We start from the raw sequence: 72,089 nt of genomic DNA, 5'->3' as shown, positions 1-72,089 counted from the left end.
AAGTGACAACATAAAAATTATGTTTACAGTTTTTAGAATAAGAAATGTGTGTGTGCGCCCAGAAACAGTTTCTCAACAGAAATACTGCATAAACACTGCTATGGCTGCTTCTACTTGAATTCCTCCCTACTGTTACATGGGTATAACTTGCAGGATGTGATGATGATGGAGAATGTTTTATATAGCTGGTCTGTTGTGACACTTGAACAGTTGGGGTTAGAGTGCTGTGACCCTTGTTTAGGGTGCTGTTGGTCCAGTTGTTACCAAGTACCTCTGTCAGACAGAAATAAAGACCTCAGCTATAGAACGCTTGGTCATAGCCCGTAACACCCAGCTGCTAACTAAGAATAACATGATTACCAGACGGTATTCTCCCTTTTTAGTGCAATGGGAAAATCCCTGGCAACCTCAGTCCAGAATACATACATAGTGGACTGCCACAAGAAAGATACTTTTCAGTGAATTGTGATGTATAAACCCAATGCTACTGTCGCAGTATTGTACTAAACAAAACTCCCAAAATACCTTAGGGTACTATACCTGTAAATGTTAGGTAGATACACAGGTTTTATTCTGAAACTGGAAGTATGTGTGGGTTGTAGTTGTCTAAAAGATATTGGATAAACATTGCACTGCTCTCTGGGGAAACATGTTTCTTTCTCAACATGTGAGCAACATAGGCTACATTCTTCCTGATAACACAGGGGACTTTTCATTCTGTAAACCCCTCCATAAAAAGATTAACTGAGGGAATTTACAATTCATCACTGATGGCATTCATTTTTCCAAATGAACACACACCCCTGCTTTTGACAGAAATCAAAGGAATCCCTATTTTTAATAATTGAATTAAACTACTTAAGTAACCCTAGAGAAACTACGTTTGATCACTTTGGCCATAATAGTAGAAAAGTGGAATCTGCCATTTTAGAAGACACTGAGGGGTCAGTGGAGCATTGGGATACTGTTTGTTCTGCTTGACCTTGTCCCTGAGCACTCCAGGGGAGTACAACTACACAATGGACCAGATGTCAAATAGAGAGAACCCAGCTCACAACATCACGTTTATGGAACATCGATAAAATGTTTCTAACACATATTCACCATGTTAAATGCATGTTACAGTACAGTCTGAAGACAAGGAGGGAGACTGTTAAAGTACTTACTGTTTAAGAAGGTGGTTGGTGCTTGTTGGCCGTCAAACTTCAACTCTAGCAGGCTGCTGGTGTGGCCGTCATGTCGAAGCCATAGAGCCACGCCCAGGACCACACCTCCTGCGAGCTGGACAGAAGAGAGGGAATGGGAAAATTGAAAGAGTTAGACACATTGTCTCACATAGAAGAACCAACATTAATTTACCTTGCAAAATTCACGTGGAAGTCTTATTTTGTTAGGTGTAGCGAATAGAACTTCAGTGTTGTTTATGTTCTTAGCAGACTGAACATCGTCACTTCCACCACCCTCTTCTCTAAAGCAACAGTGTCTCTAGCTAATCTTGATGCCAAAGTAGGAGTCAATAGTGGAATCCCTGTGACTCCATGCTTTACCAAAACTGACAACTTTTATACAGCCCAGGTTTCTATTTCAGCAGTGTCTGGTTTCTCCCTGAATTTGGATGAACAGTGAAGTCTTTTCTACCATAGCCTCCATTTTGGCTCCAAGAATGGGGGACTTCTTGGCCCCCTGTCTAGTGCCTCTCCAGAAACTGGACAGAGCTGAACATTGGAGGACAGAAGAAGTGGGGAAAGTGAGGCCTTATTCAAATATTCATTTCTGCATGCATGTTTGATTCTATTCAGCAGTATAGCAGCTGGGGATCTGCATACATTTCAGCATACATTTTTGATTCTATTCAGCAGTATAGCAGCTGGGGTTCGCCAAGAGTGGATTGGTGTTGACAGATCTTTACGGTTGCTATTAGGATGGGGAGCGTTGGTGTTAGGTAATTAATCTACACAGCACTGCTTCTGCCGCAGTCCCAACAAACACAGGCAGCACAACTCTGACTAACGATTGTCCAGACAAGTGGAGGAAAAAGGAGGCTCTGCTCATATATGTAATATATCTAACCCATATCTTCCCAGCAGGAATATGTTAAGACTTAACCTAAGTTAGCTGTATAATAATCATGATCCCTCTGGTTGAGTTCATTCATGGAGACTATCAGAAATTCTGCCTGAAAATAGCCTCCCCTACCCAGCCTCTCTGCTCTTCTCTCCTCCACATCTCCCTCAGCAAGGTCCATTCCACTGCTGAGGCTCGCTGCTGCCTGGCAACAATATCAACACTGCAGCCTGCCAAAGGGTGAGGCTCCTGAACAGTTGCATTCTGGAGCAGCCAAGAGAGACATCTGAACAGTCGTCTCTCTTGGGATTTCTGTAATTTGGACATGCATATACTGTATCTAGTACTTGAGAGACACAGACCCCGATACACACATAAATCACATTAATATGATCCTGTACTGTATCATACAATGTTTAATATAAACTTGTTATTAACTTTTTTTCTTCTCACAAATGGAAAGAGTCCATACTTATTTCCAAATTCTATACTGAGGCCTAATGGTTCCATAAAATATAAAGCTAAATTCAAATTCCTTAGGTGTTGCTAGGGAAAGAAATATGAATAGTGGACAGAAATGAAGTCCAGTGACTGGGAAGGCATGCCAGTTCTCTGCAGCCTTATTGTCACCCTCCTCTTTCGGGTGTCTTCCCTCACCCCTGTCAGCTGTTGCTGTTCCCAGTATGGGCAAAGGGCTGCTCTGATGTCTACTGTAGACACAGTATGACTGCCCTCCCTCCCTCCACCTCCTCAATAAGTCAGGTTTCCCCTGCCTTTCCAACATGCTGGCCTGAGAGCAACCTGCAGAGACAGGTGGCTGCATGGGGAAAATAACAGAGGTAGCATGTGTCAGTGCACAGTCATTTGTTTGCTTCCACACCAGGGGGTCTCATTGAAGAAGGGAACTTCAGACTCCTTTTTCTATCTGGACACAAAAGCCCTATAGTCCACTGTGTTTGATTCTCTGTGTGGTTTTTGGGGCAAGATTCAACTGTAGGATGGTAAACAGTTTGGAAAGTATTTCATGGTTCTATCCCAAGTACAGTGCTTCTTTCAATTGCCTCATTCCATCCATGTACTGATCAAGCACAGATCTACGTAGAGTTGGCTTTATAGGCTACAAAAAAGATAGTCACAACAGTCACTATTCCACTAACATAATTATTAGGTAACAAAAAGTTTATACGATATTGTTACTATAGTAATTACAATGATATGACACAGGTGTGAGCATTCAAATCCAATCCATGATTATTTATATTATCAAAGTGGTATGAGGCCAACCAAGTGACATGCAAGTGAGTCTTGTGAAAATCTCAGGGAGACCAACCAACCATATCATTATATTAACCCAATCCAATGAACTTAATCATGTCATTTCCATGCTAGCTAAAATGTTAAATTCACAGAAGAAAATAACAATACTCCAAAACAGCTACTATCTTCAAGTACACATCATGAACTGCTTATCTCATTTCCCTCAACTCTTGCCTGGGAAAGAGCATTTTCAGCATGTTCACCAAGTTCGAGAGATAAATGTGCCACTTATCTGTGTGAGAAAGTACAGCACATGTTCTTCCTGTACTATGACTGGCAAACACAACATAGTATACCTCAGTGCCAGTACCCCACTGTGTTTCCCCTTTGCTGTATTATAACTGTATCCTGATACTACAGAACTACATGCCTTGCTGCTCTCTGTCTGGGACCAGATAACATACCACCATACCTCCCTAGCACCTCAGCTCTTTTTACTGCAGTCTAGTGAGAGGGCTATTTCTGCCACATGCCTTGTATGCAGGGGGTTGTAAAATGCTTGGCACACTGGTGCTGCTGATGGGAATGGCTCAAATGCAGATCCTGTAAACCACGGGTCAGCCACCGGCCCCTTCCCACTCAACTCTGATTTATGTTCTGAGAGGCCCATGAGTCTTGTCCTTCGAATGCGGGTGTACAAGAGGACACTGACTGACATTGTTTAAATCAGAATTGTATTTGATACATTTCAATGACTTGGTGTCCCGGCTCAAAAGGCAATCCACAGGAATGAACAAAGTGATTGAAAGGTTTTCATGTGAAAGGATGTGTTCAAACTAAAGGTAATTAGACAGATCTTTCTTTTTTTTGCCAGCTTGTTCTTGAAGTGATTTGCCACCTGTTCAACATATGCCAAATGGCATGGGTAGCAACCCTTAATCAAACGTTTTTGGGGGAAGGCTTTTAGTTTAATTCACAATGACAGCGTTTGGATGAATTATCCTTGAGAGAAAAGAGAATGGATGATATACATTTCCCATCTAATGGATATGGTCACTGAGCAAGCAAAAGACCCTGACACATCAATCCATGCAGCCACTTAAGCAATCATGAATCTTAAAATGAGTATATCTCAGTCTCCACAGATGACTGCTATGCCACACCCCAGTCCCTACTATAATTAATCCTTTCCAACCTTCTTCATGACTGAGCCAAGGCTCACAATGAATTTCACTCCCACATTACAACCAACATGAACAAGTCTTGGCACAGTCAATGATTTCTCAAGTTCAGTGCCCTCACCTAATCTCACCTAAAGTAGCCTAGGGGATGTGCTTACAACAATAGCCCAGAGGTCTACCAATACATGTCCTTCTGGTTGTTGTGGTTCTATACACGCTCTTAAGAATACTTCTGCCTAATCATCAATCAATAACATATCCCTAAAATAAAAATATACATCTCAAGACAGAAGAATATGGAATGAGCTGCAACAAACACTCAAACTGGACAGTTTTATTTTCATTCAAAGACTCAATCATGGACACTCTTACTGACAATTGTGGCTGCTTTGAGTGATGTATTGTTGTCTCTACCTTCTTGCCATTTGTGCTGTTGTCTGTGCCCAATAATGTTTGTACCCTGTGTTGTGCTGCTGCCATGTTGTTGTCATGTTGTGTTGCTACCACGCTGTGTTGTCATGTGTTGCTGCCATACTAGGTTGTTGTCTTAGTTCTCTCTTTATGTAGTGTTGTCTCTCTTGTCATGATGTGTGTTTTGTCCTATATCTTATTTATTTTTAATCCCAGCTCCTGTCGTTTTGCCTTTTGGTAGGCCTTCATTGTAAATAAGGATTTGTTCTTAGCTGGCTTGCCAGGGACATAAAAAGACCAAGGAACATTTCACTTCCACTAATGAAAGGATGGAATGACAATCTGTTGGGTTTTGAAAAGATTGCATAAATGTTTGTGGTCTTTTAGTCAAAGTTTCCCTCCATCCCAATGAGTCATCCATTATTAAAACATGTACCCAATGAATCACAGAGGCAAAGGCATTTCAGGGGATTTACACAACTTCACAATGATTAACGGGCCTATTTTATTAACATAAATTCCAGAATTGAATCATTGAATCATGTTCATTGGAGGCAAAAACACCACTGAAAATTATGGGTGTATGTATGAGATTACCGAGGGACAACTTCGAGGTATTCCAATCTAAACAATGACTGAAATGTGATTTGTAGTCGAAAACGGACCACAATCTATGTACTGGAATACACACTATGTTCTTAGTTCCTGCACAGTCATATTCCGGTCAATCATATCCTGCACTCGGTTATTATTTATATAATTCTTTACTTTAGTCAGCAACATCATTTCAAATCTTCGCATATCATGACGGTCTGTTCCCGATGCGGTCACTAAAATATGGCTGCTCTTGTACAGCTATTCGTAATAAATAAGAACGCACCTCATATCGCCATATGGCAGCATAGGCTACGAGTCTAGGTCTATTTAAAAACAAACCTCTATTTTTAATTTAATAAAAATAAGACAAATAAAACAATAAACAAAACAACTATAAATAAGACCACTACATCGGCATCTGCAGGCCTATTTGGGTGAGGTTTTCCCCAGATCGTATACCTATTTGGCAACAACAACAATGACCAAATAAATCTATTTTTAATAAAACTATTTTTAGCAGGAAGAGGGGGAGGTTACTGCCCCAATAGACAAGCAACCAATTGCTTGGTCAGTTAAAATTCTATATTACAAGAAAAAAGTCTCACCCAGAAGATGAAGTTGAAGAAGAAAAGCATGTATTTGATACATTTAGTGCAGCCTTCGACTCCCATGGTTGAAGTACTCAGATCCCTTTCGGTGGTGAGGCAACGGGCAAGAGACACAAGGCCAGGCGGTTGTAAAATGAAAATAATCCGATGGATACTGTCGAGGTCGACGCAAATGGGCAACACCCAAGTAACACCCCGCCCCTTAAAAACTAGGTGGAGGAGGAAGAGACTCACACTGCTTGCCAACAAGATCCCTTCGCGTGACCCCGCCTCAGTTTCTTTAATGAGCCTCTCTCCTTGCACAAATCGAACAATATGGTTGTACAACGGTGCCACCTACAGAGAAAGTAGGGCATGGCAGTTTAGGAGGCTATACCTATTGGGCCAGTGGGTGAGTGGGGCCGATATTACACAATCATTGTTAGGCCTATTACAAGACCCTGAGTGTGCATAGAGTCGACTTTTTTCTTCCATAAGTTTATCTGTGACTGGGGCTCCAGGTAGCATGGCATCAAACTGTTGGGGTCTGTGTTGTGCTCAACTTTGCATGTTAGTAGGCTAGCTAGTAAGGTGTAGCTATTCACTTTGGTCTATAGAGAGGCTACAGGCAGCTGTATCATATGGAGTGATATTGTTATTGACATCCTGACAGGACAGGTTAGCTCTGAGATGGAGGTGGAAGCTCAATTACTGAGACCTTTGTAGTGCATGCATTTTTCATGGCTCATTCAAAGACCCAAATAGAGTCTTTACATTTGAATAGCCATTTGAAGTTGGAAGTCTTCCAGAATAGGGTAATTCAACAATTGTGATTCGTTGGGAAGCTATACCTCACAGTCACACCACATCTCTAGATATCACCACCGAATAGATATAGGATATAGAGTGCAGATCTAGTATGGAAGTCTTTCAGCATACAATAGGCACAAGCTATTTGAATATACAGTATGTTATAAAGACACAATAACAACAACGATTATAAGTAATGTAGTAATACAAGCTTAGATTTGGGGATAGAGTAAGGCAGTCACACTAGCTCATAGTCATTTATAAATGACTATTTCGGTATATTGAAATGACAATTGAACAGCAGGGAATCTTCCAGATTGTGCTGTTTTGTGTCCACTGGGTGTCAGCGCCGTATTATATCTTCATTTGAATGGATTCATGTTTTCTACCATTTTTTACTGTACCTTTCATGAATCATGTATGAAGAGGATAGCTGGGCATACTATATGCAACACTCTTCAAGTTGTCTGTTTGTGGGTCATAGTTGCGTCCTTAATGGTCCTGGGGATATGGTAATGACTGCTCCATCAATCAGTAGTCATTTTAATGGCCGGTAACAATATCTCTTTAGCCTAATCTATTCAGGGATCAGGGATCATCAACTAGATTTTTTTTTTTTTTTAGTGGTTGTTCGGGGGGACGGAACATAATTTGCAGACTGCAAATTGACCACAAGAAGCTCAAACATATATAATATTTGACTAAAACATAATCATTTCAAACCTTGCTTACATTTGTTTGTATACAATCACGTGTCTCTCTGTTATGCGTCGGTTTACTTGGGAACAGATTTCCACACATTTAAATCACTTGGAGATGATTTCCTGGTGTTTTTACAGTCTTTTCTGTCCAACAATAAAAAATTAAAACATTTACAAAAATGTTAACTGTTGTAGGCTCAGAAATTTAGGGGCCAAATAAAACCACCGGTGGGCCAAGACAATAGATGAGTCCAGTCTAAGATCACATCACTGATCTGGAAAATCCTGATGTTGCTAAGGTAATGGATTCTGTCTGTAAGCTAATAAACTCATATGATCTTGAAAGCTGTTTTAACACACACGATTGAATGGGCACAACTGAAATTACCCGTAATTGTTTTTTCCACAACAGGGCAGTGTCTGTACTGCATAATACACATACTTCTCTCCACATAAGTACTTTTTCCACATAATATGCTATAGTATGCTATGTATACATACCATCAGTACAGGCTGGTGGTTGCGGTGTAATGGTATTGGGAATATTTTCCTGCACACATTAGGTCCCTTGATACCAATTTAGCAACGTTTCCATGCCCCAAAGTATTCAGGCTGTTCTGGAGGGAAACGGGGGTCCGACCCGGTACTAGAGGGGTGTACCTAAAATACTGGCAACTAAATGTATATGAGTGTACTATTTATAATTATGTATAATATGTATAAGTAGCTTATATATACAGTACTAGTCAAAAGTTTGGACACACCTACTCATTCAAGTTTTTTTATTTATTTTGACTATATTCTACATTGTAGAATAATAGTGCAGACATCAAAGCATGAGGAATGTGGAATGTTTTTCCAACAATCTTGAAGGAGTTCCCACATGTGCTGAGCACTTGTTGGCTGCTTTTCTTTCACTCTGCAGTCCAACTCATACCAAACTATCTCAATTAGGTTGAGGTCCGGTGATTGTGGAGGCCAGGTCATACGATGCAGCACTCCATAACACTCCTTCTTGGTCAAATAGCCCTTACACAGCCTGGAGTTGTGTTGGGAAATTGTCCTGTTGAAAAACAAATTATAGTCCCACTAAGCTCAAACCAGATGGGATGGCGTATCGCTGCAGAATGCTGTGGTAGCTATGCTAGTTAAGTGTGCCTTGAATTCTAAATAAATCACAGACAGTGTCACCAGAAAAGCACCCCCACACCATCACACCTCCTCCTCCATGCTTCACGGTGGGAACCACACATGCAGAGATCATCCATTCACCTACTCTGCGTCTCCCAAAGACACAGCAGTTGAATTTTTTTTATAAATAATACGATTTACCCCGGTCTAATGTCCATTGCTCGTGTTTCTTGACCCAAGCAAGTCTCGTTTTCTTATTGGTGTTCTTTAGTAGTGGTTTCTTTGCAGCAATTCGACCATGAAGGCCTGATTCACACAGTCTCCATTGAATAGCTGATGTTGAGATGTGTCTCTTACTTGAACTCTGTGAAGCATCTTTTTGGGCTGCAATTTCTGAGGCTGGTAACTCTAATGAACTTATCATCTGCAGCAGAGGTAACTCTGGGTCTTCCTTTCCTGTGGCGGCCCTCACGAGGGCCAGTTTCATCATAGCACTTGATGGGTTTTGCGACTGCACTTGAAGTAACTTTCAAAGTTCTTGGAATTTTCCCGATTGATTGACCTCCAAGTCTTAATATAATGATGGACTGTAATTTCTCTTTGCTTATTTGAGCTGTTCTTGTCATAATATGGACTTGGTCTTTTGCCAAATAGGGCTATCTTCTGTATACCACCCCTACCTTGTCACAACACAACTGACTGGCTCAAAATCATTAAGAAGTAAAGACATTTCCCAAATTAACTTTTAACAAGGCACACCTGTTCATTGAAATGCATTCCAGGTGACTACCTCATGAAGCTGGTTGAGAGAATGCCAAGAGTGTGCAAAGCTGTCATCAAGGCAAAGTGTGGCTACTTTAAATAATCTCAAATATAAAATCTATTTTGATTAGCACTTTTTTGGTTACTACATGATTGTCACGCCCTGACCATAGAGAGCCTTTGTTTTTCTATGGTATAGTAGGTCAGGGCGTGACTGGGGGTTTTTCTAGTTATTATTTTCTATGTGGGGTTCTAGTTTAGTTTTTCCATGTTGGTGTTTGGTATGATTCCCAATTAGAGGCAGCTGGCTATCGTTGTCTCTAATTGGACATCATATTTAAGTAGCATTTTTTCCACCTGTGTTTTATGGGATATTGTTTTGAGTTAGTGCACGTAGCACCTCTGTAGTCACGGTTCGTTGTTTATTTAGTTCATTCTTTGTTGTTTTGTGCGTTTCAATTAAATAATATGTGGAAACCATATCACGCTGCAGCTTGGTCCGATAATTATTCCAGCGAATGTGACAGAATATCCCATCAAACCAGGACCAAGCAGCGTGCCCAAATAGGAAAGCATTTCTGGACATGGGAAGAAGTTATGGGAAGATGCGAAACCCTTCCTTGGCGACAGATGGAAGGAGATTATGGAGGACAGCGACGACAACAGGGTTCGCGGCTACAGAAAGCCCAAGGACAACCCAGAGTTTTTTTGGGGGGTGGCACATGGAGCTGGCGGCTGAGCAGAGGGAATAACCAGAGACTGTCAGGGAGGCAATGGCGAACTTGGGAGAGAGTGAGATGAGAGAGATGTTGTGCAAGTGTGTTCTGCTCAACATCCGACCAGAGGATCCGGTTAGCAGTCTGGTGCAACCTGTGCCGGTTCCACGCTTATGGCTTCAAGTGCTCCTCTCCAGTCTGGTACGTCATGTGTCCCCTCCTCGCATTCTCCCTGAAGTGTGTCCCCAGTCCGGTACGTCCTGTGCCTGCTCCTCGCACTCTCCCTGAAGTGCGTGTCCCCAGTCCCTTACGTCCTGTGCCTGCTCCTCGCACTCTCCCTCAAGTGTGCCTTCCCAGGCCGGTACGTCCTGTGCCTGCTCCTCGCACTCTCCCTCAAGTGCGCCTTCCCAGTCAGGTACGTCCTGTGCCTGCTCCCCGCACTCGCCCTGAAGTGCGTGTCACCAGTCTGGCCCCACCTGTGCCGGCTCCATGCACTAGGCCTCCAGTGCGCCTTTCCAGTCCGGTGCGTCCTGTGCCTGCTTCTCGCACTCGCCCTAAGGTGCGTGTCACCAGTCCAGTGCCACCTGTGCTGGCCCCACGCATCAGGCCTCCAGTGCGCTTCCCCAGTCCAGAGCTTCAGGCAACGGTCCCCGGTCCAGAGCTTCAGGCGACGGTCTCCGGTCCAGAGCTTCAGGCGACGGTCCCCGGTCCAGAGCTTCAGGCGACGGTCCCCGGTCCAGAGCTTCAGGCGACGGTCCCCGGTCCAGAGCATCAGCCGACATTTCACGGGTCTGGAACATCCGGCGACGGTCAATGGTCCGGAACCTCCAGATACATGGCCGGAGCCTTCCCCTGCGCCGATGCCCAGTCTAAGCACGGCGTCCAGTCCAGCTCCAAGGCCAGAGTCTTCTTCTGCGTTGGTGCCCAGTCCAGGCATAGCGTCCAGTCTCACTCCATGGCGGGAGACTTCCCCTGGGCCGATGCCCAGTCCAGGCAACGCGTCCGGTCCAGCTCCATGGCCGGAGCCTTCTCCTGCGCCGGTGCTCAGTCCAGATACTGCGTCCAGTCCTGCTCCATGGCAGGAGCCTTTCTCTGCACTGATGTCCAGTCCAGATCTGGTGTCTAGTCCCGCTCCATGGCAGGAGCCTTCCTTGATACTGAGGTCCAGTCCAGGCACAGTGTTCAGCCCGGGTCCATGGCTGGATCCATGGGATGAGCGGGTCCTTAGGCCCGCACCAGAGCCGCCACCAAAGATGGTGCATCCGCGGGATGAGTGGGTTCTTCGTCCTGCACCAGAGCCGCCATCGACACTAATCACCCCCCCCCCCTACCCTCCCCATTTGTTTCAGGTTTGGGGGGGGGGGGGTACTGTCACGCCCTGACCATAGAGAGCCTTTGTTCTTCTATGGTATAGTAGGTCAGGGTGTGACTCTGGGGTTTTCTAGTTATTATTTTCTATGTGGGGTTCTAGTTTAGTTTTTCTATGTTGGTGTTTGGTATGATTCCCAATTAGAGGCAGCTGGCTATCATTGTCTCTAATTGGGGATCATATTTAAGTAGCATTTTTTCAACCTGTGCTTTATGGGATATTGTTTTGAGTTAGTGCACGTAGCACCTCTCTAGTCACGGTTCGTTGTTTGTTTCGTTCATTCTTTGTTTAATATGTGGAAACCATATTACGCTTCAGCTTGGTCCGATAATTATTTCAGCGAACGTGACAATGATTCTATATGTGTTATTTCATAGTTTTGATGTCTTCACTATTATTCTACAATGTAGAAAATAGTCAAAATGAAGAAAAACCCTTGAATGAGTAGGTGTGTCCAAACTTTTGACTGGTACTGTATATCTACACTACCTTTCAAAAGTTTGGGGTCACATAGAAATGTCCTTGTTTTTGAAAGAAAAGCACATTTTTTTGTCCATTAAAATAACATAAAATTGATCAGAAATACAGTGTAGACATTGTTAATGTTGTAAATGACTATTGTAGCTGGAAATTTTATGGATTATCTACATAGTCATAGAGGACCATTATCTTTAAAAAAAACAAGGACATTTCTAAGTGACCCCAAACTTTTGAACGGTAGTGTATATACAGTGGGGCAAAAAAGTATTTAGTCAGCCACCAATTGTGCAAGTTCTCCCACTTAAAAAGATGAGAGGCCTGTAATTTTCATCATAGGTACACTTCAACTATGACAGACAAAATGAAAAAAAAAATCCAGAAAATCACATTGTAGGATTTTTAATGAATTTATTTGCAAATTATGGTGGAAAATAAGTATTTGGTCACCTACAAACAAGCAAGATTTCTGGCTCTCACAGACCTGTAACTTCTTCTTTAAGAGGCTCCTCTGTCCTCCACTCGTTACCTGTATTAATGGCAACTATTTGAACTTGTTATCAGTATAAAAGACACCTGTCCACAACCTCAAACAGTCACACTCCAAACTCCATTATGGCCAAGACCAAAGAGCTGTCAAAGGACACCAGAAACAAAATTGTAGACCTGCACCAGGCTGGGAAGACTGAATCTGCAATAGGTAAGCAGCTTGGTTTGAAGAAATCAACTGTGGGAGCAATTATTAGGAAATGGAAGACATACAAGACCACTGATAATCTCCCTCGATCTGGGGCTCCACGCAAGATCTCACCGCGTGGGGTCAAAATGATCACAAGAAAGGTGAGCAAAAATCCCAGAACCACACTGGGGGACCTAGTGAATGACCTGCAGAGAGCTGGGACCAAAGTAACAAAGCCTACCATCAGTAACACACTACGCCGCCAGGGACTCAAATCCTGAGGTGCCAGACGTGTCCCCCTGCTTAAGCCAGTACATGTCCAGGCCCTTCTGAAGTTTGCTAGAGAGCATTTGGATGATCCAGAAGAAGATTGGGAGAATGTCATATGGTCAGATGAAACCAAAATATAACTTTTTGGTAAGAACTCAACTCGTCGTGTATGGAGGACAAAGAATGCTGAGTTGCATCCAAAGAACACCATACCTACTGTGAAGCATGGGGGTGAAAACATCATGCTTTGGGGCTGTTTTTCTGCAAAGGGACCAGGACGACTGATCCGTGTAAAGGAAAGAATGAATGGGGCCATGTATTGTGAGATTTTGAGTGAAAACCTCCTTCCATCAGCAAGGGCATTGAAGTTGAAACGTGGCTGGGTCTTTCAGCATGACAATGATCCCAAACACACCGCCCGGGCAACGAATGAGTGTCTTCGTAAGAAGCATTTCAAGGTCCTGGAGTGGCCTAGCCAGTCTCCAGGTCTAAACCCCATAGAAAATCTTTGGAGGGAGTTGAAAGTCTGTGTTGCCCAGCAACAGCCCCAAAACATCACTGCTCTATAGGAGATCTGCATGGAGGAATGGGCCAAAGTACCAGCAACAGTGTGTGAAAACCTTGTGAAGACTTACAGAAAACGTTTGACCTCTGTCATTGCCAACAAAGGGTATATAACAAAGTATTGAGAAACTTTTGTTGTTGACCAAATACTTATTTTCCACCATAATTTGCAAATAAATTCATTAAAAATCCTACAATGTGATTTTCTGGATTTTTTTTCTTCTAATTTTGTCTGTCATAGTTGAAGTGTACCTATGATGAAAATTACAGGCCTCTCTCATCTTTTTAAGTGGGAGAACTTGCACAATTGGTGGCTGACTAAATACTTTTTTGCCCCACTGTATATATATATATATATGGCGCACTAACTGTTACAAATAGTAACTTGACTCAACTTCATGCTCAAAATAAGTGTGTTGTCATGTAGGTGATTCACCTGTGTGGAAGCCAGTATGTGACCTGTCCATGGTGCTGACAGAGCCCAAACAGCTGTCCGCAACACACCCCTCGTCAATTTAGCTGCATTCACCTGTGCATCCTTTCGAACTAATGAATGTTATTTAATGTTTAATACAAAACCATGACAAGGAGTCTGTATAACCTTGCATATACTGCAGGCTCTCCTCTCATCCTCCTCTGAACACAATTTCAAAAATAACACATTAAGTTGCAGTGGCACTCATTCAATGACTTGTGTTTTAGGCATATAGGAATTCAAGAGCTTTATTGAATACAGAACATGTACAGTAATTGTCAAGAATCAATGTTGATCTCCCTGTAGCAGTCCTGCATCTGGGATCAAGGAGGAGAATATAAAGAAAGAAAAGGGACTAGGGAGTGCAAGAGTCTTGTCTCAAAGACAGTGGGAGGGGGATGATGAGAGAGAGAGAGAGAGAGGAGGAGGGAGGGAGGGAGTGTGAGGAGTGTGCACTCAGAGAGACTGGTGCTGTCCGTTCAGCACCACAACCCTCATCTTTCGTTGAATGCAACAAGGGGTGTACGTTTCTCTAATTAAAAGACGGCGTGGATTTGGAACTAGGTTTTCATTATATGGAGTCATAGCCTACACACATTTTTCATCAACGCTTTTCGGAGTGGTGTTCATCTTTGGTTTTGTGATGTAGCTTAACCATGAACATTTAGATTTTTCCTATCCTGTTTCTGGGGCAGGCACAGGCTGTTTCTTGCTTTAGCCTACCTTGCAACTATATCAAACATCCGTTGAGGCATTGCGTCCTTTTGTATTATTAAAAGTTGGGATTTATCTGAATGCTTGAGTGGAGCCTGTGCTTTTTTGCAGGCTGAATAAAAGAAGTCGGGAAGAAATCTGCCTTCTCTTTTCCTCTTTCATCTCGAGTTCATGTGTCGGCCAGATCTCACTGCGTTGCCTCGCACATATTTTGCAATATAATGTCTGAAACCTGCTCGAGACATGCCTAAGCGACGCAATGGGACAAGGCGACGAGAACGATCGTATTGTGATTAACGTGGGAGGTATCAGACACCAGACCTACCGTAGCACCCTTCGTACATTACCAGGCACCCGGTTAGCTTGGCTCGCCGAGCCCGATGCCCACAGTCACTTTGACTACGATCCCAAGGTTGAGGAATTTTTCTTTGACCGGCACCCGGGGGTGTTTGCCCACATCCTCAATTACTATAGGACCGGGAAGTTGCACTGTCCTGCAGATGTTTGCGGCCCGTTGTACGAGGAGGAGTTGGCATTTTGGGGTATCGATGAGACTGACGTGGAACCATGTTGTTGGATGACTTATCGGCAACATCGAGAGGCCGAGGAGGCATTGGATAGTTTTGGGGGTGGGCCCCCCGAGAATTCAGAGGAGGATGGGGATGAGGAAACACTGGGAATGATCAATAGGTTGGCTCTTGATGGACCAGATGCCAAATCCGGTGGGCATTGGCGACGTTGGCAGCGGTTGCTTTGGGCACTCTTCGAGGATCCCTATTCATCTAAATATGCAAGGGTAAGTAAGAGTTGGAATCAGTCATCTTGAGTCAATAAAAGTTTAGATAGGCCTACTAATGGCCTGAAAAAAACTATGCTTTACAATCTCTCTCTCGCTCTCCGTGCCCGCGTGCTCGTGCCTGTGTGTGTGTGTGGGCTCGTGAAAATTTATTGGGATTTTAAGCTTAAAGTTGAAATCTGAAGTTGGCACATACATTTTTAGACTTTTCAATTAATGACATATACACATTGATTATTGAATAATATAACTTACAAATTCCTGATTAGCTTAGTTCAACTGTCGTAGCCCATCAGAACCCAAAATATAAGCTTGTTTTACTTAATTGTTAAACAAGTCAATTGTAAACAAACACTGTATTGCCTCTAAAATGTTGATATCACGAATGGTCAAAACTTGCATCCATAGCCCTGTCTGTGAATTTGAAAGTGGTTACATTTCTCCAGCCCCATCTCTCAGCTGTTTACCAGAACAGTGGTGGGGTAAAGGTTTTGTTATTGTTTGAACAACAGATTTCCCCTTTAATGGGTCCATCGTCGCACACAAAAGTGATGATGCACTGCGCTCACTCTCTGAGATGTGCATTCTGGGCGTCTTGTCGCATTGATCAACTGCCTCCTTTCCTGCAGTTCAACTGTGCAACATGCAACCACCCTGCTTTCATGTGAGGTCTTATGAATTACCTCACGAGGACTAGATCAAATAAAACTTAGAATGAGAGTTTAATTGTTTATATGCCCTCACTGTATTTAATGAGGACCAGGATGTGTGGGGGAGTTAACAAGACATGCACTTCGCTCTTTCCTAGGCTGGAACAGAATGGTGATCAAGAAGATTAATATTTGTGATGGTCCATCGTTACATTGCCTGTTTGGAGCTGTCCATGTTCTGTAGGCTTGTAGCTGTATTTAGAACCTAATTGTTAGCTTTGCCTGACCTTTCTGTCTCTTCTCCTTGTAAATGAACTTAGCTTTGAACAGCAACACCTATCACACCTGGTATTCCCATTCCCATTCCCAATTCATTGTAGTTTAACTTGAAAACAATTCAAATGTAGTCTCTTACTGACCCAATAGGATCCTGACCCACTGACCTGAGACAGCTGGGATCAGAAATCCATCCTCCCCTAGCTCAGCACAGGATACATGTTAGAGTATAACATCTTCAGAATGTACTGTATCTATAATCAATCAACTGGTCAATCAACAATATGGATTATGCAGCACATGTGTTATGTTTTGGTTAGTTATTGTTCCCCTTGCTGTTCCTCAGAGACTGAGCAGTTTGCAAATTACGTAAGTGCAAGCAATAGCCTCTGCTTTGGCTCTGTCAATTTCCATAAATCCTTAGATCAATGTGTATAAGTGCATCTGCTTACTCGTTTAGACTGGAGCATACTGGCTTGACTCCATCTTTTGCACCTCTCATTTCTCCTGAGGGGCAGTGATTACAATAGTGCAGGGTTGAGTAACAGTATAGTCTACCCTCTTTCTTCCACGAGCTATAAGTCTATTGTCTACACTCTGGTTCTCTCATATAGCCTCCTTTCCATTTTGTCACTCTCTTTACCTGTTTCTCATTCTCAGTCTTTCATTGTGACAGTAAATCGCTGAGTTACTATGAATGACCATGTACTGGTGCCTTAGCAACTGGCGATCACTTGAACCATAGAGACCATGCAGTGTACACAGACACACCATAGGGCCTTCACAGAGCATTGTGAGAGCAAAACGTGAAGCTACAGTTGTAGGATCTTAATTTGATCACTTATGTTGCTGCGAATGCACCGCATGAAATGCAGTTGAGCTTTGTGATTTACATAAATTCACTGAAAACCCACACTAACACACGGTTACATTAACAGTATTGCACTTTTCATGTAGCCTAAATTTGGTCAGCTAATAGCCTAACGACCGATCAAGCAACATTATGGAGTAAACGTTTAAATCCTGTTGCAGCAAGATTATTTTGCTGTGACAATCCAGCTGTACTGATCAATTATGTGAGATGAACTAGCCAAGGAGTCGATTAGTTGTTATTAAATCCTTATTAGGCCCAGTTTTGGTCAGCAGGGGCAAACGTAACACTGATCTCAGAGGAAACACATGTTGACCGTCTGTCCTTATCTTTTGCTCCAGTAACGTGGTTTCCTCCTATGTAAATAATATATATAGAAGAAAGAAAGGAAATAATCACATTTTTATATCCCCTTTGTTGGTGCTGGGTGACATTATCAGGACCTCATTATCACCTTTCTTAATAAACACCCAACCTCACCTGGGTGACAAGGAGGACCTCATTATCACCTTTCTTAATAAAGTCCCAATCTCACCTGGGTGACAAGGAGGGCCTCATTATCACCTTTCTGAATAAACACCCAACCTCACCTCTGCCACCTCATACACCCTCCTGCCTTGCTGGCGGACATGCTGCGCTTCCACTCTATATCCCACTCGAAATGCAGAATTAATACCTAGGTATTACATGGTGATTAATGCAGTGGTGATGTAAGTAAATGCAGTTACATACAGTACCTGTGTATGTGAAGCAGGTGTAGCTTGTATAACTGATGTCTGTGTAGTGGTACTCATGTTGCTTTCAGACATAGCTCACATACTCCCAGTGAGCACTATATGAATTTTTTATTTAACTAGTCAAGTCAGTTAAGAACAAATTCTTATTTACAGTGACAACCTAGGAACAGTGGGTTAACTGCCTTGTTCAGAACAACAGATGTTTACCTTGTCAGCTTGGGGATTCAATCTAGCAACCTTTTGGTTACTGGCCCAACGCTCTAACCACTTGGCTACCTGCCGCCCCATTAAATTGACCTGCCTTTAGTTTGGAATGCAATCTAAGGGAACTTAGACTGACCATAATTCAGACACGTGGCTACAACTACTAGTCTTCCTACTTATGAAAGGGGTCATTGAGGCATCTTGTGCCCTTGGACTGTTGATGACTTGGCCCTTACTGCCTGGATTTGCAAGAGGGCAAGTCGTTAGATTAGTTTATTGATCAATCTAATTGCTGCTCATGTAAGGATGTAAATAAGTACTGAAGTAAAATGTGTTTAAATGGTGAGGATGATGAGAAATTACTTTGTGCAGCTGGGAGAGAAGGAAGTGCATGACTGAATGCAGTTTGGTGGGGTTTTGGGACAGGTAGGGTAGATGTGGGTTTGTTTAGGTTAGAAGTGGAAGAGGGAGCTGCTGGATGGGAATGGGTAGGAGGTTTCTTTTCACTCAGCCATGGCTGTGGGTTGTAATGTTTCACTTCACGTCACGTAAGAAACACAGCAGTGAGTTTATGTGGAGGGAGAGTTTGGAAATCAATATCATGCTTTTAAAGTGTTCTCTTTAACGTGAGGTGCCTACTGACCATACAGACACCCTGCCAGCTACTACGACCTTCAGCTATCTGGGAGGAAACTGCTCTTGAGTTTAGAAGGAGATCCACTCTACTTAAAATGAGTGAGAAAAGTACACCTACATGGAAAGTAGCTATACGTCTACGTAACCACACTAGAGAGACAGTGTGGCTGGGACGGCAGCTTCTAACCAACACAGAGTGAGTAACAGATCCATGCTGAACTGAACATAGCAAGACTGGTTGCTCCTTTGGGGGCTGGAGCGATTAGCAGAAGCCGAGTTGGGCACAGACCCTGGTAATTAATGGAGAGAGAGAGGGAGGCATCCTATTACACTAAAGACATGCTGCATGGCTAACCTTGCCACACTTCAACAGGAAGTCATCTAGGTTTTAAGGAGATCCACACGGAGACCGACTCGTCTGGAGGGCTGGGGCCTAGATAGATGGACATATTGTTTTATCAAACAACACCAGCTCTTAGTCTATCATGTGGCATGCTGTAGTACATTGAGGTTCACATGTGTAACTGTATGAACACACATCATGCACATGTAGGTGAGCATGTGCATGATACACATCGACACAGTCCAACTCCAGTAGGGAAATGCACAAACCAATCAAAAGCTGGTCACTGAGATATCTAACGCAGCTCTTGCTCCCAAAAGAAGTGGAGCAGGACACCCCTTAAAAAGCAGTGGGGTTTGTCCCTGCGCTCCTGTATAATTAATATCCCATGCAGAGAGGAATGAGGCACCCAGCTAAAAGCACTCAAACTGGGGCAAATATAGAATACAGGCCTCTCACGCCACCATTACACTGCCAAACAGAGAGGAAAGTTACACTCACTTGTTCTGCCTTCATCTACAAGATAACACTGGCTCCAACAACCTTTCCTCTGAACATACACCCAACAGTCATCTGACAAATCCTAAACACCAAAACGATTTGATCTTCATGACCTGCAAAACCACAAGATGTTCTGTCTTTCCAGTTTCGGCCTGAATGGTGAGGGAGTGTTTATTCAGTTTATTCATCACTTTTGTCCATTAGCTATACATGCTGGCATAGCCATTACCTCAGCCAGACCATACCATCTGACATGAGGGTGTCACTCAGATTTATCCCACTCAAAATATAACCCATGTAAGAATGTTTTTTTTTTAAATGTTGAGCCCTCCCTGTTGACATACTTGCTCTACCAGTTTTCACAGAAAACACTAATGTGTGGCTTTCAAATATCACTATGATTATTGAATGAAATACATGTCTTTCAATAGCTTAGTCTCTAAAACTACAGTGATTTAGCTAAGTTTTGATTGAGATTGTTTTTCATTTGAATGTTAAGTGTTAACTGAATATGTTTCTTGCTCTGTGCTTGGTGGACCAGACATGGACAGAGACATTAGGGACAGCATGCAGGGTGATTATTATGGACGTGAATGTGACTAGAGGCTTTTCAACGGATCGTCATGTTTTTATCTGACATTAGGCTTATTATTGTCAGAATTCCCTCAGATTCATCTGATGTTTATTCACATGTTCATACGTGTATTTATATTAAGTTTGTGTATGACTTACAAAAATAGGATTTAGTATGACATATATGAAATAACCAAGTTAGCCACACAGGACACTGTACAGCAGGATGCAACTACCACAACAATATCACAGGGCATGTTTGTGGACAATAACATACACCTACTGTATGTAGTCACTTGCTATTGGTATGTGTGGCCAAGGTGATTACTGATGGATATAGGCCTGTCTGCTCCACTGGCTTCCAGTCAAAGCTCATATACACTAGAAGACCATGGTACTTGCCTACAGAGCAGCAAGAGGAACTGCCCTTCCCTACCTTCAGGCTATGCTCAAAACCTGCACCACAACCCGAGCCCTCCGTTCTGCCACCTCAGGTCTCTTGGCCCTCCTACCCCTACAGGAGGGCAGCTCCCGCTCATCTCAGCCCAAGCACTTCTCTGTCCTGGCACCCCAATGGTGTTACCAGCTTCCCCCTGAAGCTAGGACAGCATAGTCCCTGCCCATCTTCCAAAAACATCTAAAAACCTACTTCTTCAAAGAGTATTTTAAATAATCCCACATTACCCCCCCTCACCTCGCCCCATTTAAAAAATAAAAAATGATTTTGTGATCTAACTCTTGCACTTGATTTTCCCCTCTTACTAGCTCTGACTTTGCTGTTAGCTACTTCATTGTGGAAGAATCTACTTACTATGACTATCTTAAGATGAATGCACTAACTGTAAGTCGCTCTGGATAAGAGCTTCTGCAAAATGACTAAAATGTAAGTGTTTTGTGTGAGTGGTGTGGGCAGCAGTGATGATGAGGAATGGCACACTGGCACTGAGCACGGGGACCACTGACACACATGGCCTAGGCAAATGTTTTGCGTGTCTGTTGCTGGGGGAGTCCATTATCAGAGAGAGCAGGCGTTAAACCCAGGCCATGGGATAGCATGATGATGCACTGACCACGGCTTCCTTAAAATGCTCACTTATTGCTATCCCAACCACTTCAGCCAAGTGTCTGAGTCCTTCAGTATCTCATAATTTACTAGGGTGTTTATCTGCCTACAAATATTGTCATTCATGTTATAGTATGTTATGCCTCTGTGCTTGAGTCTCAGTAATCACAAGGGCTCTTGAGCTAAGATAGTATACATAATTCAAGAATCATTCTCTATCATTTCTGTCCTCTCATCAAAATAGAGGCTTTCATAGTTGATGTGAGTAATTTACCCAAGGTAAGGCATTGGAACAGTTGGAACAGAGCCACATTATGTGTTGGCACTATCAAGTCACGTTATTTGAAGTGTTTTAGAAAACTTAGATCCAAAACTAGTTGATAGACGGTTTTAGTAAAGGCTTTGCCTTTGATATTTGAATATGGCTGGCTTGTAGAAGATGTAGTCAAGATGTGCAATTTCTTATTCTTCTTCTTCTTCCTATAGTTTCAGATGACCCAATCTGTTGTGGTTTGTGTATGAATGGATTTGTATAGTTCATTATAGTGCTGTAAATGCTACATATGCATTCTCTCTTTTCGATGTGCACAGTAATAGAGGAAATCAGTTAAGTGGGAATGCCTGTTTCATAGCAATAACCTTTTCATGTGTTATCTCCCATCAGAGACTGCAGCAGGTGAGTGGAACAGGGAGGGAGGTGGTGGTGGAGCTCTGAGCTAACTCAGCATTCTGAGGCATCATACAGCTTCAGCAGTACATGTTCAATCTCGACTGTCTCTACTGTCTCTACTGGCACTCTCAGATCATACTCTGACAGGGTAATCTAATTACAACCTAAAACTAAAAACAGCCAGCAAGCATTTCAACCTTGGATGCATACCATGGTTACCAATGGCTGTTACTGTGCTAACAAATGTCTTCCAAACAAATGCTCAATCAATCAGTTCAATATGACTTCCATTTTGCAGTATAAAGGATCAGGTGTAGGCTATTTGTTGATTTGTTGGAGAGAAAACCAATATAGTCGTTTTTACATTTGCATAACCTTGTGTGTATATGTGTATGTTATATGAATTTTGTTTCTGGACTTGACTGTCTGTATAGCATTAGTTTCATTCATTGGCGATATAATATAATTTTTGATCAATGAAAGCCACTTATGATATTAGCCGCTGATTAAAAGTTGTATTTATTACCTTTATTGTAGTCATGCTGAGACCAAAGTCTTTTTCACAGATGAGCCCTGAATACACATCAATACACATCAAACACATCAATATTCACATCAATATTCACATCGATATTCACATCAATATTCACATCGATATAGCAAACGCAAAACACATACAGGATGATACGGGAGGGGCTGAGCCAGCTGTGAATGAGGCCTTAGCTGTTTATGTTGTTGGTAGTTACATTGGAATGTCTCTATTTATTGACACAGCTTTTAAACTGTCAGTCAAGGCCCTTCTAGAACTGCAAGGGAGTTCACACAAAGGCTAAGAATCTCATGTACTAAAACGTAGATGGACAATTATTAGGTAAGGCCTGTAACTTGATCCCTACACGGTAAAAATAATGCATGTTGTTTTTAAGGTAATTTACTGGGAGCCAGTTACCTGTAAGTTACTTAAGGAAACAGTATGTTACATACAGTATAGTATGTTACAGGAGTTGTTTTAACCCCACGGAAACAGTCCTTGATTCACAGAAAACAACACTATCCACCCTCATCATGTGAAAAGGTCCCCAGGGTTCTAATTTAACATATTTTGCAAACACTCTTATCCAGAATGACTTACAGTAGTGAGTGCATTCAGTTTCATGTTTGTTCATACTGTTCCCCCATGGGAATCAAACCCACAACCCTGTCATTGGGAGTGCCATGCTCTACCAACTGAGCCACACAGCACCTCACACATTTTCTCTCTTCTCTCTCATGCAGATTCATGCCTAATAACATTTAAGAACAAACTCAAACAAACACACTTTACATGAAACAAAAGTATTTATCTAAAATTACACATACTGCATGTAATACACACTCATAAACAGGCAATGCAAATACATTGTCACAAACGCATACAGTAAGCCCAGAGAAAGGCAGATGGATGGAGGGAAAGTTACATAAGAGAACGTGACATGCTTTCATCTCTAGGAGGCATGAGTCTAAAAGGGAGAGTGTGGGAGGGGTTGTAGGAGAGAAGGGTCTGGTTGCAGTTTTATTTTGTTTAGCATTGACTCAATGCTGTCTCCTACACTTACAATGGCACTGTGACTGAAACATCTACAGACATAGGATCTTAATTTGAGGCAGTTTGCTACAGCAGGAAAATAATCTTACAGCTATAGGAAATCTGAATTAATATGTGGATTATAACTAATGGACATTTTTTGTTGGGTTTGATACATTTTTCATGAGGGCAAATCAAGTCTGAAATGCCAAACTTTAGAAGCAACAAAAAAAGTGATCAAATTAAGATCCTACATCTGTAACTTACTTCAAACATTTCCTGATTAAGCATTTGATATACTTGACATGTGCACGCATTCTGTGGCACACTCTACTTTGCAGCCTTTTAACTTAATTACATTGTGTATTCACTATCTCAATGCATCCTCTCAAACAAACGACATGCTTGCGATGTTGTTGTGTATTGTTAGATATTACTGCACTGTTGGAGCTAGGAACACAAGCATTCTGCTACACCTGCAAGAACATCTGCTAAATATGTGTATGCGACCAGTGCAATTTGCAGAGTAGAACCCACAGCAAAATCCAAATATCTCCAAATATTTTGTGCTCAATATCATTGACTTAATTCCATATTGAATGTTAATATCCATGCAGTATTCTGCTCAGTGGTTTTGTCCTTAAACTAGCAGGTACAGCACACTCAGACTTACATACAGTATTTATTATGGTCACATTTCTATCTTTATTGATCTCTGTCCATTAAGCTTCTTATTTAGTGTTAATTCAGTTCCATGTAGCAGAGTCTTGGTAGTGAAGCTGCTGGGTGTTTATTTCCCAACGGTATGGCTCCTATAAACCATCTCTGATGAGTGTGTGATGTGTTCTGACCGAAAGGCCTGCTGATTGGTTTCCTTGGAGGAAGGTTATATTCTCAGTTATAAACTCAGCATTGTCTTTGGCTCCCTCCCACTGAAGGGTGAGGCCTTGCCAGCCTAGACACAAAGGGAAAAGAACCACCCTCTCAAATAGAGCTGATAGGTGCAGTGCAAGTGCTTGCTTGCTCTGGTCAGTCTGCAGTGTAGACATTACGTTTGGGTCGGCATCAGTTCTGTGCATGGGATTGTACTGTATGAGTGCGATTGTACGTAGGTAGTCCTGTGTGCAGGTGGTTCCTTCACCTGTAATGCAAACAGGACAATGGCTCATGTTCAGCACATCTAAAACATATTTGCTCCAAACCGGAATAATACAGTTAAAGGATCTTAATTTGATCCTCCTGTTGCAGGAGAGCTTTCCCTCAATGCAGGACATGTAAAACTTGTAGTGTAGTTGAGGTTTAAAGAAGGTTTCTGAAGGTTGTCATTTCCACTTTGAAATTTCAGACTTGATTTTCCATTACGTAAAAAGTGTATTAACCCCTACAAAAATATCCATTAATTATAATCCACATAATAGTTATCTTCCTGCTGTAGCAAATTAGCTCAAAATAAGATCATACATCTGTACGTTATGTCTTTTGGGTTATTTTCACTTGCCTATTACAGTGGTGGAAATTTGACTTCCTAATGGTTCATTCAAATTACTTCCTGGCTTTCTGTAACACTGATTTATCACAACTCAACAAGCTAATCACACATCTATTACGGAAACACCCCCACACCCAAACCATGACAACATACAGTAATTCACTTGAGTGTGTTATAATGCACTTTGCCTCTCATTTATAGTTAGACACTCACTCATTCGTTTTCTGTAAATGTTGTTGATACATGTTCTGTTGAGAACACCAGATCAAATACATCACAATCTGCCTTGGATGATGTTTACACACACAGCCATGCATGCTAACAAGCACATGCTTTCACACATATGCTCAGACACATTCATGCATGCACACACATTGCTTGTGCTGCAGGTCAGAGGAAAGAACGAGGAAGGGTGGCTCTCATGTTGGCTTAATGTATTATAATATGAGATTAGCAGTTTGTCTCAAGATAAAACCTTTAGACAATGCATTTAGGATACAAATGACGCACATGCCATGATACCACTGTCTAGAATTTCCTCAACGATGTGGTGATCGTTTCCCGTATCTACTGTATATTACAGTACTGTTTCTCTCTTCAGTACCAACAGTCTGTAGGCATTCATGGAATAAAGATAAAGAAAAGGTTAGTGGACATTTTTCAAAGATACCTGTTTCATTTCCTTTCGCTGGAGAGTTCAATTAGTCTCATGGAATGTGTGTTAACGGCTCAAGTTCCTTTATTAGTGAACAATATGATACTTTTCCAATGTTCCAGGTTTTACTCTAACAGCTGCATATGCATACATTATTAATAACGATGTTGCTGTATTGATACGGATAGTTGACCGTGTTGAAGAAAATGTTGGATGTTCTGAGAGCAATGTCACATAGACTTAGATGTTGGATATTCTGCACAGGAAGTTGACAGCAGTTAGAATTGATTCTCAGTCCAATGACAGGTCTCCATAATTGAGCCCATGCAGGGATGCTGCTAATTTGTTTTCACACCAGTGAAAGAATGGAAGCAAGTCTGTCACCTTTGCTGGGCTTGTGAGAGAAAATGTTGTGGTGACAAGGACACTAACACTCTCTTCTCTTCCTTCTGGACTTACCACAACCTGTCTTCATTTCAGAAACCCAACCAGAAGGTTATTTTTATGTGGAGGACAGGACAGATGGAAACAGTCAGTGTGAAAACAAAGTAATTGAATTTCATTTACACTTGTGGGTTGAAGTGTTATTGTGGTTGTTGTTGCTGCAGTGATTGTTATGGTTATTGTTATTTTTTTAATTTAAAAAAAAATATTTCACCTTTATTTAACCATGTAGGCCAGTTGAGAACAAGTTCTCATTTACAACTGCGACCTCGCCAAGATAAAGCAAAGCAGTGTGACAAAAAACAACACAGAGTTACACATAGGATAAACAGTCAATAACACAATAGAGTCAATAACACAAGTACAGTCAATAACACAATAGAAAAATCTATACACAGTGTGTGCAAATGGAGTAAGGAGGTAAGGCAATAAATAGGCCATAGTAGCGAAGTAATTACAATTAAGCAAATAAACACTGAAGTGATAGATGTGCAGATAAAGATGTGCAATTAGAAATACTGGTGTGCAAAAGAGCAAAAAGTAAATAAAAACAATATGGGGATGATGGGTGGGCTATTTACAGATGGGCTATGTACAGCTGCAGCGATCGGTTAGCTGCTCAGATAGCTGATGCTTAAAGTTATTGAGGGAGATATAAGTCTCCAACTTCAGCGATTTTTGCAATTTGTTCCAGTCATTGGCAGCAGAGAACTGGAAGGAAAGGCGGCCAAAGTGGGTGTTGGCTTTGGGGATGAGATATACTTGCTGCAGCGCGTTCAACGGGTGGGTTCAACGGGTGGGTGTTGTTATGGTGACCAGTGAGCTGAGATAAGGCGGAGCTTTACCTAGCAAAGACTTATAGATGACCTGGAGCCAGTGGGTCTGGCGACGAATATGTAGCGAGGGCCAGCCGATGAGAGCATACAGGTCGCAGTGGTGGATGGTATATGGGGCTTTGATGACAAAACGGATGGCACTGTGATAAACTGCATCCAGTTTGCTGAGTAGAGTGTTGGAGGCTATTTTGTAAATGACATCGCCAAAGTCGAGGATTGGTAGGATAGTCAGTTTTACGAGGGTATGTTTGGCAGCGTGACTGAAGGATGCTTTGTGTAATTGGTGCGTGCTGGTGACAGGGAAGTCAATCGCAGGAGAGTGAACTTGGTATAAACGGAGCAGTTTAATAAATGCTAAAAAAACTCAGAAAACCAATATATACAAAAATAAAATGTACAGGTACAAATCCCCAGTTGTGCAACAGAGGGCTCTGGGTGAGAATGGTGCCGGCTCACCTGGGGTGACGCCAGAGTGCCCTGCCTGCTGCCTCGATTTTTAGAGGAACCAACCCGGCACTGACCGGAAGTGTGACCTCTGCGGCCACAGATGGTGCACGAGCGGGAACCCCCTCCGGTCTCCCTGCGCGCTTCCCCTCCCGGCTCCATGGGTATCGGAGAGGGGGTGCGAGAGGATGGAACCACCAGACCCTGATCTGAACATCTGCGAGTAGGCAGCAGGTTGTTCAGCCGGGTGGACAGGTCCACCAGCTGGTCAAACGTGAGGGTGGTGTCTCTGCAGGCCAGCTCCCGACGGATGTCCTCGGGCAGACAGGGCCCTGTTGTTCCATCCCGCACCGGCAGCCAGGGTCCTAAACTCCAGTGCAAACTCCTGGGCGCTCCTTGTCTCCTGCCTCAGATGGTAGAGGCGTTCACTGACCGGAAGACTGCCCGGAAACGGCGGGTGAACTCCTCAAACTGGTCCAACGCCGCATCTCCCTCTCTCCACACGGCGTTGGCCCACTCCAGGGCTTTCCCGGTGAGGCACCCTCTCACGGCCAGATGGAGCCGGGTGGACGGTGGCCAGGTATAGCTCCAGTTGAAGTAGGAACCCCCGGCATCCCGCAGCCTCTCCGCCGTACTCCTGGTGCAGGGATAGATGAATCCCACTGGACCCAGGTGGAAAAGGGGCGCTCAGGGGAGACCCCGGTTGTGCTGGTGGAGGCACTGGAGGACCTCCCTGTCTTTCCCAGCGGTCCATTTTCTGGACAATGCGGTCCATGGCGATACCAAGATGGTGAAGTATTGCTGCATGCTCCTGGATGCGCTCCTCCACCTCTATGGCCGGGGTACCTTGTCCTGCTGACTCCATAAATGGGTTGGTGATTCTGTAATGAGTGCGTGCTGGTGGCAGGGTAGTCAGGCACAGGAGAGTGAACTTGGTATAAACGGAGCAGTTTAATAAATGCTAAAAAAACCTCTGAAAACCAATACATACAAAAATAATATAAACGGGTACAAAACCCGACACACACCAGAACATGACTTGCACAAAACATACAACAAACAATCTCCGACAAAGACATGAGGGGAAACAGAGGGTTAAATACACAACATGTAATTGATGGGATTGAAACCAGGTGTGATGGAAGACAAGACAAAACCAATGCAAAATGAAAAATGGATCAGTGATGGCTAGAAGGTCGGTGACGTCGACCGCCGAGCACTGCCCGAACAAGGAGAGGGACCAACTTCGGCGGAAGTCGTGACACTATGTTGCAAAATACGAAGCCGATTCTAGATTTAATTTTGCTCTCTGGATTTGGGTGAAGGAGAAGCTGAATAGACTTTACAGTGTCCCAGAACTTTTTGGAGTTAGAGCTACAGGATGCAAATTTCTGTTTGAAAAAGCTAGACTTTGCTTTCCTAACTGACTGTGTGTATTCGTTCCTGACTCCCCTGAAAAGCTGCATATCGGGGGACTATTTGATGCTAGTGCAGTGCGCCACAGGATGTTTTTGTGCTGGTCGATGGCAGTCAGGTCTGGAGTGAACCAAGGGCCATATCTGTTCTTAGTTCTACATTTTTTGAAAGGGGCATGCTTATTTAAGATGGTGAGGAAATTACTTTTAAAGAACAACCAGGCATCCTCAACTGATGGGATGAGGTCAATATCCTTCCAGGTTACCCCGGCCAGGTCGATTAGAAAGGCCTGCTCGCAGAAGTGTTTTAGGGCGCGTTTGACAATCGTGAGGGGTGGTCGTTTGACCACGGACCCATTACGGATGCAGGCAGTGAGGCAGTGATCGCTGAGATCCCGATTGAAAACAGCAGAGGTGTATTTGGAGGGCAAATTGGTCAGGATAATATCTATGAGGGTGCCCATGTTTACGGATTTAGGGTTGTACCTGGTGGGTTCCTTGATGATTTGTGTGAGATTGAGGGCATCTAGCTTAGATTAGGACGGCCGGGGTGTTAAGCATATCCCAGTTCAGGTCACCTAACAGAACGAACTCTGAAGATAGATGGGGGGCAATCAATTCACATATGGTGTCCAAGGCACAGCTGGGGGCTGAGGGGGGTCTATAACAGGTGGCAACAGTGAGAGACTTATTATTAAAGCTTGAAGCTCGAACTGTTTGGGCATAGACCAGGAAAGTATGACAGAACTTTGCAGGCTATCTCTGCAGTAGATTGCAACTCCTCCCGCTTTGGCAGTTCTATCTTGTTGTTGTTGTTGCTGCTGTGGTTGTTGTTGTCAATGTCTAGTGTGTGTTGCATGTGTGTCAGAGAATAAGAGTGAGAGTGTGAATGAATGTGTGTTTTTAAGAAAGAAATCGCAGTGGGGTTTTTGTCTTTCAGACGTCACTCTCTCTGTCTTGTGTGCCGTCATCTCAAGGCCTCTGCTGCCTCAGGCGGGTGGAGGTGGCATATCTAATATACCCCTTTATCTGTTTCATTAGTACACATTGCAGTAGAGCCTGCAGCTTGCAAAACCTTCAACAACAATAGACCGTATCAGAGTGAATCGCTCTAGCACAGTTTCTTTAAATGTAATGAGTTTCTCTCAATTTAATGAGTCAGTCAGACTTCTGTATTGTCTTTTCTGTCTCTGATTCTGTATCTGATTGTATCAGTAGGACACAAGGTACATTCACTACCCTGAGTGAAACCTACTGGAAAAAGGCACTGCATAGGGTTCTGTGTAAAGTGTTAACTGGGATAGGTTTTTTGTGCCTTTTTCCATTATACAAGCCTCTCAACGGTCAATGGAGGTTAACTAGACCACTTCATTTCTCAACACCCTAGTTTGCTTCTTTTGTCAATGAATCCTTTCTCCTGAGAGGTTGTTGTTGTTATTGTAAGTATCGGGGTTGTAAGGTGTGCGTGTACTATACCGTAAATTCTTGTTTGGAGTTGAAAAGATCAATTTGATTTACATTTTATATTGACATTGCTTTGGCTCAGTTTGTTGAAGGTCAAGGATGTTGGAAGTTGTGGACCATGCACAAAAATAACTGTGATGCACCCATCTTAGAAAAATAACCTAATTGTCCTTTGTTCTTCTATAATGTAATCACTAAGCCCTTCATGTCCAGGTTGGACCCTGGCTCTATCACTACTGTAGTGTGGTTGTAGTGTATGTGCCTGGCAGTGCCTGCCTCCTCTCAGACCTGGACACGTTTAAAAGATATTTTAAGCAAAACAATTTCTTAACATAGTGTATGAATTGGATTCATAACATATCACACAAATTGGATGATGTAGTACACAATTGGATGATGTAGTACACAAAAAACTGGGACCTGTTTTGGCTCATGAGCACCACTTTCAAAACTACTGGCTGAAATTATACAAAAGTTCTGGAGCATCGCTTTAATATTCCAGTGGTGTTAAGTGGAGTTATGCAACCCCATCAGCCTCTTCTGGCAGCAGCAGTACTGCTGTCAGCCCTAATCTATGGGCAGCAGTGTATATCTGCCTATACATTAGGGACTATGCATTAAAGCACCATTCAAAATTGATGAGGTGGCATCGTTCACATGTTATCGTTTGGGCCAGATGCCATGGTGAACACAGTGCCCTCCCGGAAAAAATACCTTAAGTGCTGGCGCAAAAGCTGACCCAGAAACAAGCTTTCCCCTGTACAGTACATAACGTCCCCCTCTGTCCCTCCCCTCCTCCGTGTAGGCTCCAACAGTATTAGCAACTCTCTTACCGGAGCACCACAGTTTAGGTGCACGCCCTTTCAAGTGACACACAGTTAAGAGTACTGACCTAGATTTGTGTTGTAGAACTGAAGAGAGCTGTGGGGGTGTTCTAGTGCTCTGTTCCTTCACGTTTGTATTCTAAGCTCTATTGCTTATAATCTCTCCCTCTCTCTTTCCCTCACCCTCCTTCTCTCCCTCCCTCTCATCTCTCCCCTGCAGTGGATAGCCTTCGCCTCCCTGTTCTTCATCCTGGTTTCCATCACCACCTTCTGCCTGGAGACACACGAGGCCTTCAACCCCATCATCAACCGGACGGAAATTGACCCGCTGGACAACAGCACGCGGGTCTACCAGGAGACTGAGACCGTGGTTTTCCTCACCTATATTGAGGGGGTCTGTGTGCTGTGGTTTACATTTGAGTTCATAATGCGAGTGACGTTCTGTCCGAGTAAGCTGGAGTTTTTCCGTAACACCCTCAACATCATCGACTTTATTGCCATCATGCCCTTCTACCTGGAGGTGGGGCTGAGTGGGCTCTCTTCCAAGGCGGCTAAGGATGTACTGGGTTTCCTACGCGTGGTACGCTTTGTCCGGATCCTCCGGATCTTTAAGCTGACTAGGCACTTTGTGGGACTGCGTGTCCTGGGTCATACACTCCGAGCCAGCACCAATGAGTTCCTGCTCCTCATCATCTTCCTCGCCCTGGGTGTGCTCATCTTCGCCACTATGATCTACTATGCTGAAAGGATTGGTGCCAAGCCCAATGACCCCCGAGCCAGCGAGCACACTCACTTTAAGAACATTCCTATTGGATTCTGGTGGGCGGTGGTGACCATGACAACCCTTGGCTATGGAGACATGTACCCTCAGACATGGTCTGGCATGCTGGTGGGAGCGCTGTGTGCTCTGGCTGGTGTGCTGACTATCGCCATGCCAGTGCCTGTTATTGTCAATAACTTTGGGATGTATTACTCCCTGGCGATGGCCAAGCAGAAGTTACCAAAGAAAAAGAACAAGCATATCCCCCGCGCCCCACTTCTGGGCTCCCCCAATTACTGTAAGTCGGAGGTAACCTCACCTCACCACAGCACGCAGGACGACACATGGCCCCTGGCCCCACAAGAACCACCAGAAGAGATCTTAGAAATAAACAGAGCAGGTAGGAAAACTTTCTGCCGAATGTCCATCTGAATATCAATGAAAATAAAATAAATTCTCAATTACCTGACTGAACTCCCCTGCCTTCACACCTCCTCCTCCTCCTTATCCTCCTTATCCTCCTCTCTCCACCTTCTCCTCCTCCTCCTTATCCTCCTCTCTCCACCTCCTCCTTCTCCTACTCATCCTCCTCTCTCCACCTCCTCCTCTCTCCACCTCCACCTTCTCCTACTCATCCTCCTCTTTCCACCTCCTCCTTCTCCTACTCATCCTCCTCTCTCCACCTCCTCCTCCTCTCTCCACCTCCTCCTCCTTCTGCTAACTCACCAGTCAGAAAAACAGCCATTCTCCACACCAGGAGCCATTGAATATGGAAAACCCCTACATGGCAGTATGTTGACCAGTGACCACTCCACTCATACACATATTTCATCAACTCCACTGCCCACTCGCCAGACATTATCAACTCATACCATACCAAACCAAACCTCATACCACACCAGACCAAACCTCATACCACACCAGACCAAACCTCAATACCATACCATACCACACCAGACCAAACCTCATCCCACATCAGACCAAACCTCATACCACACCAAACCAAACCTCATACCAAACCAGACCAAACCTCATACCAAACCAGACCAAACCTCATACCATACCAGACCAAACCTCATACCATACCACACCAGACCAAACCTCATACCACACCAGACCAAACATATACCACACCAGACCAAACCTTATACCACACCAGACCAAACCTCATACCACACCAGACCAAACTTCATACCACACCAGACCAAACCTCATACCACACCAGACCAATCTCCCTCTCAACGACCTTTTCATCTCTACCCTGACCAGTTTAATGCAGTGATGAAAACACCAAAGGTAACACAGGGGCACATACATTAGCCATCCATCCTGACAGCAGATGTTAAATAGCATATTTCATCCACTCAGATGGAAGATACATTACAATTTATGAATCACACATAAGACTATTAAAACCATACATTTATTATATTTCCTAGTTAACTTATCTGTGTGTGTGCTGTCTCAGGAAAAATACTGCAGGGCTATGAAACAAGTTTAAAGCCTGCAGACATATTGTTCATTTGGCTGATTGCCAAATGTATTTTTATGATGTATAGGCCAGGTAGGTCAAGTTTTAGAACACCTACTCATTCAAGGGTTTGTCTTTATCTTTACTATTAAATAACACATATGGAATCATGTAGTAACCCAAAAAGTTTAAACAAATCAAAATATATTTTATATTTGAGATTCTTCAAATAGCCACACTTTGCCTTGATGACAGATTTGCACACTCTTAGCATTCTCTCAACCAGCTTCATGGGGTAGTCACCTGAAATGCATTTCAATTAACAGGTGTGCCTTCTTAAAGTTAATTTGTGGAATTTATTTCCTTCTTAATACGTTTGAGCCAATCAGTTGTGTTGTGACAAGGTGGGGTGGTATACAGAAGATAGCCCTATTTGGAAAAAGACCAAGTCCATATTATAGCAAGAACAGCTCAAATAAGCAAAGAGAAATGACAGTCCATCATTACTTTAAGACACGAAGGTCAGTCAATATGGAACATTTCAAGAACTTTGAAAGTTTCTTCAAGTGCAGTCGCAAAAACCATCAAGCGCTATGATGAAACTGGCTCTCATGAGGACTGCCACCGGAATGGAAGACCCAGAGTTACCTCTGCTGCAGAGGATGTTCATTAGAGTTACCAGCCTCAGATTGCAGCCCAAATAAATGCTTCACAGAGTTCAAGTAACAGACACTTCTCAGCATCAGCTGTTTTTTATTATATGAATTTTTATTTCACCTTTATTTAACCAGGTAGGCTAGTTGAGAACAAGTTCTCATTTGCAACTGCGACCTGACCAAGATAAAGCAAAGCAGTTCGACACATACAACAACACAGAGTAACACATGGAATAAACAACATACAGTCAATTATAGAGTAGAAAAAGTCTATATACGGTATGTGCAAATGAGGTAGGATAAGGGAGGTAAGGCAATAAATAGGCCATGGTGGCGAAGTAATTACAATATAGCAATTAAACACTGGAATGGTAGATGTACAGAAGATGAATGTGCAAGTAGAGATACTGGGGTGCAAAGGAGTAAGATGAATAAATAAATACAGTATGGGGATGACGCTATTTACAGATGGGCTATGTACAGGTGCAGTGATCTGTGAGGTGCTCTGACAGCTGGTGCTTAAAGCTAGTGAGGGAGATATGAGTCTCCAGCTTCAGTAATTTTTGCAGTTTGTTCCAGTTATTGGCAGAAGAGAACTGGAAGGAAAGGCGGCCAAAGGAAGAATTGGCTTTGGGGGTGAGCAGTGAGATATACCTGCTGGAGCGCGTGCTATGGGTGGGTGCTGCTATGGTGTCCAGTGAGCTGAGATAAGGCAGAGCTTTACCTAGCAGGGACTTGTAGATAACCTTGAGCCAGTGGGTTTGGCGATGAGGATGAAGCGAGGGCCAGCCAACGAGAGCGTACAGGTCGCAGTGGTGGGTAGTATATGGGGCTTTGGTGACAAAATGGATGTTACTGTGATAGACTGCATCCAATTTGTTGAGTAGAGTGTTGGAGGCTATTTTGTAAATGACATTGCTGAAGTCGAGGATCGGTAGGATGGTCAGTTTTACAAGGTTATGTTTGGCAGCATGATTGAAGGATGCTTTGTTGCTAAATAGGAAGATGATTTGAGATTTAATTCTGGATTGGAGATGCTTAATGTGAGTCTGGTAGGAGAGTTTACAGTCTAAGCAGACACCTAGGTATTTGTAGTTGTCCACAAGTCAGAACTGTCCAGAGCAGTGATGCTGGACTGGCGGGCAGGTGCAGGCAGCGATCGGTTGAAGAGCATGCATTTAGTTTGTACTTGCATTTAAGAGCAGTTGGAGGCCACAGAAGGAGAGATGTATGGCATTAAAGCTCGTCTGGAGGTTAGTTAACACAGTGTCCAAAGAAGGGCCAGAGGTATACAGAATGGTGTCATCTGCATAGAGGTGGATCAGAGAATCACCCGCAGCAAGAGCGACATCATTGATGTATTCAGAGAAGAGAGTCGGCCCGAGAATTGAACCCTGTGGCACCCCCAGAGAGACTGCCAGAGGTCCGGACAACAGGCCTTCCGATTTGACACACTAAACTCTATCAGAGAAGTACTTGGTGAACCAGGCGAGGCAATCATTTGAGAAACCAAGGCTGTTGAGTCTGCCGATAAGAATGTGGTGATTGACACAGCCGAAAGCCTTGGCCAGGTTGATGAATACAGCTGCACAGTAATGTCTCTCTCTCTCGATAGCGGTTATAATATTGTTTAGGACCTTGAGCGTGGCTGAGTTGCACCCATGACCAGCTCTGAAACCAGATTGCATAGCGGAGAAGGTATGGTGGGATTCGAAATGGTCGGTAATCTGTTTGTTAACTTGGCTTTCGAAGACCTTAGAAAGGCAGGGTAGGATAGATATAGGTCTGTAGCAGTTTGGGTCTAGAGTGTCTCACCCTTTGTAGAGGGGGATGACCGCGACAGCTTTCCAATCTTTGGGAATCTCAGACGATACGAAAGAGAGGTTGAACAGGCTAGTAATAGGGGTTGCAACAATTTCGGCAGATAATTTTAGAAAGAGAGGGTCCAGATTGTCTAGCCCGGCTGATTTGTAGGGGTCCAGATTTTGCAGCTCTTTCAGAACATCAGCTATCTGGTGTCCAGGGCACAGCTGGGGGCAGAGGGTGGTCTATAGCAAGCGGCAACGGTGAGAGACTTGTTTCTGGAAAGGTGGATTTTTAAAAGTAGAAGCTCAAATTGTTTGGGTACAGACCTGGATAGTAAGACAGATTGCAACACCACCCCCTTTGACAGTTATATCTTGTCGGAAAATGTTATAGTTAGGGATGGAAATTTCAGGGTTCAGAGGAGACTGTTTGAATGAGGCCTTCGTAGTTGCATTGCTGTGAAGAAACCACTACTAAAGGACACCAATAAGAAGAATAGACTTGCATGGGCCAAGAAACACAAGCAATGGACATTCGACCAGTGGAAATTTGTCCTTTGGTCTGGATTCACTGTCTTTGTGAGACGCGGTGTGGGTGAACGGATTATCTCTGCATGTGTATTTCCGACTGTAAAGCACAGAGGAGGAGGTGTTATGGTGTGTGGGTGCTTTGCTGGTTACTCTGTCTGTGAATTATTTAGAATTCAAGGCACACTTAACCAACATGGCTACCACACCATTCTGCAATGATACGCCATCCCATCTGGTTTGGGCTTAGTGGGACTGTCATTTGTTTTTCAACAGGACAATGACCCAACACACCTCCAGGCTGTGTAAGGGCTATTTTACCAAGAAGGAGAGTGATGGAGTGCTGCATCAGATGACCTGGCTTCCACAATCCCCCAACCTCAACCAAATTGACAATTTTGGTTACTAGATGATTCCATATGTGTTATTTCATAGTTTTGATGTCTTCACTATTATTCTACAGTGTAGAAAATAGTACAAATAATGAAAAACCCATGAATGAGTAGGTGTTCTAAAACTTTTGACCGGTAGTGTTTATATATATATATATATATATATATATATATATATATATATATATATATATATATATATATATATATATATTTTAACAGCGAATGCCATAATTTCACAGTTAACTTGTTTAACTAACATTGCACCAGTGATATTGCACTCTAGAAATTACTGCAATAAAAGAGACAGCCTGTTTGCCTGGAGACCTGTGTGTCTAACCTGTGTGACTCATAGGGGAAGTTGGACAAAGACAGCAGAGAGTAGGGGTTTCCCTCAGAGAACCTATCAATTTTCAGGAAGTCCCTTGGATGGATGATGTCTGGGTTGCTCTTTCATGTTTTTCTGCTTGGATGACCAGGCCAGCTGTGGTGAGCACAAGGAGCTTTGGGGGTATTCTCAGTTACTCACAGGCTGATGTACTGTACATCGCCGACTCATAATAGGGATAGGGCCCAACTGATTCCTTGAAATTCCCTCTTCTATGAAATAGTGTGAGTAGTGTGTATTTATGCCCTGCCACAAGGGCCTGAAGTGGCCATGAGTGCATCTGGTGATGGCTCCTTATTTACTGTCACATGTTAAGGCCAAGCATCATTCCACGCTACATCTATGACTAACACCCCTCTCAGCACTCTCACACACACACACACACACACACACACACACAAAAACACTGCACCCCTCGCTCACTGGCTGTACTCCTGTTTGTAATAGAATCTTTTAACTTTATAATGAATGTTTTCCCTGGAGAGTTATGTATCCAAGATGTCCCACTAACAAGGTGTCTCTTCTGATTAGATTCCAACAATACTATTCAGTGATAGTTATTTGTTTGTAACAAACACATTTAGATTACCTTGACCTCTATCTGCACCTTTACTTTGCAGCCTGTCAGATGGCGTCTACACGCTGAGCCATCAGGGCCTGTCATCTGACCTGACTCCCTGCAGAGAGAACAACCAGAGGTGACATAATGATTGTCTGCTGGAGGAGAGAGGAAAAACATTAACAAGGGTCACACTTCCTGACTTTGGCTAGTCATATGATACAGGATGTGCATAAGTCTCATTACTTCTATGATCTTGACCAATTGGAGTTAGAGTTTCACCAGGCACTGCCATAATGTACGTTCTCTGGAGGTGGTAAAAACAATGATTGTTTTCACCTTCCCAACATCCTATCTCATTCTTAATGTCTCGTTTATTTAATTTCCCCCAATCTTTTTTCTGTGCCAATGCATGTTGCCATGACAACAGTGTCCAAGCAACGCACATTACACAATAGGACTCAGGTTCTGCCACGAACTGCAGCTATTCACTTGCTTCTCCTATTATTCACACTGGGCTGCAAAGCAGAATGATGGAATATGCAGCCAATCTGAAACTCATTTAGCACCCAATCAGAAAACAGTTTGACCAGCTCATCAATGGCTCAATGGCATCAATGGCTCATCAGTGGTAATTTAACAGACAGACATTAGAGCAACACTTTACATTACATGGACATTATTCCAAAGTTACTATAAGGGATACATGTATGTAATAACACATGAATACACACACATTCAGGAACATGCTGAGCATGGGCCCTCAAGATGGGTTGGGTTCAGCTCAGGGGGAAATGAATAATGCATGTTGTGATTCTGGCACATGAGTTGGCATTCTCTATATATGGCCTCCCATGGAGTGAGAACTCTGTCTGTCCTCCAGTCTTTGAACATGAGGCATGGGCTGTTTGATTAGGATGAGGAATAGACTAGGATTGCCAAATGTGCAATGCATCAATTTACCTTTTACAGCAGTCTACACTATCTATGGAGCTCACTTTCTCTGAATAAGAGAGCTGGGAAAGGTTACATAACTTTTAAAGTGCTGTACTGTACTCCTCATAAAGCTGGTCCCTTGAGCAGCTGACGTGATCGACACACACACACACACACACACACACACACACACACACACACACACACACACACACACACACACACACACACACACACACACACACACACACACACACACACACACACACACACAAACACACGACGTAGCTACTTGCTTATTTATGACATCTATTACTTTGTTGCATACTTGAATATGGTGTGTGCTTATTGTTTCGAAGTTTAAACAGATGAACACATCCATTTTTACTAATCAATGTCAAAACACACAGACAAACATTAAGGGACCAGTGGGGAGTTGACCCAGTGAAATGCCATTGGGATGACTATGAGAGTGCAGTTCCAGTCAGCAAGCCAGTGCAGTAAAAAAAAACAACTCTGAAATGGCTGTCATCATTTATTCAGTGAGCTGTTTTTAACCACATGTGCAACACAGACACTTCTGGACCAGGTCCGCTAACTGACATACAGTATCTCGCTGTATATCTCTTCTGTGGTTGTGCAGTGTGGCAACACATTTGAATGAGAAGTGATGAGTATGGTTCTGCGAGAAATGTTGTTAGTGTAGTAGTAAGTAGAGAGTAAGATGGCTTCAGGCTGTAGTGATGGCTGACCAAAATGACCAGAATGCATCATGCTTCTTTTGGAAGTGTTGTCCTCCACGATGCCAGTGATGGACAGATCTCAGAGATATGGTCATTAATGCTGTGTCATCTTTACTCTCCCTCTATTTCCCGTAAAGAGGCACCATCTGGACAAATCCTCTGCCACTTCATCACATCAGACATGCACGATTACCAGGCCAACAGCCAATCAATAGAGCCCATGAATTGGATACAGATATCCAAAAGATGAATGAGGGGATGAGAGGGGGATGAAAAAAAGACAAAAGTCAACAGGGATAGGGAGAAGGGGAGGAACAGAGAGGGAAAAAGTGAGGGAGTTAAAGAATGGTGTCTATTCATTGAACTATACTGTTGAAAGTGACTCATCTCCCACTCTCTCTCCCCATCTTCCTCTCCCTCTATCCCAGAGGGTCTGCGTCACACGTACAATGGTTTTGTGTGGCTGGCTAGGGTCTGTGTCCTGCCTGCTGCGCTGACAGATGGATTACTGTAATGTGTAATGGGGTGAAGCATCAATGCAGCAGAGACACCATTGCTAATATCTGCAAGTGTTACCCACAAATAATGTTTTACTACAGCGGTGACAGTGGTGGTCTGGGCTGTGTGGTTCAGTCTGGAGGTGTAATGCTTATAAGGCCCACGAGGTATGACATGTGAGGCCTGGATGATCAAATGGTAGTGTTTCCTGTTCCATTGTTTTGAGTTGGTCATGTACAGAAGGTAATGGCTTAGAACTCCACTACCTTTACTTACCATACTGAAGATGAAGAATCGTGTGGCACTATGGTTATTTTATTGACCTGTAAATAGTCACTACTATGTCTGGAAAGGCAGGTGGTACATTTCCAGGACAGGAGCTTGCTAGTTTTGAGAGTGAGGGATTAGGGAAACCAAAGAAAGCAGATATTCTGTGCCAAATTGAGCAGCAAGTCTGAAGAGTTTTTGTTTGTTGAAGCTCCAGTGGATGGGATTCGGGGCAGTTGGGAAAGGTCAATGTTTATTTGACATTTGAAAAAGTTTGATGGTTGTGCTTCAAAGCCGTGTTACCTGGTTGATAAAAAAAACAGCCAAGCTTACACACAAATGGAGGTGCTGACACATCCTCTTCCACACCATTGAGAAATCCCCACTAAGTTCTTCTCCCTCTGTTTCAGCTCCACAAGCTGTTTTTCAAGATCCCAAAGTGAATGGGGAAACGTCCAAGGAGTCAGCCAAGAGAGCAGCCAAGGAGTTAACCAAGGAGTCAGCCAAGGAGTCAGCCAAGGAGGCAGCCAAGGAGGCAGCCAAGGAGTCAGCCAAGGAGGCAGAAAAAGCAGCGCTGGCCAATGAAGACTGTCCCCACATAGACCAGATCATGTCACCTGACGACGGCCAGATCTTAAGCCCTATTGACCGGTCCGAGCAGCAGCCCTGCTTCCTGCTGGCCATGGGCGGGCGGCCAGGCCACACGGCGGCCAGAGTCAGGAAGGGTACGTAATATGACACACCTAGACACAGGCCCTACATCGGGGCACACATCCCAGAGCTTAAATCTCAGGGCACAACTTCCTCAGGGAACACATTTCAGGGAACACATTTCAGGGAACACACCTCAGGGAACACACCCCAGGGAACACACTCCAGGGAACACACTTAGAGTCAAGCACAAACACACTTTCATGTGTACTCAGGGAGGAGAAACTGCACAGCTGTACTGTAAGTCTGAAACGTGACACAATAAGACACTTTAGAGAGCACACACATTATTTTTGTTGTTGCTTTCTCACAGTAGGTCTTGTCTTTACTATCTTTGTCTATACAGCTTCCAACACAAACAACTTTCGGTCCCCCACCCACATACTACTGCTGAGCGACACAACATCTGCCAGGTCGCAGTTGTAAATGAGAACTTGTTCTCAACTGGCCTACCTGGTTAAATAAAGGTGGAAAAAAAACAACAACAAAAAACATCATCCCCAACATTCTTATTTGGCATTTGGACGCTAGCCTTTTTCTCTGTCCAACTCTTCTCTTTCTCTTTCGAACTGAATCATCTTTATTACTCTTACTTTCATTTATTTACTTCCACATGAAATAAGTTACTGAACAAATATATAAACAAATCACTAATTAGTGGTCTTGTTTTTCTGTTTTGGATTTTGTTGAAAATGTTTCTTTACGTTACCCTGCCAACCCTCCTCTCCATCTCTGCGTGTTCTATACTCTCACACTGCCCCCTGGGCCAACCTTAACTTTCCCTTTTTCTGTTTTTCTCTGTTGTATGTATGTTTTCCTTGTTTATCCTCCACTCATTGTCTGATCTGTTTGTTCCTCCCTCCATCACTCCAACTTTCATCATCCCCCCCCATCCTTGACTTGTGTCTAATTGGCCGTTAGCTGGCTCTTCCCAGGGGAGGTCACTGGCGGAGCCGGCGCCCCCATGCCCACCGCTCGGCCCCCAGGGCTACCCTCTGCTGCAGCTAGCTGGGTGGGTATGTGGCCAAGAGGACGGCCATGCCACACTCACAACCTGACGCCCCAGCCTCTAACACTAAAGAATAGCACAATCAAATAATTGCCTTGTTCAACACACCGAGAGATCCTTACTATCCTTATGCTCTACAATAACATCAGGCCTTCATCATATCCTCTAGTCTACAGTTACACCAGGCAAAGGCAGGACAAGTGCAAGCCAAAGGCTTCTATGATGAATCAACTCTGAAAAAGAAGAAGAAAAAGCTGCTTCCACAATTGTTTCAGTATCAAACTATAATGCCTGTGTCATCCGCAGCTTCTTAAATTAGCTGCTTTGAGCGTAGGGAGATGAATCACAAGCACATAATACTGTATATTGTTGTCATGGGCTAATAGCATTGCTAAATCTCACCTGCCATCATCCCCAGCCAAGTTCCCAGACACTAGCTAAGACAGAACCTGCTACAGCCTCCATACAGTATACAGTTTCACATACTTTTTATCCTGCCTCTTCTAGTGCACAGTGGAGCTTTTTTTGGTCGAAAGGTCACACATTCCCACTGTCTCCCATAGTGAACCGCTCTTTGTGAGCATGATCTGTTTTGGGTGGACAAGTTCAGTGACTCTCAAGAGCCATAACACAAACACAACTGTAATCCACTGTGTCCACGTCATGAGACTGATCCATTACATGAATCAAGTAGGATGATCACTAACAGTAGCTAAGAGTACACATGCCCTCACTGTTGTATATTCTATGTCATGTGTTTATGAATGTGCTTCTGAGTGTGTGTACGGTATGTCTGCGACTGTGTTTGTGTGTGATTGTCTATGTATATGTTGCCAATGGAAAGTGAACCTGTTTCTCTGTTGCTCCATGTTGGCATGTGTTGTGCTTGTCTTTTAACTCAACACTGCATGTCCTGTCCAGCTGATGGTTGGCATTGAAGAGGAAATGTAGCTGGTGGTAAGGGGTGAAGTATGGTGAGGAATAAGAGAGGCCACATGGTATTACAGTATGTGACAAGCATTGTGAGAAGGAAGACGTACATTTTCAACAGCGTCCTACCTCTGGTCTAACAACGAATAACTTCAGCAAATAACTATTTTTATATCATTGCTTCACAAATAGATGACAGGCTATTGTTGTTAAATAACAGCATGTCATAAGATTATGTAACAAGATCACTATATAATTGGACTGCAGTAGATACATGTTGAAGTCTAGCTGAATATGGCTCTGTGCCAGCACTCTTATAGACAGTATTACAAAGCAGACTGGAAACTGTCAGTCTCTCTTCTCCATTTGATATTGTTAACCACAAAATGATCTTGATGTTGAACTAGCTGAATAAGCGTCAGATAAGTGTTAGTGCCTGGAGCCAGATTGGCTGTTGGGCTCTCAACCCTGCTAGAAAATACATTGATGTGCATTCTCTTTCCGAGCCGTGCCTCACCCCCCCCCCCCCCCCCCTCCTCCAACTGCTCTCTGCATGCTTCCAGGACCTTAATCAAACAGAGAACGCATGAATGGTAATACGTGTGTACAATTGGCCTTGATCAATAACATTATACATTTTGAAAAAAGACTGAAAGGAAATTATTTGAAAGATAGAGGTCCCATACTGTTACACTACACCTCGGAAACTCTGTCTCTCCCCAAACAAAGGTTACCAAATGCTTTATAGCCTTAGCACCATTGACGGCATGGGGGGCTGGTACTAGAGTGGTGTCAGTGTCTGCAGGGCCCTGCAGCCCACGTAGTGTCCCGTAGTATTCTGTAGACATGGATCAGTGACACAGGTCTCCTGGGGTCCCCTCTAAACCTCTGCCCTTCTCCCTGTTACCCACCCACAGGAACCCCATCTGCAGCTAGCTCCTGTTCCACCGTGTTGTATCGGTCTGTCCCATTTTTGTCCTCTGGACTTTGCTGTCGGTCTTCAGCTTTTCGCTTCCGTCTCTTCTTTTTTCTGTGGTTATCTATCTGTGTTGCTTGTTCTCTGTCTCTGTAAACTGTAAACTTCTCAAAAGTGATAATGGGAAGAGAGTCTTTAATTTTGACATCCATAGGAAAGAGTAGGTTAGCTCAGGTAGATTCCAAAAGATCTGAAACCCTACACCTATGAATGGGAGATAATAATCTCTAAATACTCTTGTATGGCCCATCCAAATGGTGAAAAGGGCCCAGCTGTAAATATTCACTGTAGGTGAAGTACTCTAACCCTTAAATTATTGGAACCTAGTCTTGTTTTTATTGAAGGCAAACCATCAATAGATTCAGTAGTAAATATATATTTTTTTGCTTATCTATATTCTATTTCATAATACTTTTTTACAAGGTAAAGAATGTATCTTCCCACCACAAGCACAACCACAAAGTAGCTACTTCAAAGAGAAGTCCACTTTTCCCAGTTTTGGTTGACTTCTTCTCCCGTTCTGCTCTTCTGTCTTTTATTCTGTCGGTCTTCCTATCCTGCTACAATCCTGTCTTTCTCTGTTGGTGTGGCTCCCCCTCAGGGACGTGGTGTGCATGAACACAGCTCCGATATAACAGATAGTTGGCCCAGTCACACACTCTGTTCCTCTGCTGTCCTCTCAGCTTGTCTCTTTCTTTCACTTCTCTGTATCTCTGTCTCTTGTTTTCTCTCCCTCTCCTGGATCACTACGGAGCAAGTTTTTTATTTATTTTTAAAACATCTGTTAGAGGTCCTCTTTCTCTGTAACCCCCCCCCCCCCCCCCCCCATTGTCTTACTTTTCTCAAATGCATCCATCCTTTTGAGAATGACCAATGACTGGCTGATGCTGAGCAACCCAACCCTCCCGTGTATTCTCTACCACAGATCCCTGTAAAGAGGAGACTGTCTTAGTTAAGTATATGCAGGCAGAAGTTCTCAGAGTGACCTGAGGGGGGCGCACCACAGTCTGACTGAGTGGGAGAAACCAACGCTTTGGGAGAAATCCCCCTCTCCAACGTTTCTTGATTCCACGGATGGAGGGCTTGACAGGGCCACATTCACAGTGAGGAAGAGAAACAGTAGATACAGAGGTTTCTTACAGTGAGCTCACCCGTCTCACTTTGGAGGACAGGTTTTCTCTCAAACATCAAGATCGAAGACGTCCTTTTTGCTTTTCTTCGTTGTTGTTTTTGTATGGACTTTTTCCTCAATGAAGAACTGTAGGAGGACAGAAAGACAAATAACAAAGGAACATTGGTCTGACATCTTGGCCTGAATGGCCAGAAAGGGTGGAATGAAATCAATAAGTAGAGGACAATAAGAATAACTGCTAATGGCATTTATGTCACCCAATACCATCAGTTAAACATGACTCTTTTTATTTAGCATGAGTTGCATGGTGGACTAGTAAAAAAGAAAAAAGAAACTATAGCTATTACGACTATCCGTATGAAGAATATATTTTTATTTTAACGATTCCTCACTTTTGCATACAATTTGTATAGCCAGACTATTAAGGTGTTCAATGAGAGAGTGTTTTCTTTTCACATTTCTTCCTATTCTTCTTTGTGGTACAGAGTACATGTTACCTGGCAGCTCTGGTCATATTGACCACTATTTCCTAACTAGAGGCTTGTAAGAACATGGAGAATATACATATTCCAGCAAGCTCTCTATGTTGTGAAAAGCTAAAATAACGTTTGACCTTGTTTATGTTGGCATGCTTGTGATCCTGGATCTTAATGAGAAGAATCATTTAGGCTAAATTAGTAATCTATGTTTCTGTCTACTGCTATACGTATTGATGTATACGATCAATTATTTATGGAGAACTTATCATAGTGAACCATTGTTACTTTCACATACTAAATATATAATTTGAACAGTGTTATTTTTTTAAAGAGAACTAGAAAATAAGTCATAAAGAATCTGGTTGAGTCAGGATCTGTCTGACCACCTTTCCCCAACAACCTTTAGCTACTATGAAAGCAGCAAAAATATGTGTATATTTTAAAACATAAAATCATTATTTGCAATTAAGAACATGGGGGGAAATCAACTGCATGCACAATGTTATGCAACATGAAATCAATAGGAAAAAAAGAGTTCAAGAACACAACTCTAGCATGAAATAAATTTTGTATGAAACCTGTCAGACGGGTCTGTATTTCATTGAATGGATTGAATGTATATGAATGTATATGAATGTATTTCTCCCTTTCTCTCCTCTGGTGTACCAAGCTTTTTGGAAACCAAAATGAAGTGAATGGGAGGTCTTAAACAGGAGTGAAATCAAGTCTGAACCCAGAGTGGCCTGAAAGATGCATGGCAGAATGCACAGCATGTTGACGACTAAACCCTCAACAACATCTAAAGGGGATTATAAATGAAAGCATGGTTTGAACATACTCATAAGACTTCCCTTTAAAACAACCTATTTATACAGACGGTCTACACTAAGAGGTGTGATGCATTGGCTAAGCATGGGTGAAGCATGATCAAACTAGCTGGTTTACCATGGGATGCCAGCCTGGCAACACACATTGAATTCCTCTAAAGTTATCTCATCTCTACCCCTCCCTCTGCACTTTGGGCATCATCCACCATTAACTCTCACCCAAGCCCTCCCCCAGCAGGCCCTCGCCCAGCAGGCCCTCGCCCAGCAGGAGCAGGCCCTGGGTAATAACACTTCTGTCTCTCTTCTCTCTAGCATCCCGCCCAGGCCGGGCCAGGATGTCTGTGTTATGAACCATGGTGTCCCAACCACACTGTGTGTTGGCCACAACGTCCCATCCCCCGACTGATAATGCTCTTAGTCTGTTTGTTGTACATAGATGACCAGTGCCAGGGGGGTGCTGACGTGGACAGCTGGGCATGCTGCCAGCCCCTGCCCAGCCTTAAATGTCACCCAGAAGAGTTGTGGTTCTCACACCTTTCTCATTGGCTGCTGTAACTATGACTGGTTGATTTCATGCTGTACACACTTGAGTAAGAATGAACGTTGTGTGTGTGTCTTTGTGTGTGCGTGTTTATTGAAGTTTGTTTGTTTTCTATAAGTGTTGCATATCTGATTCTCTTCCTTGTGTCTGACTTCATGCAACTATGTTGGAGAAATAATCAAGTGTCATGTTGACCCCAGTAACACAGTCATTTTATCCCTGAGTTAAAACTTGCCAAATACTTGTTTTCAGGCTGTTTTTGTCACACCACATCTGAGTTGCCTTTTTTAGATATTTACTAATTGAGAAATGTTGAATGCCATCACTTTCTACACATGGAGGTTTGAGTGTAAGAAAAAATGAATTCAGCAAAATGATCATGACTGCAACAGTGACGTCTGTTTATGTCATAAAATGTCACTTGCCCTAAATTCAGCTGTAGTTGTGCTTTAAATTAGTTTGTTATCCCCAGTTATACAAAGAATTGACGCATTTCTTGATGAAATATGTATTGGCTGTATGGTACAAAGCCTGCAAAGGGAACCTTGCAGTTATCAGCAATGGAAATGAACATTTATTTGAGGTATATCTTGTAAATATTACTATGTTAACTTGCTGCAAGGTGGAAAACTGTCATCCAGACAATGTGTGGTGGATTTCATATACAGTACATACTGCACTCAGAACGGTTTTGATATGCATGTACTTAATGTACAGTGTGTGACCATGAGACTAACAGAGATCAAGCACTCATATAAGTCATTGCAAAACTGGTTTTGATGGGATAAGAACAAAATGATTACCCATGTTGTAACTACCTAGTAAATGACTACTGGTTGGTTGGTTTCTGAACTCTCTTTCAACAGTACTGTATGTGTTACACAATTTCCACACTGTTTTCACAAGCGTATGTTTTCACAAGCTTTGGGCCATGCTTTTCTAGTTAGCTATAGAATATGGACTAATATCTCCTTTGTCACCTGGCTTAATGTGTCAAAGAGCCAGGTTATTACCAATATGTTGCATGAGCAAGCTGTGGCACTAGATAGCATTATTGGCATTGAGATGTGTAAGTGAGAGAGGCTGAGGAACAGTTTTCCACTGTTTCCATTAACTCAGTCTGAATGCCCATATTATAAAGAAAAATGCAGTTTGCTGCAAAGTCGTCACATTTTCCTTTTACCAACTCCCAGGGGGATTATTCACCACATTATTTCCTACACGGGATTTCAAAACACACAAAAGATACATTAACCACATAGTTACTGAAAGTTGATAGAATATGATGGAATATATGACTAGTCTAGCAATACTAATAACCTCTCCATTTGGCTCACAAATGCTCTTAGCATAAGATTGCTGCCACAGACAATATGTACACTGCCTGTATAATAAACCATTCAACCAGCGCTCCAAACGAGACATCAGGTTAAACTATTGGGTTTAGTAGATAAGATCTCTTGCACTGAACAACAGACCAGTGTATTTAACTATGTAGAACTTGAATTGAGAATATTTGCTATTTAAATGTTGTTATTTAACCAGTAAGGGGTTGGGGTGCACATCTGCATAATGTAAAGCGTTGGTATTTCTAAAGTCCGTTTTTAGACCAGACTACTTAGCTAAGTTAATATGGTTAAAAGGAACCAGCCGAGTAAAGGCTTTCCTCCTATAGTGAAGTAGTCAACGTGGACATGAGGCTGTATTTACACACAACGACACTGCCATACCAATGCACACTTTTGATCTACAAACACAAACCTATCCAAGAGGTGGAGTGAAGCATGGAACAGTCCAGGCCACAATTATGCAACAGGGAGACTCCTCCCTCTTCAATGGTGCCATACTTAAGGGATCGGAGTGTTTACTAAACGTTTGCTATGGGAATTGCATGTTTTTTCCACAGTTGTTCTTTTTCTTAGCAGCAAACCACAGTACAGTATATCATATACTCCAACATCTGGCAAAATATATGTCAAATTAGGTATAAAGATGTTCAGTAGTGAATGCAACTAACCAACCTTAGTGCTGAGGTTGGTTATTGTTTGAAGTTAGTGCTTGTATATGAAGGGGTTTTAAGATGATAAAAGAACTGCCTGTGTGAACATAGGATGTGCATTGATCACACAACTCAGTCTATGTTGGAAGAATGCCAGCTGTTTGTTTTGATTTGTCCAGCCCCATCTGTCGACCAACACAGGTACATATTCTTATGTTCCCTTTCAAGATATGTATTCTAGCTGAGCTCTTCTGGATGATCCTTACAAAAAGAACCACATAAATAAACAAATAAAACGTCATTAAATATGTTCTCTCTTTGAGTTTTGTACTATATAATAATTAATTGTTTTTTATTTCTCACATACACACGTTTATCTGAACAGCGCATGTTTTTAATGTTTATTGCATGCATATACTCTCTGCATTCGGCTTGCTGCTCTGGCCCCGTTACCATGGAAACCATCTGCACAGGAGGACACATCAAAACATTGGAAAAATTACATTCACACTGGCACACATGTAATCAGAGGATTGTGTCAGATCACCTTGAGAGAGGAGAGTCAGTCAGAGTAATCTGGTAAACATATACACATTTATCTTAAGCAGTATCCAGACAAATACGATATGACCTCAGAGGTGCTGCACCTGAAAACAAACAGAGAAACTCTCCCACACATAGTCACACAAGCACACCTACAACGGTTGAGTCACTGTTAAAGTTACAAGAAACCCACAGTAGTAGTAAATGTTCCTGAAAAATAAATGTGGAGGCTGTGAGACAAGCAAAGCATATGCCCTGTATTAACCCATTGAACTTGGCAAGATAGTTTCTATTGTTTAGCAGTCACTACCATCAGCCTATCCAGATGATTTAGTGGTTCAGTGTATATGGCACACTGACAATGGGCCAAGACCAGAGGACTACTAGGGCTCTGCTATGCAGCTACTGCAGCATAACAAAGCCTGTGAAACATTGGACTATAATCTATCTGTGTGGCAATTACACTGTTTGTAAATTAGCTAGTTAATCTCATTTGCGTGGCTGGTTCCATAATATATGTTATTTTGAGTGTGCTGTACTGTGTTCGAACAATTAATTTTGGAATTGTATAAAAGTTCAGTTTCTCTTTTTTTGATTACGCTGAGGACATCCACCTGAGGATCCAAGGTTGTCTCGCTGTGTGTTTGCTGGGTTGTTTATTTGGTTGTTTGGTTGTTTATTTCTTCATGTCAGTATCTACTCTGTATCGTTGCCAAATGTATCCCTAGATTAAATCACCAATGGACATGCAGGTGCAGTTATTGTACATGTTCCAGGTGTTTGGCTCTAATTTCAATTGAGTCCAGTGAATGGCTGAATACATTTGCCTTGGAGGGCAGCACTGTGCAGTCCAGTGTTATGAGTTCCTTTCTGTGCTGGTGAGCTTTGATCATGGACAGGAAGGCCAGGTCTCCATCACTGGCAGAAATGGGCACCATGGCAACCTAGTTACCTAACAGGGCTTGTTACCAAGGCAACACAAGCATGATCATCTATCAAGGGCAGCACATTTTCCCACCCCTTTATTCTACATGATTTCCGTTATCTCTCTCTCTTTCTCTCTCTCTCTCTCTCTCTCGCTCTCTCTCTCTCTCTGTAGATGTTGCTTAGAGATCACAATGTCTGCCTTTTGTCTTTCTGTGTTTTCACACTGGCTATTGATATAATTTTCTTTACTTTGCTCATCTGTGGCTTAGCGTTCTCAATATCTTGTCTGTGTAATGTCATTATTGTGCTGCTGTACACACAAAGGTTTTTCTCATTTTTTGTAAGACCAAGAAAGGATTGACAGTGTCACATGTAGATTTACACATAACACAGACTATTATGCATGTCCCATTATAACAGGACACCTGCTGTACTGTTGGTAACTCTGTCCACATGGCTGCATATTTGATACAAAAACATATTGTACAACATACATACTGTACATACAATAAAAACACATTTTCTTATTCTAAACTGCTCCCATAACTCTAAAAGCACTTTTACCACTTGCATGGCAACTTAAACAAGTTTGTCCCATGTTTTGTAGATACTCTATTACAGTTACTGAGTAATTGCATTCTCTGGGCTGGGAGGGAAGGAAAGCAGGGAGAGGGAGCTAGAAGAGACTCTCTCATCCCTTTTGCCAATTTCTGCACAATAAATAGCAGACTCTCAGATCTGTGTTCCCCATCATCTGCTGTATCACTACACTGACTGTTCCTCTGAGAGGAAATAGGGATGTGAGCCATAGCGATAGAAGACTCATCATGGATGTAACCAGTTTTGGCATGAACATTGCCATTGAGGGCTTCCACCATTCTTCTGCCATTTTGAAGTAGTCAAAGTAGTCGACTGGGTGGGAATTCCTATGGGCTGTAGCCTCAACAGCGCTGCCCATGCTGTCACAGACGTTATAATGGCACAGATATAAAGATGAGTCCTCTATCTAGCTCTATGCTGTACTGTAAGGACACAGGTTGCCGTTAGAGGGTGCTAGAGAAGAGGAGTACAGAGAGTGCAATAGCCAGGGAGGGACATAGCAGAACGTAGAAAATGAGATGGGAAGAAAGTGTTGTAGACCACGAAGAAGACCATGATTGAAGCCCATGGTAAGTTAAGTGTTTGAACCAGACTTGTGACTGTTGGGCTGGAATGAAATCCGGCACACACTGCAGACTTCCACGACCAGAGTTGTCCATCCCTGTTATAAAGCGATGAAAATCTCACAGTTGAGTGTCTGTGTAGTAGCAGAGTTAGCATTAAACCATGATGCTTTGATGCATTGAGCTTTGTGGTTCCAGAACCTAATGCTGTCAGCAGTCACTTCATCTTCTTCCCCTGTCACACCATGCAGGAGAATGGAACAGGGGTCTCTGAAATTTTAATGCTAGGCAATTAAACCTTCATAACCGTTTGGGTAGGCCGGCCAGCATGCAGGGCGGGTGATGGATATAAAGGAGGTTAGGGCAACCAAGGCTCCTAGAGAGCTGTAAGGGGGAAATGTGAACCTGGAGCTAAAGGAAGAAACCATGGACAGGGTAAAAATAGACCAAAAATCTCTGACCAAGAGCCTGCAGAATCTGACCTGCTGCCAGGGCATGTTTGAACATGTCTGCTTTGGTCTTGTCAGGAGTTTAGATTAGTTCGTACATAGTGAGTGACAAGAAAACTGTGCTTGTTCAACATTAGAAGTTCTGATGTCTTTTGCGCCCAGTCAATTCCCAGTCAGTCCCCAGTCAATTCCCAGTCAGTCCCCAGTCAGCGAAATCTTGGATGTTTACGAGGCTTTGAAGCTCATTTGATAGAACACGTCATTGGGGATTTATGTAATGCTCACTTATGAGAGGATAACCTCGACAAGGGCAAATATGGTGAATAAACACACATTCATATAAAATGTATTGATCAGCGCCTTTCCTTGAGTGTGGAGGCCATGGAGGTTACAGAGTGCTCATCCACTGTTGGTGTCATGTGTTCAGGGCAGAGATGGCGGGTGAAGACAAGAGCAGATCAGTAATGAATATACAGTAGAGGACTGGAACCCTGAGCATCTGCTGTTCATGGCCATAAATATCTCACCTCAGTAGTGTTCCAGTAAAGTTCCAGATATCTATTTGAGATTTTATTAGAATCCCCACTAGTCTTACTGGAGTCCGGCACATAATGAAAAAGACATTAAATACAAAAGACTTTCCAATTGACATACATTTAGAAACATGAACATGTAGTGTGTGTGTGCATCTATCAGTCACACATACATGTCAGTACAAACACACAACAAGTAGGTCACATGGGGAGATGCATTGTGCTATGAGGTGTTGCTTTATTTGTTATTTTAAACCAGTTTTGCTGTTCACTTGAGCTATATAAGATGTGTCGTATCTTTGGCTATGCCGGATTAATTGATAAGACATGCCATACTCCACTATCAGATATCCACAACACAAAATCTATGTGTACCTGTGTGTGTATAGTGTGTATGTTATCACGTGTGTGTATGCATGTGTCTTTGCCTATGTTTGTGTTACTTCACAGTCCCTGCTGTTCCATAATAAGGTGTATTTTTACCTGCCTTTTAAATCTGATTCTACTGCTTGCATCAGTTACCTGATGTGGAATAGAGTTCCATGTAGTCATGGGTCTATGTAGTACTGTGCACCTCCCATATTCTGTTCTGGATTTGGGGACTGTGAAGAGACCTATGGTGGCATGTCTTGTGGGGTATGCATGGGTGTCCGCGCTGTCTGCTAGTATTTTAAACAGACAGCTCGGGATCTTCAGCTTGTCAACACCTCTTACGAAAACAAGTAATGATGATGTCAAACTCTCTTCCACTTTGAGCGATTGACATGCATATCATTAATGTTAGCTCTCCGTGTACTTTTCCGTGCTGCCCTGTTCTGAGCCAACTGCAATTTTCCTAAGTCCCTCTTCGTTACACCTGACCATGCTACTGAACAGTAGTCCAGGTGTGACAAAACCAGGACCTGTAGGACCTGCCTTCTGATAGTGTTGTTAAGAATGCACAGCAGCGCTTTATTATGGACAGACTTCTTCCCATCTTACGTAACTGTTGTATCAATATGTGTTGACCATGACGGTTTACAATCCAGGGTAACTCCAAGCAGTTTAGTCACCTCAACTTCCACGTTATTCATTATGAGATGTCGTTGAGGTTTCAAATCAAATCAAATTTTATTTGTCACATACACATGGTTAGCAGATGTTAATGCGAGTGTAGCGAAATGCTTGTGCTTCTAGTTCCGACAATGCAGTAATAACCAACAAGTAATCTAACTAACAATTCCAAAACTACTGTCTTGTACACAGTGTGAGGGGATAAAGAATATGTACATAAGGATATATGAATGAGTGATGGTACAGAGCAGCATAGGCAGATACAGTAGATGGTATCGAGTACAGTATATACATATGAGATGAGTATGTAAACAAAGTGGCATAGTTAAAGTGGCTAGTGATACATGTATTACATAAGGATACAGTCGATGATATAGAGTACAGTATATACGTATGCATATGAGATGAATAATGTAGGGTAAGTAACATTATATAAGGTAGCATTGTTTAAAGTGGCTAGTGATATATTTACATCATTTCCCATCAATTCCCATTATTAAAGTGGCTGGAGTTGAGTCAGTGTCAGTGTGTTGGCAGCAGCCACTCAATGTTAGTGGTGGCTGTTTAACAGTCTGATGGCCTTGAGATAGAAGCTGTTTTTCAGTCTCTCAGTTTAGGGTTTAGTGAATTATTTGTCCCAAATACAATGCTTTTAGTTTTGGAAATATTTAGGACTAACTTATTCCTTGCCATTACGAAACTAACTGCAGCTCTTTGTTAAGTGATTTCAGTAATTTCAGTTGCTGTAGAAGCTGACGGGTATAGTGTTGAATCATCCGCATACATAGACACACTGGTTCTTACTGTCAAGATCGCTGTCTTGAAAATGACCGGACCAAGGTGCAGCGTGGTGAGCGTACATTTTCTCTTTATTTCTTTAAATGTCGCCAACAAAACAAGAAACAACAAAAACAAACGTGAAGCTTACTAGGGCTATACAGGCCACTAACAAAGACAACTACCCACAATATACAAAAGGAAAAAAGGCTGCCTAAGTATGATTCCCAATCAGAGACAACGATAGACAGCTGTCCCTGATTGAGAACCATACCCGGTCAAAACATAGAAACACAGAACATAGAGTTTCCCACCCGAGTCACACCCTGACCAACCAAACATAGAGAATGAAAAGATCTCTAAGGTCAGGGCGTGACACTTACTCAAAGCTAGTGGCATGTTGTTAGTAAAGATTGAAAAAAGCAAGGGGCCTAAACAGCTACCCTGGGGAATTCCTGCTTCATTGCCATGTGTAAGTTGACTATGCAAACAAAATGGAATTTTCAACACATGAATATTTCTTATAAAAACAAGATGCAGTCAGTCTTTCCTCAACTCTTAGCCAAGAGAGACTGGCATGCATAGTATTGATATTAGCCCTCTGGGCAAGCTGAAGGTTAACTAGGTCCTTCTCTTTACAGATGTTGGGGCATAACAGTATGGAGGGAGTTATGTACAGCTATATAAAGACCTGTATAATCATGTGAATACAATTCACACAGAAAAAGAGAGAACAGTGTGTCACACAAACACTATAGCAAATGCTGATTACTCACACACAAGAAAATAACGTTTTACTGTCGTCCTGGTCTTCCCTATAGATTAGTTTCTGGATAGAGGTTCGGTATCTCTGGATGATGTCACATTCTATAATTTTTTTCTACTAGTTATCAAATCAAATTTTATTGGTCACATACTGTACACGTGTTTAGCAGATGTTATTGCAGGTGTAGCGAAATGCTTGTGCTTCTAGCTTTGACAGTGCAGTAATAGCTAACAAGTAATATCTAACAGTTTCACAACATAGAGTTGAAGTCGGAAGTTTACATACACCAGAGCAAAATACATTTAAACTCAGTTTTTCACAACTCCTGACATTTAATCATATTAATCCAGTAAAAATTCCCTGTCTTAGGTCAGTTAGGACCACCACTTTATTTTAAGAATGTGAAATGTCAGAATAATAGTAGAGGGAATGATTCATTTCAGATTTTTTTCTTTCATCACATTCCCAGTGGGTCAGACGTTTATATACACTCAATTAGTGTTTGGTAGCACTGCCTTTATATGATTTAACTTGAGTCAAACGTTTCGGGTAGCCTTCCACAAGCTTCCCACAATAAGTTGGGTGAATTTTGTCCCAGTCCTCCTGACAGAGCTGGTGTAACCGAGTCCGGTTTGTAGGCCTCCTTGCTCGCACATGCTTTTTCAGTTCATTTTCTATAGGATTTTCTATAGGATTGAGGTCAGGGCTTTGTGATGGCCACTCCAATACCTTGACTTTTTTGTCCTTAAACCATTTTGCCACAACTTTGGAAGTATGCTTGGGGTCATTGTCCATTTGGAAGATCCATTTGCGACCAAGCTTTAACTTCCTGACTGATGTCTTGAGATGTTGCTTCAATATATCCACATCATTTTCCTCCTCATGATGCCATCTATTTTGTGAAGTGCACCAGTCCCTCCTGCAGCAAAGCACCCCCACAACATGATGCTGCCACCCCTGTGATTCACAGTTGGGATGGTGTTCTTCGGCTTGCAAGCCTCCCCCTTTTTCCTCCAAACATAACAATGGTCATTATGGCCAAACAGCTAGATTTTTGTTTCATCAGACCAGAGGACATTTCTCAAAAAAGCACGATCGTTGTCCCCATGTGCAGTTGCAAACAGTAGTCAGGCTTTTTTTTATGGCAGTTTTGGAGCAGTGGCTTCTTCTTTGCTGAGCGGGCTTTCAGGTTATGTCGATACAGGACTCGTTTTACTGTGGATATAGATACTTGTAGCTGTTTTCTCCAGCATCTTCACAAGGTCCTTTGCTGTTTTTCTGGGATTGATTTGCACTTTTCGCACCAAAGTACGTTCATCTCTAGGAGACAGAATGCATCTCATTCCTGAGCGGTATGGCGGCTGTGTGGTCCCATTGTGTTAATACTTGCATACTATTGTTTGTACAGATAAACGTGGTACCTTCAGGCGTTTGGAAATTGCTCCCAAGGATGAACCACACTTGTGGAGGTCTACAATTTTTTTCTGAGGTCTTGGCTGATATCTTCTGATTTTCCCATGATGCCAAGCAAAGATGCACTGAGTTTGAAGGTAGGCCTTGAAATACATCCACAGGCACACCTCCAATTGAATCAGATGATGTTAATTAGCCTATCAGAAGCTTCTAAAGCCATGACATAATTTTCTGGAATTATCCAATCTGTTTTAAGTCACAGTCAGCATAGTGTGTGTAAACTTCTGACCCACTGGAATTGTGATACAGTGAATTATAAGTGAAAATAATCTGTCTGTAAACAATTGTTGGAAAAATTACTTATGTCATGCACAAAGTAGATGTTCTAACCGACTTTCCATAACTATAGTTTGTTAACAAGAAATTTGTGGAGTGGTTGAAAAATGAGTTTTAATGACTCCAACCTAAGTGTATGTAAACTTCCGACTTCAACTGTATACCCAAAATACACGTAAATCTATGTAAGGAATGGATTAAGAATATATATACATATATGTCAGAGCGGCTTTGAACTAAAATACAGTGGCATAGTATAGAGTACAGTATACACATATGAGATGAGTAATGTTAGATACAGAATATTTGTAATTTGGCTAGTATTCCATTTCCTTAAAGTGGCCAGTGATTCCTAATCTATGTCTATAGGCAGCCGCCTCTGATGTGCTGGAGATGACTGTTGTCAGTGGTGTAGTATAGAATACAATACATTATATACATATGAAATGGGTGATGCAATATGTAAACACAATTTAAAAGTGACTAAGATACCGTAGAATAGTGTGGAGTGCAGTTTATACACATGAGATGAGTAACGCTAGATACGGAACATTTTTAATGTGGCTAGTGATCCATTTCCTTAAAGTGGCCAGTGATTCCTAATCTATGTCTATACAGTACACAGTAGGAACACACGTGACACACCTCTACCTCCCTCACCTCAACGATGCCATCTTCGTCTCATACATCAGCCAAGGACATGAGAGAAATTAATGTGATTCCTTTTAAGGCTTTTATGTGCCCTGTGTTTTCCATGTAACATACGTATGAGCACACATGCAGCTCCTAAGTGCCCCTGTCATATTAATCACAGTTATTAACTTGCCGGTGGCACGTATAACCTTTATTCATCTCATCCATCTCCAAGGCCTGGTAAAGTCAGACACATATCATAAATACAAAGAGTAGCGGAATGTACACACACACACACCTGCATGCACAAATGCAGACACACAGAGGCATAGGCAGGGCCGTGGACACTGACATGTACAGTATCAGCTCATATAAATACACAGACATTTCACACACATTCTCCCTTTTAAATCAACCTATATGCAATCATCTGAGTTGAGGGCGGGCGACACTTCTCTTTAATTATATTCTCTTTCTCTCTCATCGGCAATGCCTATTCAACTTGACCAAACTATGTCTTCAGTGTTTGCAAAAGTATATCCTAGGAGTATGGGGGAAAATCATTATCACAGCAGTGAGATAGATGACAGCACAGGCCAAGGCTCCAGGTCCAATTCTCCAGTCTACCTCACCTGATCCTGCATCAAACCACCTTATGGCTTCATGTCCATCCTGCATTATCACTCTAATCAATACCCCAATGTGTGGGGTGTGTCTTGAGAACAAGTACTCCATAGGCAATTAATGCATATAGTGCCTGTTCTGTGTGATGCCAATTGTAGGCTCGTCCTAACTTTGAAAAACAATTCATTGCACAAATGCTACTAGGCCTTAAACAAGGTTGATCTCTCCTGCCATCTGTGAGAGTTACTATTTTTCCAAAAAGTTATGCAATCACTCCCCCCTCTGGCCATAGATTTATATTGCAGCCAGTGAACAATAGAGCGTATTACATAGTTGTACATAGTCTATTGGTAAATAGCCCACCCATTTTCACCTACCTCATCCCCATACTGTTTTTATTTATTTATTTTTCTGCTCTTTTGCACACCAATATCTCTACCTGTACATAACCATCTGATCATTTATCACTCCAGTGTTAATCTGCATAATTGTAATTATTTGCCTACCTTCTCATGCCTTTTGCACACAATGTATATATAGACTCCCCTTTTTTCTACTGTGTTATTGACTTGTTAATTGTTTACTCCATGTGTAACTCTGTGTTGTCTGTTCACACTGCTATGCCTTATCTTGGCCAGGTCGCAGTTGCAAATGAGAACTTGTTCTCAACTAGCCTACCTGGTTAAATAAAGGTGAAATAAAAAAAAAAATTAAAAAAGTATTCAGTAAAACAATCTCAATCTAACTCTGTGTTGCTTGAGACATTTTTTTTAGCTCACTTTGAAGGCACAACAATTTTACTGAGTAACAGTTCATATAAGGAAATTAGTCAATTTAAACAAACCAGGCCCTAATCTATGGATTTCACATGACTGGGAATATAGATATGCATCTGTTGGTCACAGATACCTTACAAAAAAAGGTAGGGGCGTGGATCAGAAAACCAGTCAGTATCTGGTGTGACCACCATTTGCCTCATGCATCACGGCACATGTCCTTTGCATAGAGTTGATCAGGCTGTTGATTGTGGCCTGTGGAATGTTGTCCCAATCCTCTTCAATTGCTGTGCGAAGTTTCTGGATATTGGCGGAACTGGAACACGCTGTTGTACATGTCAATCCAGAGCATCCCAAACATGCTCAATGGGTGACATGTCTGGTGAGTACACAGGTCATGGAAGAACTTGGACATTTTCAGCTTCCAGGAATTGTGTACAGATCCTTGCGACATGGGGCTGTGCCTTATCATGCTGAAACATGAGGTGATGGCGGTGGATGAATGGCACGACAATGGGCCTCAGGATCTCATCACGGTATCTCTGTGCATTCAAATTGCAATCGATAAAATGCAATTGTGTTCTTTGTCCGTAGCTTATGCCTGCCCATTCCATAACCCCGTCGCCAACATGGCGTGGTTACACGTGGTTACGTGGTCTGCAGTTGTGAGGCCGGTTGGACTTATTGCCAAATTCTTTAAAGGGATGTTAGTGGCAGTGACAAAATGGAACATTTTAGAGTGGCCTTTTATTGTCCCCAGCACAAGGCGCACCTGTTAATGACCATGATGTTTAATCAACTTCTTGATATGCCACACCAGTCAGGTGGATGGATTAACATGGCAAATGAAAAATGCTCACTAAAAGGGATGTAAACAAATTTGAGAGAAATAAGCTTTGTGTGTATGTAACATTTCTGGGATATTTTTGTTCAGCTCATGAAACATCCTCCTTTACATGTTGCTTTTACATATAGTATATCCTCCTGAATGTGGCTAACTGGATGTGGCTAGCTTTTTAAGTGTTCACTAAGGAAATTTGAATTAAGATGGTTAGTAATTATTAGCAATCATTATAATTTTAGCATAACACAGTGTGTGAACATGGAGTACATTTAATGAGATGAAAAACAGAACAAAGCAACTACTGTAAATGTTTTCCTATAACTAGACACCCAGAATGCAGACACACACTTCCCAATGCAAGGATTGGTTTACCAGGGATCTATTCACACAAATTATAGATTTTTCAATAGAAGTACATTCATATCATCATCCAAACACGAATACATGCACATAAATTCCTTCCTTGAACATCTTATGCAAAATAGACCACTGGTGGTCAACAGCAGCAGAAGGCTGATAAGGTACACACACACACACACACACACACACACACACACACACACACACACACACACACACACACACACACACACACACACACACACACACACACACACACACACAATCTTATAATACTACCATATTTCTATGCTTTGTGCAATGTGATAATGCATCTACACAGACTGTCAATCACTATACACACAAGCATGTAACTTTACATCCACACTAGCACATTCACACATTTATTGAAACGGTGTATGCCAATAGAGTACAATACAATATCTATAAGACTCCTGTTGCATTAACATAGAACTTTCAATAGAAAAGAAATACAGTATATAAAAAACAAGAGAATATTAGTAATTATAAGCAAGAGCCAAGGAAAGGTCAGTTTCGGTCACATTCTAATCATTCTTAGTCAATATCATTATTCACATGACAAACTCAAAAAAGTATTGAATTTCAAAGTAAACTACTGGTTAATAATTTCATGAAGAGAATATAAAGTTTGAATTTTAAGAGATATCATTTATTTTGCAGGTAAAAGGCTGGTTGGGGATATCAGTGAGTAGGATTAAAGCAGTGAGCTGCTTGGTAAGGATCAGGTGGTAGACAACTACAGACAGCAGTACAGGGCTGTGTCAGGTATATATGGTTGTAACATTTCCAGAAATTCCCATGTTTTCCAGAAATTCTGGTTGGAGGATATCAGATATTTTGCTTATTCCCTCCTGATTCTGTGAATCCTCCAACCGGGATTTGGACTACCTGTAAATGTTGGGAAAGTTACCAGAATTTTGCAACCCTTGTCAAGTATGAGAGCCAGGCAGGCAGGTCAGACAGCGTAGTGTTTGTTAAGGCGCTGTAGGGCGTCGCCCACGATGTCCAGTTCATGTCTCAGATCCTCCACCATGCTGTTGATACTGGATGTGTCCTTCAGCACGTCCACACTGTGGGTGTAAGGGTTGTACCTCACTGTAAACGGACGCTTGATGGTCTTGGCAAACTCTCTGTGTGCATAAGAACAGATGATGACAAAACATAACACAGCTCAGGTTTGGAAAGGTGAAAGAAGAGTTTATTAGACCATTAACGGTTTATTTTCCCACAGAACAGCCAAGAATAAAACGTCATGAACAACCTACCTCATCTTGACTTTGGCCTCTTCAAAGCTCTCTGACACAAAGTAGACATCTTGGAATGTCGTGATAATGCACTCCTGCTTGCAGGTGACTTTGGGGTCAAAGGGCATGATCTTTGCATTGCCAGAGAGTGCATGCTGTATGAGGGAAAAAAGTATCTTAGGATTCTTTCTTTGCATCGGATGGTATTTTTACACTTTAAATGGTGTTTGAATATGAATATTAAATGCTTTTACCTTCAGCTCACTGATAGAGGAGAGAAGTCCTGCGCCGTAGGCTCTCATCTTTCCCTCCTGTTTACACAGGCCAAACTCTACTGTGAAAAAGTAACACTGCAAAACAAAAACACAGAAAGACAACAACGTTTAAATATATCAGTTAGACAAAAAAAAACAGTTAAATTCAAGCACGGTGTTTGGATATTGGTATCATGGAAACAGCACTTACGGTGGCCAGCGTCTGGACAGACTCATCTGAGGCCCCCAGAGAAGCCAGACCTATCTCCTGGGAGAACTGGGCAAAACTAGGCTCCGCCAGCAGAGGGACATGACCCAAAAGCTCATGACATGTGTCTCTGTAATGCACACATAAACACACATATACATACAGTATGTGGATTGTTAAGCTTGTGGGCAGATATGCGCAACTTTGTGACAGTGTAACCAAGTATTCTTCCATTTGATTTTTGAAACAATCAATGAATCGTGGACTTCAGGAAACAGCAGAGGGAGCACCCCCCTATCCACATCAACAGGACAGTAGTGGAGAAGGTGGAAAGTTTTAAGTTCCTCAGCATACACATCACTGACAAACTGAAATGGTCTACTCACGCAGACAGTGTGGCGAAGAAGGCAAAACAGTGCCTCTTCAACCTCAGGAGGCTGAAGAAATGTGTCTTGTCACCTAAAAACCTCACAAACTTTTACAGATGCACAATTGCAAGCCTCCTGTCAGGCTGTATCACCACCTGGCACGGCAACTGCACCGCCCACAACTGCAGGGCTCTCCAGAGGGTAGTGCGGTCTGCACAAACATCACCGGGGGCAAACTACCTGCCTGCCCACAGGACACCAAAAAGATCATCAAGGACAACAACCATCCGAGCCACTGCCTATTCCCCCCGCTATCATCCAGAAGGCGAGATCAGTACAGTTGCATCAATGCTGGGACCAAGAGACTAAAAAAATAGCTTCTATCTCAGGGCCATCACACTGTTAAACAGACATCACTAGCACAGAGAGGCTGCTGCCTACATACAGACTTGAAATCAGTGGCCGCTCTAATAAATGGAACACTAGTCACTTTAATAATACCACTTTAATAATGTTTACATATCTTGCATTACTCATCTCATATGTATATGCTGTATTCTATACTATCTATTCCATCTTAGCCTATGCCTCTCTGTCATTGCTCATCCATATATTTATATATTCTTGTTCCATTCCATTCCGCATTCCATTAGGTATTTGATATGGAATTGTTAGATATTACTTGTTGGATATTGCTGCACTGTCAGAACTAGCAGCACAAGCATTTCACTACACACACAATAACATCTGCTAACCATGTGTATGTGACCAATAAAATGGGATTTGATTTGAATGATTATGTAGCTGTGGATAATGTCCTTTTGAGTTGCAATCAGCCAGAAGAGTTAAGTTTGCTTAGGGATGTGACAGACCAGGCTTGTTCAATCAAATACACACTCTTTATATGAAATGATACTCTGTGCTCCTTTATGATGATTTTTGGTATGGTGACATACTGCTATGTTTATGTGACTATGAACATCACACTAATATACTCAACATCAGATGGATGTGTTCAACAATGAGAAGACCAACTTCTCCTTATTAATGTAACATGTGTCAAGGGGTACTTACGGCTCAGGTGTGTAGAGCGGGTCAGAGCTGTGGCGAACATACTGAGTGCAGTGGAAAACCCGGAAAGCCAAACCTGCCAGAAAGTCTCGTGGGGAGAGGTAACCTGCTACGGGCCGGATGATAAAGCCTGTGCGTTCTGATGAAACACGCACATAGGTTTTTACTCATGTAAAAGGCCACAAAGCATTCAGCAACATCTAATTTGATACCCCTTAATCCACACATTTTACAATAGCCTTCATTATGCTGATAAACCTGAGCATCAGACTGAATGAGACTGTGTGGTGTCATGTACAGCGGCAGACTCTGCCTGTCTCACCTCTGAGGAAGTGTGACACATCTTCCAGCTGGGGGATGTTGTCCTCCCTGCAGTCACAGTGCTTGGAGAGCAGTGGCAGGTTCTTCAGGTACTCCCGGCAAGCATGGGTTGGATACAGCTTATTGAGCTCCCGATAGACCACACCCCAGGTCTTCACCTCCTCCTCTGTGAACTCAATATGCGGAATCGGTTCCCCACTAAAAGAGAGGGAGAAAGAGAGAGAAAGAAAGATAATGAAAGAGAGTGCTACAATGATGCTGTAGGCCATCATTGTAAATAAGAATTTGTTCTTAACTGATTTGCCTAGTTAAATAAAGGTTACCTTTTTCTTAATACAGTGGAAATGTCTAACTATACCTGTGTGCATTAGGATATTGAAGTATTAAATACACATAGTGTCATAGCTTTCCAAACCAGATCTCACATAGCATAATAATATGACCTACTGTTTGTAGCTCATGGCAAGATCAGCGAAGTGTTTCCTTCTTTTGCGGTAGACGTTGTCCTTGAAGCCCTGCAGACAGAAAAGATAAGTAATTGAGGTGTGACAGCAACTCATGCACTGACTTACTGAGTGGCTATTCCGTAAGTGTTCCGCTTATCACAATAGAAGTATTAGTCTAATCCTCCATCTGCCACTCTAATAGAGTCAGTGTAGTTCTAACTGGCTTTGATAGTTATACCATTGTCACAAGTTTGCCTCCTGTTTCAGTAGGTCAGTGAGAGTCTGTGACATAGAGATCCCATATTATGAATTATATTAATATATTATCTCATGGCCTACGGTGGTCTAAGCCGCTGACCCTGGCACACATGTATACCAGAGTCAGCATGGATTCAAATCAGGCCCACTGCCCTTTGACTCCCCCTATCTTCCCTATGTTCCCTGTCTTCTCTGTCTTCCCTGTCTTTCCAACAGTGTTCTTTCTCTTCAATAAAAGGTCTACAATTACAAAAGGAGTTATAGGATATCTATGGTCAGACAGGCTTGCAACTAGAATGGAACATAATTGACCAGAGCATATTAAAAGCTATGCCTACTGGGTGATCAGCATCCAGGTCTAAGCCATACATCAAGACACGGTTAGCACACATGTCCAGGTCCGAGATTGTCTTTGGGAACCAGGGAATATCTTCAGTGTCTGAAAAAAAACATGGGATGATCTGAGATGGTCTCTACAGTAGATTTTAGTCATGTCCAGAGCTATCCGGGATCCTTGGGACATCCTTATCCCACTGAAGTTTATATCTAAAATGGTTAAGGTAAGGGTTAGGGTTATGGATAGGTAAGGGATATGGTTATGGTTCGGGTAAGGGTAGGGGTTAAGATTAGGGTTTGGGGTAGGGACGTCCCAAGGATTCCAGATAGCACTGACCCTTTAGTAACCTCATACAACAATCTGAAAGTCTCTCTTTCACTACACACAGTGGTAATTAGTCGGGTAATAGGTAATAGGCTTACCCGGCTAGACTTTAGGAACTCTGAAATAATTTCAAAAGTAGCAGCTAGGCCTACCTTCTTCAGGCAGGCTGGAATTGTCAGGTTGGTCATGGCCCATATCAACTACGTTGGCGGCGTGCTTATGTAGCAGCTCAGTGAGCTCCTTGAGTTGCTCGTGGCTGCTGTCACAGTCAACAAAGATCTCAAACTCTGAGCCACGCCGCCTCGATTTTCGGGACTCGATGTGAACAAGGTTGACGTGGTTCTCCTGGTGATGATTATAATAACAAGACATTTAAAGTTATGTAATTTATGTTGATGTACATGATAATGTCTCTACCAGTGTTGGGGAAGTTACTCTGAAAAAATTGTTTACAAAGCTACAAATTACTTCACACTGGAGGAAGATAATCTACACTAAAACTACCCTTAAGGAAAATATAGTTTAATTAACTAAAGTTACTACATCCAAACTACTTTTTGATAAATGATCATATCACCATTTGAAATGTCATAGACTACAAGTTGCATGAACAGATCACTTTGGAGTCAGATGTTATCAGAATGTGTAATTCGGCCTATTAGACACAAAAACTATGTTTCAAGTGAGAATTAGGCAAGTCCAATGGTCAAAAATTAAGGAAATGATTTCCTACTTCACTCATATTTTATTTTTTGCAACAACAAAAAAATAGTCTGTAGTTCCAGTACTTAGCTACACCGCTACGTGCACCAAAAAGTACTGAAAATACTACCAAGATTTGAATTGTGGTCAACTACCACCAAACTACCACCAAATGCAGTTAAATTACTAGTGGAACTACATGTAGTTCACTACTTCCCAACACTGGTATCTACCATCACCCGTTTGGTATGTGATAGCCAACTTTAAAATATTCAACCTTACTTGAAAAAGTTTTAGTGCCTTAACTAGCCCGCCAACTTCATTCTTGAGCGAGAAGGCAATGGCCGTGCGACCCTTTTCTAAAGACCGACCATTCTCCCAAGATGAACTCTTGTTGTCCTTGTTCTTGTCGATCTTGCTGAATGTACATTTTTTCATCTGTTGGGAAAAGAGGGAAAATATTTATGAAAAACCAACCTCGGAGCTGGCTAGGCCTTTTTGTAGAAAGTAAGGATTTAGCAGTGTTTTGGGCTATGATACACCATTCATCAAGGCTGAACAGGAAGTTAATTGTTTTGGAAAAGCACATCACCTCCGATGACAATTTGTTTGAAAGGACAAGCTGCGTTTTAGATGGACTGATAGTCATGGAATTGTTCAATATCCTGTGCGTAATAGCCGTATTTGAACAAGAGTTTGCTAGCCTCACAAAGAAAGGGCAACTAAATCAAACAATATATTTACACAACCAAAGCCCGCAAAGTGTAAATTAAGAGTAAACAATCACAGTATTCACTGCAGTTGAACGCAAACTGAATACTCCGCCTAATCAGGCTACTTCGAGATTTCAGCACTGGACAGCGACAACACTTGGCTGCGCGCAGTCGCAACTTTAAAACTGACGGCAAATAAAGTATAGGGACATAAGATCATCAATTAGACTAATATTGTTAGGTCTAAATATTTGCCACACACTTAATTAGCCTATAGATTGGAAGCGTTAAACTGCCGATTTTTTTTCTGGTAGGCAAAATTTATTTTGGCAATGCTGAGTTGTGTCTGTCTCATTGTAAAGAGATCTGCTCCAGTAATCGCATTTGGTGACGAATGATAGCGCTCTCCAATCCAAATCCAACTCGGGATTATAGATGGTTACTTTCAGCGCAGCAATAAATCCATCAAGGTAACATATCCTGGACGTATTCTTTTATCAACTAGGCGTTCATATAGTTTATTTTTGTCGGTTTGATATCAGTTGATGCCACATGTCTTTTGGGGCCAGTCTATGTCGATCATCAGAATATTTGAAGCATTTTTGGAATAGGCTAATTAATCTAAATTAAATGTACATTTACTGACAGGAAATACAATTAAAATCAACATGTTGCACACAAACTTGCAAATGCTTATCATTTACGTGCGTGGTTTTAGTGTATATGTCAATGATATGCCTAAATCAAGATGCAGTGGCTCGTTGTGAACGCAGACAAATAACTTTATTTTACCTAGTCTGATGTCTGCGAAGATCTGAGGCGTAAGCATTCTGAAAAGTTATGACTGCGAGCTCCTTTATTTCACTTTAATTTATATTACAATGACCTCCTTATTGTATTACGTAGGCTACGCATCTCATTTGTCTCCAGATTTAGGTGGCTTATGGCACACCTAAGAGAGCTAGCTAAACCGAACCAGAGGGGAGGCGAAAACTCTGATTAGAACAGAAAATAAATTAACTAATGAACTTTAGGGTAAGATTACAAATTGGCGCAACAAAAGTACATCCTTTATGTGTAATAATTGAGATAATTGAAGTCAAAAGTAAAATACTTCATGTTTGATTATTCAATCATTTGTCAAAATGTTATTAATGACACCTAAATACAAGTCACAATTCAACGTAAAATAACTGTTCATTTGTATTGTTCCATTAATTTTTTCCCGTTTAGTTTAGACAGTTATTATTTACTTACAATATTGATATAACTTACCTCATTATTCAGTTGCTTTTCCTCGTAACAAGTGTGCAATGAAGAACTCATAGAGTCGAAAGACCTTCCTCTGCGCGGCCCGTCAATCTTGTTTGAATACATGTCAAAGTCCTTTGATTGAAATATTTGAGTGAGAATAAGTAAGGCTGTCCACTGCTGCGGTAGCTGCTATGATATACCTATATACCTCTCACTCAATGCACAAGGCGCCTCAGTATTTATGAACACTGAGTGGAAGGTGGGGGTGGTGATGTGGTGGGGGTAGGGGAGGAGGACACGAGTCAGGATGACGCGGAAAATATCACCACTATATGCCTAAATGTAACATGGTAATAGTTATACAACTAATCTCACATTAATGTCACACACTGATGATTACAACATATTCACTTCCAGGAAGGGAATCAGTAGACTTTAATAATGAGGTACTGTTGGTGTAGTTGTGACTGCTGGCTAATTGCCACGAGGGAAATGTAAGCCTATCATACAGCCTACACCAACATCAAAACATCCCAGGTCTAAGGGTTTTCATATCGATGTCATATCACATACTGAACATAGACTAAATGTTTAACAACACAATCCCAACTACTCATCCCTATAATAATTTCAGCACGACAGCGTAATGGACAGTTCCCCCCTTCTGGACGGTTTTGCGGCTTCCAAAATTAGAGCTCTATCTATAACGCACACACAAAACGTGACCTGTTGTAGACCTTGACATTGTCACATTTGTTTGGTATACAATTAGTCATTGTAGTCGTCCTCTTGTTGTCTTTTGAGTGTGGTTAGATAACGTTTTGAAAGACACCTGCCGAGTAAAGGCCACAGAAAAGACCAAACATGAATGTAACTAAGAGTATATTAAATAGTGGTGACAGATTCTCTTGCCTCGCTTCCCATCGCAGTCTAGGCCTATACAGTCCCTTCGGAAAATATACAGACCACTTGACTTTTTCCACGTTGTTACTTTACAGTCTTATTCTAAAAAGGATAAAACAAAAACAAATCCTCAGCAATCTACACACAATACCCCATAATAACAAAGCGAAAACAAGTTTTTAGAAATTGTTGCACATTTATAAAAAAAATATTTAAAAAATACTTTATTTACATAAGTATTCAGACCCTTTGCTATGAGATTCGAAATTGAGCCCAGGTGCATCCTTGAGATGTTTCTACAACTTGATTGGAGTCCACCTGTGGTAAATTCAATTGACTGGACATGATTTGGAAAGGCACATACTTGTCTATATAAGGTCCCACAGTTGATAGTGCATGTCAGAGAAAAAACCAAGCCATGAGGTTGAAGGAATTGTCCGTAGAGCTCCGAGGCAGGATTGTGTCGAGGCACAGATATGGGGAAGGGTACCAAAAAATGTCTGCAACATTGAATGTCCCCAAGAACACAGTGGCCTACGTCATTCTTAAATGGAAGAAGTTTGGAACCACCAAGACTCTTCCTAGAGTGGGCCGCCCAGCCAAACTGAGCAATCGGGGGAGAAGGGCACTGGTCAGGGAGGTGACCAAGAACCTGATGGTCACTATGACAGAGCTCCAGAGTTCCTCTGTGGAAATGGGAGAACCTTCGCCGCAGCAGAAGAACAACCATCGCTGCAGAACTCCACCAATCAGGCCTTTATGGTAGAGTGACCAGACAGAAAAAACACTCCTTAGAAAAAGACACATGACAGCCCGCTTGGAGTTTGCCAAGACCATGAGAAACAATATTCTCTGGTTTGATGAAACCAAGATTGAACTCTTTGGCCTAAATGCCAAGCTTCACGTCTGGAGGAAACCTACTGTAGCACCATCCCTACGGTGAAGCATGGTGATGGCAGCATCATATTGTGGGGATGTTTTTCAGCGGCAGAGACTGGGAGACTAGTCAGGATCAAGGCAAAGATGAACGAAGCAAAGTACAGAGAGATCCTTGATGAAAACCTGCTCCAGAGCACTCAGGTCCTCGGAATGGGGCGAAGGTTCACGTTCCAACAGGACAACGACCCTAATTACACAGCCAAGACAACGCAGGAATCGCTTCCGGACAAGTCTCTGAATGTCCTTGAGTGGCCCAGCCAGAGCTCGGACTTGAACCCGATCAAACATCTCTGGAGAGACCTGAAGATAGCTGTGCAGCAACACTCCCCATCCAACCTGACAGAGCTTGAGAGGATCTGCAGAGAGGAATGGGAGAACATCCACAAATACAGGTGTGCCAAGCTTGTAGTATCATATCCAAGAAGATTCGAGGCTTTAATCTCTGTCAAAGATGCTTCAACAAAGTACTGAGTAAAGGGTCTGAAAACTTATGTAAACGTGATATTTCCTTTTTTATATTTAATACATTTTTTAAAAATGTATTAATGTCATTAATGTCATTATGGGGTATTGTGTGTAGATTGATGAGGAAAAAAACAACTGAATCAATTTTAGAATAAGGCTGTAATGTAACAAAATGTGGAAAAATTCAAGGGGTCTGAATACTTTCCGAATGCACTGTACTACTTGAAAAACTCCAGGACCCAGTCGCACATGTTAGGTATGACGAACCTGAGGGGGCGTTATGTTCCTAAGGGAGCTTGGTACAACATCATAAATGTGTTAATGAACAGTGGTCTTATTATAATAATGATGTGGATGTTATGAGCAATTCTTGTGTTTACAAGCTCACACCGTTAGTAATTGCATTAAAAGTGCAAATAATGATGGTTTCCTTTAGGAAAATAAATGCAACACATGACTAATCTTTTATTCAGACATTCTCACGCAACCGCTCCTGCTTTATTGGTCTTTGTATCCACCTCCACTCCTCGCTCACTAGACTGAGAGACTGACGTAGGCTAGCCATGTCTGCCGGTAAACAAGACTGACCACGCGCTGCTTTGTGCGTCTCAAATACCCATCTAATTAGACCATGTGCAAAGAGGCTACTCAGCGCCCCAATTCACTTCTACCTCCGACTGAATTGGAAAAGAGCCAGTTTTAGCCGGATTTGTGGAAAATAGTTAAATACTGATTGTGTGAAGTGTTCTGTGCAATGTAGCCTGTATACATTGTAGGCTACACACAATTTGGGTGGATATGTGTGTGTGCGTGTGTGTGTGTGTGTGTGTGTGTGTGTGTGTGTGTGTGTGTGTGTGTGTGTGTGTGTGTGTTAAATGAGAGGTCTAGGACCTCTGTAAGTGAGGGGATACAGAGACCGGAGGATCAGGCTGGGTGTCAATCTAGGAAGACCTCTGTGAGTGAGGATCAGGCTGGGTGTCTATCTAGAAATTAGGATATGGTTTCATGTGTAGCCTTATTAGTATAGATAGTCTGAGGGGATGGATATGGTTTGACCTCTCTTCAGTTTGTGTGGAAAAAGTGCAGTAATGAGGCCAGGAAACAAGTAATATCCCAGAAATTATTATAGTTATAGGATATATTTGTGTGAAGCCTACTATAGTATACTGTTTACCTGATTAGGTTCTCACACAAGACAAACTCACTTGCACTTTTTTTTTTATAGCAAATAAATATAATAAAACAATTTACAATTTCACATTTTGCCAGCCAATAGGTTTACCATTAGCAGCCTGACATATTTGACATATATTTTGTAATGTACAGAGCACACATTTTTCTGTCAATTATCCTTAGGAAACAGCAGCCACATTCACATTCACAACATCACATCCTGTCTGTGGGAAACTCAATATCAGACCTGGCCCATTCAAATATACGTACTCACAATTCAGAGTCAAATCCATCACTGTGATGTCTAATGTAGTTATGGAGCTCAGTCCCTCTACACTCCAGCCAACAGAACTATGAATCCTTGTGTGTATTCATGTTCTCTAAAGTAGCCATGGAGCCTGGACCATCTTCATACAGTCTAATGATCAGTATCCGGTATAATGCAAGACAGCATATTCATCATTATCCCCTCATTCAAGTTAATTTACGCTCGTATTGGTTTGCATCAGGTTTCATTTTGTCTTTCAATTGCATGGACCATTGTCTGGACTGGATAGATTACTGCAAGTTGATTTTGGTTCAACATTTAAGTCTATCAAAATATAAAGCCCAATGAAATAAGGGCCTATTTTGACTCCTTTATTGACAATGCAATGATGGGTCAGGGTGCAATCAGATTTAATCGTTGACGTCTTTGTGTTGGACAACAGACACCCTTGTGATAAATGCATGGTGACATTATGAGTTGACATTGAGAAGACCCAGATTTCAGACAACTGCGATGTCCTGGTTTAGCACCTTGAAGGGATGAGCCTTTTGAGATGCATTGAGATTGGAGAGCAGGATTATTGCACAGCATGAGATTTACTTAATCTGTGTCTCTCTCATCTCTTCCACATCGGCAACAACCAGGTTGAGTCGTGAGTAACCATGTCAGAGAAGCTTCCATGGCTACCATGACCTTCACACTGAAGAAGTTTAAAATATTTGTCTGTTTGAATCTTTACCAAGCATTGAAAAATGTATTCGAAAATCTGGTTGCTTAAACCTCTCTTTTCATCTGT

The 72,089-nt window shown here is 42.3% G+C and overlaps 3 protein-coding genes across 3 annotated transcripts in view; 1 reads left to right on the top strand and 2 right to left on the bottom strand.

Annotated features, from left to right (window-relative positions):
* The window catches only part of LOC139384542 (CD81 antigen-like), a 21,848-nt gene extending 15,447 nt beyond the window's left edge, over window positions 1-6,401 (bottom strand). The window contains exons 1-2 of the mRNA XM_071129378.1: window positions 6,116-6,401; window positions 1,167-1,281 (exon numbers count right to left, since the gene is read on the bottom strand). Coding sequence (XP_070985479.1) covers window positions 1,167-1,281; window positions 6,116-6,181 — 181 coding nt within the window. The 5' untranslated portion in view covers window positions 6,182-6,401. The remainder of the gene's footprint in view (window positions 1-1,166; window positions 1,282-6,115) is intronic.
* Window positions 6,402-15,012: 8,611 nt separating this feature from the next.
* LOC139384729 (voltage-gated potassium channel KCNC1-like) lies at window positions 15,013-41,992 on the top strand. Its single transcript, XM_071129588.1, has 4 exons — window positions 15,013-15,561; window positions 31,441-32,380; window positions 40,634-40,948; window positions 41,856-41,992. Exons 1-4 carry the CDS (start codon window positions 15,025-15,027, stop codon window positions 41,990-41,992), a joined length of 1,929 nt encoding a protein of 642 aa, XP_070985689.1. The 5' UTR covers window positions 15,013-15,024.
* A 17,925-nt stretch (window positions 41,993-59,917) lies between these two features.
* On the bottom strand, window positions 59,918-67,732 carry LOC139384939 (tryptophan 5-hydroxylase 1-like). Its single transcript, XM_071129854.1, has 11 exons — window positions 67,567-67,732; window positions 65,861-66,016; window positions 65,029-65,221; window positions 64,554-64,654; window positions 63,959-64,026; window positions 63,513-63,709; window positions 63,194-63,329; window positions 61,755-61,881; window positions 61,544-61,639; window positions 61,311-61,444; window positions 59,918-61,175 (listed from the first exon to the last, which is right to left on the bottom strand). The coding sequence occupies exons 1-11, from the start codon at window positions 67,666-67,668 to the stop codon at window positions 61,001-61,003; spliced, it is 1,485 nt and encodes a 494-aa protein (XP_070985955.1). The 5' UTR covers window positions 67,669-67,732; the 3' UTR covers window positions 59,918-61,000.
* Between the last annotated feature and the right edge of the window lie 4,357 nt (window positions 67,733-72,089).

This window comes from Oncorhynchus clarkii, chromosome 26 (assembly GCF_045791955.1).
Source record: "Oncorhynchus clarkii lewisi isolate Uvic-CL-2024 chromosome 26, UVic_Ocla_1.0, whole genome shotgun sequence".
NCBI lineage: Eukaryota > Metazoa > Chordata > Actinopteri > Salmoniformes > Salmonidae > Oncorhynchus > Oncorhynchus clarkii.
This window is presented reverse-complemented; position numbering and strand designations above follow the sequence as displayed.

What these genes read in the sequence shown, in the direction of transcription:
- LOC139384729 (XM_071129588.1), top strand. Translation starts at nt 15,025, where the DNA reads ATGGGACAAGGCGACGAGAACGATCGTATTGTGATTAACGTGGGAGGT. An exon ending in CTTAGAAATAAACAGAGCAG is followed by an intron (nt 32,381 to 40,633) that starts GTAGGAAAACTT and finishes CCTCTGTTTCAG; the next exon opens with CTCCACAAGCTGTTTTTCAA. An exon ending in GGCGGCCAGAGTCAGGAAGG is followed by an intron (nt 40,949 to 41,855) that starts GTACGTAATATG and finishes ATTGGCCGTTAG; the next exon opens with CTGGCTCTTCCCAGGGGAGG.
- LOC139384939 (XM_071129854.1), bottom strand. Translation starts at nt 67,668, where the DNA reads ATGTATTCAAACAAGATTGACGGGCCGCGCAGAGGAAGGTCTTTCGAC. An exon ending in TGTGTCACACTTCCTCAGAG is followed by an intron (nt 63,330 to 63,512) that starts GTGAGACAGGCA and finishes GTGTTTCATCAG; the next exon opens with AACGCACAGGCTTTATCATC. An exon ending in CCTCTATCAGTGAGCTGAAG is followed by an intron (nt 61,445 to 61,543) that starts GTAAAAGCATTT and finishes TCCCTCATACAG; the next exon opens with CATGCACTCTCTGGCAATGC.